This window comes from Ylistrum balloti, unplaced genomic scaffold (genome assembly GCF_031769215.1).
Source record: "Ylistrum balloti isolate Yb309-2 unplaced genomic scaffold, AGI_CSIRO_Ybal_v1 Utg369950, whole genome shotgun sequence".
Lineage (NCBI taxonomy): Eukaryota > Metazoa > Mollusca > Bivalvia > Pectinida > Pectinidae > Ylistrum > Ylistrum balloti.
In genome coordinates this window covers 21004-81951 of record NW_026782053.1, presented here as the reverse complement: position 1 = coordinate 81951, position 60948 = coordinate 21004, and the positions used below count along the sequence as shown (strand labels likewise).

The window sequence follows — 60948 nt, the reverse complement described above, 5'->3', positions numbered from 1 at the left end:
ATAAAACTAGGGCGAAATATAAGAAAAGAAAGATTTACAAGGAGACTCCCGAAAAGGTACAAGGAGAGAGAAAACAAGAGACAAACGAGCATCAAACACATCCAGCTTCATAACACAAAAAGAAATAGAACATTTCTCAATGACACCACTATGACGACCATATAAAAAGATACCCTTAATTCTCTCAACCTGCATCTTTTGAACCCTTGTGTGGTTTGTTTTTCAGTCAGTTGCAGGAAAATCGTGATAATTGGACCAAGCCCTTGAATATCGAATCAACTGTGACAAGTAAATACCATAGTTTGGAAATGAAGGAATACTGCGATCCATAAATGGAAAATTCACTTTAGAGAAATTGAAGTCATCATGTTTATCACACAGCTTGATGGAAAGCTGTCCATGTTGGCTTCATATTAGAAAAAGATCGATATACACGGCTGATTTAGAAGAATCAGCGTATCTTTGATTTCTAGCTCTGGTGGATATTTACGATGAATGTAGTTTCTTGTCAATTTAAAGTTAGTCACAGTGTGACACTTTCACTTCGAAAATGAGATCGTGACAACTTGAGGAACCTTCGGATGATTTTTTTGTTACTCAAATACATCTAATAAATGCTCCCACAAATGCCTTTGTATGCAATTCTTTTTTCTTCAAAATTCACATTGAGTCATAAACCAAAGAAGAATGCAAAGGAAGAGTGGTGCGGACAGTTTCTCTTGGGGCGGTCCTCCTTTACGGTAAGTATTTATCTATACATTTAAAGGAATTTCAATAAGGCATGTTTCTCCTGGTTCTATGCTAAATCTGCAAACACACACCACAGCCGTGTTTTATGATGAATCAATAGGAACTCAGTTGGTGCGAGATCCATTCATGAACAGAAACACTTGTATTGAGATGCGTGACATGTTCATGAAACATGATTCATTATCATTACTATTAACATGTAAATCTTGAAACACTGTATAACATAACATTTTCACCCCAGGATATGTTCGCCCTAGTTTCATTATACACGAATTCGCCTCATGTTCATTTCGCCCTCTGACGATTATATTAAACGGGCTATGTAACAGATTTCACCCACTCCCTATTTATGGACGAAAACGGCTATTATTAATCGAGGGCGAAAATTTCCCAGTATACAGTATATACAAAACCGGTTGATGTCAGAACGTATTTTATAGAGAAGTTCTAGATATTCGTGACACCATGTATGGCATATGTTCCAAAGCAAGCCTGCTGCACACTCGAGGAGAACTGTGTAGCTTCGGATGCCTTGCTTTTGAGGTAATCAATCATTGCTACATTCAACATTGAATATTACGTTGCCTTTGGTCACGTTGCCATGGGAATTTCGTGTTGATGGTGAAGAAGAGTGATGAAGAAAAACATGTACACATAGAAGAAGTAGGTATTTTTAATTTCTTTGCTACAACACAAGAAGTAACCAAATTAAAACACAGATCAAGTTTAAGGGAAAAAACACACATATATAAGACGTTTGTTACCGACAAGATCAAAGACAGCGTGAATTTCAAAAATGGTAATTAACTTACTCATATTAATCAACCTAATTGCCAATCCAAAACATCAAATGATCATGTTACCATTAAACAATAATGAGAATTATAAGTGAAAAAAGTGCAATTGAAAGGAATAGATCGGAAAAGAAAGATTTTATTACATTACAAATCTAAAGTATATGACCTTTAAAATAATGAAACAGCTGGACAGGAGAGAGGGAAATGATTGACATTGGTATTTCTGCGAAACGAAATTAACGTTTCAGAATGGAGTGACGTTGACCTGGCATGGAAAACGAAAACAATAATGAAAAAAACCCCCACAAAATAGAAAATTTGATTCACAAACAAAGAATACATTGAAATTTCATATATTTTATGACCTTGCGTAGTACTGTATAGACTGTAAAATACTGTAGAATTTTACGTTATAGAGCGAATTTATTTTCGATAATATCGCTGGTATTCGAGATCCACGAAAATAAATTTATCCTTAACATAATTCAGCAATAAAATTTGACAAATTTTCAGCATTTGTTAATTCTTTGATGCCATTTATAGTAAGAAATCAGTTAAAATTGTTGAAATATCAACTTTTAAGATGACTATATAATTTTTGTTTTGATTACGTAATAAACGTATTATCACTTTATGTCCGTTCTCTAAACAAACAAACAAACAAACTTTAAATGCGTGTTATCTCGGTTATCACATGACTATCTGTGAATACCACTACCTTGCCTACTATATAGATTTTTACAGCTAACAGTAAGAATTGACTGTAAACATGGAATTGTTTACATTGACATCAACTAGAACATCATCATACCTATTCAACTATCACAAGGTCATAGTCTACATACTCCACAGATTCTGTTAGTAGTCATTATACCTATTCAACTATTACAAGGTCATTGTCTACATACTCCACAGATTCAACGTATACAAATGTACTGTCGTAAGGCTTAAATTTAATATTTTTCGAAAATTAAATTGTTCCTGTGTTATTCGTTCTGTTGATAAACTGTCCGGAGGAAGGGAATCAATTTACATTTATATAATCATTGACTGTTTAATAATTCGAAAATAATTGAACATTTTGGTTAGGAATAATCCACGAAAATAATTAATCCCAATATCAACAACTTTACATTATTTGGTCAACATTCAAAGCGTACCATAACAATAAAGCATTTAGAGGAAACCATTCCGATTAAACAAAGACTTTCGATGACAAACATTCAAATACTGTTTTAAAAAACATTGTTACGATCATTAAACCATTTGGTTACTATGGCAGCATTCGTCTTCAACCAATTAATTTTCATCCGGATCCGATTCAGACTAGCTTTAACTTCTCCTCCGAGAGCGCTGGTATTACATGCTTTGAAGAACTCTTTCACCTGATTTAAAATGTCAATGAAATGAGACCTAGATTAATTATTATCATTTATGACTTGCGCAATTTTCACCACAGCCATAACAATAAGAAGTGTATTTTTTCAGTTCTATTGTGTATGATTACATTTTTGTGTATTTTTATTGAAACATGACGGAAAAATATTGAGACTATGGAGCTATTTTGCACAATCTGTTTCCACAGCTCCATACAATGCAACTGTGTATGTTATCGTTCAACATCATACAGTTTCAGGTACTTTATTTCCACTGAAGACTTTAGAAGATAGAATAATGCAAAAAATGTTCGATTCCATCTAGAGACACTGAAATACTGGGGGATTTCAGAAGACCAATTGAGCATCTGTTACGAAAAAGACTGTTGAGACAAAAGTATATACTAATCTGGATATAGGAGAAAGACTAATGAGAGATGCTACAACAAATTGGAATATTGTATATTGGTGTTGTGACTTAGAATACCGCATGACCGTTTATTTTCGCTTTTTCGCGGTACATTTATATGATTGCAAAAATATAGCTCGTGAAGTAATTAGACACGGGTGCATTGATGTCCTTTTACGTCAAGATCGCGAAATTTTCATTCGTTAACATATTTTTCAATCGTTTGAAAAGAAAATCGCGAAAACCTGACAGCTTTACGGTATAATATTTTGACAGTTAACAGTATGTTCAGAACTAAAAAAAAATTATGGTATACCTGTTTATATTGCTTCTCCGTAGAGAAAAATGACGTGACACTTTCCACGATACCAGGCATGGCAAACAGCGAACCAGAAAACCTAGACAAAAGAATGAAATCCAAAAATGTGATAACAGCTTAAAAGTCGACAATTATCAATATTAGAGATGTCGTAGATTAGAAAAAGGTGACAAGAATAAAATGAGCACTTTCCAAACCTACTTTCTTACCATTTGAGAATGCTGTTCCAGTTTCCTTTGACAAAGTCCCAGATCAACAGTTGTCCTGCGGGGTTTTTGGACATCTCCTCTGTCACTATAGGAAAATCTTGGTGACGGATGATATCTCCTTTCCCTACTGCCTGTAATAACCTGCCAAGATATACATAATCATCTTCAAATAGAAAAACAACTAAACGTAGAGCAATATACCAACAAACGTAATCTATGATACATAGACAAGATGGTGTGTGGTCAGACAAACTTCCGAATTGTTCTTAAACATCATTAGACAATATCGCATATTGTGGCGTTACCTCTGTAAAACTTCGGTTTGATTTGTATGGCACAATGCCACCAGCAGCTTCTCCTTCTCTGATGGAATCTGAGCTTTTTTGTACATTTTAAAAACATAATCTGCTTCAGTTTTACCCCCATATTGCGTTCCTGTCCGGTAAACTTCACCCTTTAAATTCACACCCAATCTGAAACAAATGTTTAAAAAGATATAGATCGCATAAGTTAAAGTTACTGGTCATCAGTCATATCGCAATCATACAAAATAATCAACTTGTCAACTGGAGGAATTAGCATTCTTCTTCACTATTTAAAGCGAAATCGTACTTCATATTATAAAATACAATCATGATATAAACACGAAACTGCATGAATTGGGAATGAACTCTAAAATGGTTGTTCCATGAATAAACGTTCCCGCCCTTTTAGGCATTAACAGTTGACTTCAGTTAATGTGTGAATGTTTTAGTACAGACATATTATCTTTTAGGTTTATATTCAGCAACTTATCATCAGGGAAGTTGTTTGGAGCCTGTATGTAGAAAATCTTTTCAGTAATTGACCCGAGTATGGGAACACAATGATATTTCTGCATGCAAAATAATTCAATTTGTAGCAGATGATTTCTGACAATCATAAGGAATCGGTACGGAATTAACTTACTTTTTCCCTTTATTCATCCAGTCTGCAAATTTCTTTTTTCCATTTGTAATAACGAGTGTGTGTCCAAATACTAATCCTTTTTTAAAAAGGAGGGTTCGTAGAACTCTGATAAGATAAAATAAACATGATATAGATAAAGGACTGGGCAAAGGGATGTGCACTGTGATGAAGGACGGGACAAAGAGATGTGTACTTTGATGAAGGACAGGGCAAAGAAATGTGTACTGTGATGAAGGACGGGACAAAGAGATGTGTACTGTGATGAAGGACGGGACAAAGAGATGTGTACTGTGATGAAGGACGGGACAAAGAGATGTGTACTGTGATGAAGGACGGGACAAAGAGATGTGTACTGTGATGAAGGACGGGACAAACAGATGTGTACTGTGATGAAGGACGGGACAAAGAGATGTGTACTGTGATGAAGGACGGGACAAAGAGATGTGTGTACTGTGATGAAGGACGGAGATGTGTACTGTGAAAGAGATGTTTACTGTAATGAAGGACGGGACAAAGAGATGTTTACTGTGATGAAGGACTGGATAAAGAGATGTGTAATGTGATGAAGGACGGGACAAAGAGATGTTTACTGTGATGAAGGACGGGACAAAGAGATGTGTACTGTGATGAAGGACGGGACAAAGAGATGTTTACTGTGATGAAGGACTGGACAAAGAGATGTTTACTGTGATGAAGGACTGGATAAAGAGATGTGTAATGTGATGAAGGACGGGACAAAGAGATGTGTAATGTGATGAAGGACGGGACAAAGAGATGTTTACTGTGATGAAGGACGGGACAAAGAGATGTGCATTGTACTACTTATCAATCATTTAGTCTTTTTGGCGGTTAATTTTAAATACATTGTTTTCCTTCAGAAAGATTTACACAATACAGACGAAACTTTGTTTCCAAAAGCATCTTATCTTTTTTAACTTTAAACATTTTTTCATATTTTTATGTGAAAAATTTTCATTTTCCATGATTTAAATCAACCTAATATTTAATGCTATGATAAAATTACTTGTCCATTTGTGGCCCAGTGTCCTCCAATCCCAGTTTAACTAGTAAAGGCTGCATCAAAGACTCCATGTATTTCTGTGAAGAAGATAAGGTTCAATATGAATACATGTACAACACCTAATACATACGAAAGAAGATATGGTTAGATTTTTGTCAGACCAGATTCATGACTGTTAAGTTCCTCTTCAATTAATAATCATGAACCAGTATTATCTATGACTGAGTGTATGTCAAATTGCTGGCCAAAACTCGTAGTTTTTTGTTTATCAGTCTGGCTTAGAAATCATACGTGTTAAAATTACATTAGAACCTCGTTATCTCGAACTCGGCGGGACCATGGCAAATTTTCGAGATATCCAATTATTCGATTGAAGTGAGTTCGAATGCTTTGTGTAAAGTAAGACAAGAACCGACATAATGCTACGAATTAAACGGAGTCTTCGAGTTATATATGTACGAGTTCGAGATAACGAAGTTCGACTATATTCTTTTGTTAAACATTTTTATTTCTGGCTTATTTAACAGTAGTCTTTCTCAGAAACAGACAAACCTGGAACTTGCTATAAACCGCTGTGTTTCTCAGTCGCTCCCCGATAAAGCTAAGGCAGTTAAGCGCTACACTCCAAGGGAGATACTCTTTTTCTTTGATCAGATACTCTGTCATGTCTAATGCGAGTGTTTGCGATACTTTATTTGCTCTAAAATTAAAAAAATCAAAACATGTTTAACATCAACATCAACAAGACTTGGTCTTCATAACTACAATTCATGAAAGTCCCATAAAATAAACATCGAAAGCACAATTTATGATAATAAGTATATTTACCTTGCCAGGTAACACATATCATCGAGAAGACCCGCTCGATCGACCGTAGAAAACACCTACAAGAAATAATACAACACGTTCTGATTTATTTAAAAAAAAAAAAAAAAAAAAAAAAAAAAAAAAACTATCATTCAATAGTTTTGTCTGCGATGACGTAAAGGAGATAAAAACTTACTCGGTTCCTAAATGAATAAAGTAAAATATAGCACAACTTTAATTCATTCATCGATATGTTTCTAAATCTCAAGGAATTTAAAAGTGTGGCATACTGTGTGGTTATCGGCGAGTTGTTTTACGAGAGCTCGCCAGTTTCTCTCCTCATAGTTGACACGATAGTATCCATACATCCCATAATTCCCCTTCAACCATTTCACTTGGTCCTTATCTACCTGGAATTTCACTGGAAATGAAATAATTTTCTGTAGTTAATGTTTGATAAGTAAGTTATTTAAGATATTAAACAATTACACATCTATATTTAGGTATGTGCAACAATTTATAATTTGAAATAATCTAAAATGTTTGCGGTATGAATAAAATATAATAGTATTATGTACAAGTTAGGTACAAATGTAACTTTTATTGAGCATAGTGATATGCTGTAAATTCATTTTCAGGGGGGATTTATATTCATTGATTTTGTGGGTAATTTTAATCCAAGAAAAAAACCACGAAAATTTCAACATGACAACTTAATCGTAATTCAAACTCAAATTCCATAAATTTAGGGCAAAATAAAAACAAAAGAAAGGTTTAAACGGAGACTCCTAAATAAGTATAAGGAGAATAAGATCATATGTTTCGGAAGAACAAGCGTCTTCAGCTTCATCGACGACATCCGCCATGTAAACCAATCCAAGTCAGTGGTTTTAATTCGCGAAATCGGATGTCCAAGATTTTGTTTTCTTCTAAAAAATGAAAATTGAGCCTCGTGAAAATGTATGAATTTACAGTAAACGTTGTATATTCTTTATTTTGCACAGTTACCTTACGTCATTGACCTTAAGGTAAATGTTACTATTTTTTATTGAGTTTTCGACCATGTGACATACAGTACATTTCACTGACCTTCAGCGTCCGGATTCAAGGTGATGATGTGGTTATCGATACCACTCGTATTTGCTACAGCATACCTGAATGGTATATACCATTTGTAACTGTTGATAAAAAAATGTTACATTCTCTGAATATCCGATACCATACAGGTTAAATCTAAAATGGCAAACACACGTTCACTACAAGCAAGTATAAATTATTTCCGCTCTTTTTTCATCCATTTTGATAAATTCAATGGATTCTTATGACTTATTTCTATTGATTTTTTGCTTTAAAATCTGTTGTCATAAAGGAAATGATAAATAAACACAATGATTAAAGTGTCGGAAGATGTAAGAAAGAGTGAAATTAAAAGCATATTTACTCGAATTTACTTGGCGGTCCTTTTTCGGGGCCAAGTAGGAACCTTTCTTGTGTAACTTGTACAAATTCTTCACTGCGGTTCATTGTCACGACTGGATAGCCCATCTGTTTGGTCCACGTGTCCATCATCGTAGTCACAGTCATCTGCCCCTGGCTGTAATTCTTAAGAACGATAACAGGCATTAAACAAACAAAGAATATCACAATATTATGATTCGAGTTGATTAAAACACATCTGTACTAGAAGCATACATTAATACATGAGCTCATCACACTGTAGACAGTCAGGGATAATTTTGAGGCGGGGTCTCAATGTAGTAGCTGGTGATTAAATTACTTAGCATAACATGTCTTCCATAGTATTTAGAGTAAAGTGTCTTCCCCAAAGACCACTTCAGAACAAACCAGTTCGTTTCTCAGCTTCCTGCGAAACACAACCGCATGGCCAGAGAGTTTCGAACCATGAACCTCGGATCTTCATCAGAGGTAACGCTATAATGGACTGAGCTATCACAGATCCTATTCTCAGACTGTAACAAGTCGTTACTAAGCGGGTAATTGTTAACTGTCACTCACCGAGAAGATATCCCATAAGTCCTCTGTTCTGGCGTTAGCATACTTGTATCTGTTGAGGTATTCCTTAATTTTATCCCAGAATTTTGTTCTACCCATTAGGTTACCCAACATACGTATCAATGAAGCTCCCTACATGGCGAAAAACAACAACACAAATATTTCAAAACATATCAATGTAACAAACACTGGTAATGTAAAATGTCTTTTTTTTACGAAATCCTTACAAAACACATACAAGTCTGGCTGGTCCATATTCACATGTCCTTGTAAAATTCGGACAATCGTTATTCGTCACTCGTGATTTCTCCTATAGTTTTGATATATGATGATACATACAATAAATAAACAGGGAATTTAGATTCATTTTTATATGAACCGGTAAAGTACGCTTATCACCATATTTTTATTTCTAAGACAAACATATGCAAGCATATGACATCGATTTTCTTTCAATGTTATAATCTTTCCCTGGTGAACTTCGACAGTGTATGTTAAATGGCACAAATGTTTTCATAGCAATGTTAAAGTTAGCAAACTTATTTGATTTTCGCCTTTGGCTTTAATTTTATCTTTTTTTTTTCTAGAATTACTATCCAATTTCTGCATAGCAATATTCCCATGCCCATTAATTGTTTTCATTTAACAATATAACATTAGTTGGATTGACCAAGATTTACATGGTCTATTTCTACATGTTCTTTTTAAGAGTTTCGGTGAATTTTTTTTCTTTATGCCAATTTTGCGTTTGTTGTATTGAATTTAAGTTTGGATTATAATTACTTGTTGGTTTTTCTTGCTGTTTCTATAGCAACCCCTTTTGATCGCGACCATGAAGAGCAATTAAGGTTGGAAAAAGCTGTCTTATAATTATTTCAAATACATAATTTTATTTTATAATGAAATAATTCCTTATTAGATATTTAAGCTCAAAGATCAAAATGTATGTAATAAGATTTGAAATCGTTGATTTTCCTAACGGAGGTCATTGATGATTCCCCATAATATTAAGCTTGGTTTTACAATATCATAACAAGCTGTGATATGTGCATGCCTTGAAAGTCGCAATGATACTGATTATGTAAGAAAATCTGCATCCATCTACCATGTTTAATTTAAAGAGAGTAATCCAATATATTAATCATGGTGATATCTCAATAGTTAAATATTTGGTTGTTGTGTGATGTCGAATTTTATCAATCTTTGTGTAAGCATTCATCTACTGCAACTTCCAGGTACTTACTTTGCTGTAAGAGATTGCATCAAACAAATTTTCAATTGCATTCGGGTTCGACACTTTCACTGAGATAGGGTGGGAGCTGCCCTCACAATCCATGCCCATCGCATACATCATTTCATTCTTAACGAACAGATCCATCTAAAAACATGTTGGAATTATGGATGAAACGATATGTTACGGCACAAGTATACAGATATAATAAAACTACAAAACAGGATTTGCAAATAGCCCTTAACATCACTAGCGTGTCCCAGAGTCACAAACTAGACGAATGACGCAGTTTACTCTGTTATTTAGGTCTGCATGATTATAAAATCGTATTGAAAGTTACTACTCCCTTTAATCTTTCGTACAAGTTTGTTAATTAGTTGTCCCTTTATAATTACCTTGTTGTTGGACTTATCGATTTCGTTCGCGCCAAGGTACTGCACCAAGGTCGCAAATCCTTCATTCAACCAGATGTCTTTCCACCACCTCATGGTTACTAGGTTACCAAACCACTGCAGATATAAAAAAGGGGAATAAACTGCCACCCATCATATATCTTTATGTAGTCAGATTCTGTGTCTTATATGGGATGCTATGTTGACCCAGGAAGTTACACTGCATGAACCTAACTGAGCCATTGCATGTACTATGACCAATTTACATCACTCACACTGCTCTAACATGACAAATGATCGCGACGTTCCCTATTAAATTCATATCAGCTTGAACTTTGTTCACTATGAAGACGCCTGCAAAGGCTCGTCGTTTTCGCTTCCCAGATAACCAGTAGATCAAAATTCAAAATGAAGCAAGAAATTATTAGAAGATAAGAATATGAGTCAGCAGAACTAGTCTTAAAATAATGTATCCCTCCTTTCATTCGAATGACAAAAATAATCTTCTGTGTTTCTATCTGTTCCTAAACCTGATTTTTTCTGCTGGCAAATGGTTTACATTTATCTTGTAAAATGATTAAAATGACAAATAATTATGTGACAAGGTAAATAATGTCAAACGTGTCATCCCAGCAAAAAATGTCAATGTGTACTGAATCTTGTAAGCAATAGATTGCACGTGTTTTGTGCCTGAATATCAACTCAATACCAAATAGACTATCAAGTTCATGTGTTCATTGCCTGGGGTGTACATGTTCAATATGCAGTGAGAATTTCTTTTCTTTAATTCATGATGAGTCAAGTATCTTATGAGCTATTGAATGTACGTATACAATATCATATTAGAATAAGATGCCATACTTTTTTTGAATATGGATAAATATTGAACTTCAGCTTCAACTTTCAAACTATTTTGTGTTTAAGTTCAATACCTGATGAGCTAGTTCATGAGCTATCACTGTAACAACAAGTTCGAGGTCGGCTGCCGACGACTCGTCCGGATCGTACAGAAGGGTGGTCAATCGGAATGTTATCAAACCCCAGTTCTCCATTGCACCGGCCACAAAATCAGGAATGGCGATAAGATCTGTCAAATATAATTTGATATTAAACCGTAGTTTACACGAAAGAAACATTCACAATGTTTAAAACGTAGAGTTTAAGGGGAAAATAGTATGCTTATTTTTTCCAAAACAGTTTAAAAATTCTTACCTTGCTTAGGTAACGGATATTCTGTGTCAATTATAATTTGATATCAAACCGTGGTGTGCACGACGAAAACATTCACAATGTTCAAAACATAGAGTTTAAGGGAAAATTATTATGCTTATTTTTTTGGAAACGGTTAAAAATTCTTACCTTGCTTAGGTAACGGATAATTGATACCAAACAGCTTGTTGTAGAAGTTGAGAACTTTGACAGCCGTGTCAAGAGCCAAGTGTGTCTGTTTTATCTGGTGGGATGGTGCATATACACTTACCTTTAAAGAAGATAAATGTAGTGTTACAATTTTATCATTTCTATTTAGAAACATAAATAATCTCAATACACATGGAAGACGTCTCAAATGCGTTTTCTTTAATTTGCCTGTTTTTGAAATATTGAACTCACATAAATACAATGTGTTTTGAACATTCTTTACACATTTTAAATTGCCTAACGTTTTAGGAAAATCATTGACATTAAGGGAAGACCAGAATGCAGATAGCAGAAGAAAATATTGTACCTCGGTGCCCTGTAAAGTGGTGCTGGTCACATGATCATAATCACCCACTACCATGGCCACTAAATATGTACTCATATTGACACTCTGCTGGAATGTGTCCACAATAAGCCCTTCACTGTACGGTTCCGAGGTAAGGAGAGGCATGTTGAATAATGAGATGTGGTTTTTAGAGCGAACGATGGACATAGCGAACTTAGCCTTCATGTCTGGTTCGTCGAAACAAGGAAATGCTTCTCTTGCGCCTGTCGGCTCGAACATTGTTGCAGCCAGATATCTAAGAAACCAGAATGAAGATCAATTTGCACCAAATATTAGGAACCAAAGTCAGAGATGGCTAGTAATTATATCAGGGATAGCTGAACCAGGTGTCATATGAATAAAAGGCCAACTGTGTACAGCAATGTTCTTTTTTGTATTATTCAATGACCTTTTGCTGTATTTCTCTATGGCTCATTTTTGCGTTATTATGAATAGTGTGAGGAATAAAAAATGTATCTTTGAAGCCATAGAATAAAGAAACTTAATTCTATATCAATTTTATTGTCTTTGTTTTCAATTTTATCCCATGTATTGTAAAGATCCCTTTGGAGATTCGAAACAAGCGAAAAAGACACCTTAAAAGTAAGGGCATTAGTTCCTGTATCGGGTGACGCTGTTTACAGAACTGTAAAATCATTAATTTTCGTGGAGCATCTCTTTTTGTTGAGTCCGCTTTCCTTTTTAACACGTATTAAATATCCACCTGTGGTTGAAGTTAGTACACACAGATTCATTTAACTGTATTAGGGACAGAATCAAGCGTCGACAAAAAAAACCCCATGGAAATGAAGCACCACAAAGATTTTGATTTTACAGTATATACAAAGTAAAATCAATAAGATATATCTTTCATTAAAGATGCAAATAAACTTACTTGATATGGCCTCCTGGTGTAGTGTAATTACTGAGATATAATCCATAAAGTTTTCTCTCTAATTTGCCCTCGAAAGACAAGAGTATACTGACATTCCTGCCTTCCAAAAGTATCTCGGCCATTTCGAAGCTATACATCTCGAGTTCCTTGCTCTCGTACCATCCATGCACATCACATTTAGTGGATGATTTGTCATTGTCACTTGCAATATATACCTTAATATCTATTATATTTAAATATTTTCCATGCAATGTTATAAAGCGAGTTTGCTTTTTGATAAGAGTTTCTATTTTAACGGTACCACTAAACATTTTCGTTTTGAAATTTGGGTAAATCATTATTTTATATTCCACAGGACGAATATCCCTAGGCAGTCTTAGGTTTTGCCAAGGAAATTTCCTTCCTTTTGTATCTAAGAAGTCGATGGGCTTTGAGGATCTTCGCAAATTCTGTGACTGAGAATGTTTTGCGTCATTTCTTTGAAACACAGCAATGGCTGTGACTATTAGGATGAAAAGAACGGCTGTCATGACAACAAGTCTGTAGGTGGGTGGATCAAATGCTTGTTTCTTGTTTCGAGTTTTACCTGTAATGAAGAAAAAAACAGATGCAAACAATGTATTTCTCATGTGCTTGACGTTCCTATTAGATTATCAGATTTCTGAAAATGAAGAAAATTATTGATTTGTGTGGCAAGGGCACCTCCCCAGCTAGAATTCGACTTTTCTTTCAATCAGTTTTTATTTCCTTAAATCGCCTCCTAGGCTTCAAATTGAAGGTTCTTAGCATCACTTACGAGTCGTTTGATGCAATTTAATTCGTTTTGTGATTTTTTTTTTTTTTTTTTTTTGCACTGATGTATCTGATTTTCAGTTTGTGTTAAAAGGTATTATTCACTTGTGTGTCTTTTATATAGACATGGAAAGAAAAGAAATTTCTATCTTTGTACTTTTTTCTCAATTTTTACTACATCATTCGAGCGTCCTCAGTTAAAATATCCTTGTGGGGTACATACATTTGTATAACCTAAAAAAGAGTTGTGAAATGAAAGGTAGAAGAAAGTAGTTAAAAATATTTTTATCAAATAAAAGAAAATAAAAAGAAAAATTATGCTCACTTTATTTATGTTTTTTCATTATGATTTTATTCTGGTTTAGTTTTTAGCTATGCTTTACAGTGTGTTTTCGTTTATGCCTTTGCTCCCAAAGCGGTGGTTTAATCATTTAGATATGTTAAATACAATTAGATATATACCACCAAAGGCAACTTATATACATGGCAAATATTCGATTACCTGAAAAGACACATGCTAGTTATATTACAATGATATTCAAAGTATTCATTGATTTTGCAGGCAGTTTAGTTACAGAGCAACGTCATCGACTTTCTATCGCTATACACTACTGTCTTTTCAAGGTTTATCTGATAGCATGCTTTCAAAATACTTCATTAATTCTTAAAATTGATTACATAAAGTCTCTTTACCCAGAGGCCTCAATAACTTCTGCCTCTGCTCGTCTTGATTAAGTCAGGTCGTATAATGAAATTCAAGTTATTATTTAATTTTGTGTTTGTTCATCCAACCATATTAAAATTTTAAATTGACAAATTTATTTTGCTTTTAATCTAATGAAAGAAATACATTTTGAATTAAGCCCTTAATCACTGACTCGACCTAGATTCCAGACTTATCTAACTACAAGGTAAAGTCTTAGATAACTATAAAATCATTCATTCAGTTTGTCAGAAATCGGGAAAAAAAACACAAGCATATATACATAGATATGTTTCTTCTTCTAAAAATCGAGAAGTGTAAAATCTTTATTGACATAGTACTTATAAAGAAAAATAACACGTTTCTCTTGGTTGTTATGTACTGCTAAATTCTCATTATCATCTGCTCCATTGAAGATTCATATTTACTTGTTATTGTAAAAACATCTGTGCAAGTAGATCCATGAGTCAGACTTTCAAATCTAGCGAAAATTGCACAAAAGACACGCAGGCCAAAGCACGTTTTCAATACAATTTTAAATATAGATACAGTAGAGCCAAATAATAAATTAAACTGCAACATACAAGGCACTAGGGGCCTAATTTTGAAACCCTGCAGGCGACTGATGGAAAAAAGAAACTGACCAAAAGAAGTATCAAAATCCAATTTAGGAGTATGAACACGATCCCTAAAATCTAATAATCTTAGTAATTTTCATATATAGTAAATCATAATTTCAGAAGGACGCCAAGTACTTAATTATATTCTGAACCATATCAGCTATTCGAATGAATTAAAACATGAGATGCAAGTTACAGCAAGTTAGACATACAAAATGAAGACACTAAGAATTTTTTTATTTGTTATGGTTAAGCATTGAAATTAGAACAAATTAAGCCCATGAAGTGTTCTTTTTAAGATTTTTGCATTTCTATATCGATTCCCTTGTTTGAAATAATATTAGAAATTTTACTGTGTGTCGATGCCCTACATTATAGTTGGTTGTCCAACGACATCGTACACTAAATTGGCTAACCTGGGACAAGTGAATCCTCCGAAGACATTCCTGGTGTTTTAGATGTAACTGCTGGTCAACCGTTCTCTATAAAACACTGCTGGTGTGTTTGCTGTTGGCGTAGATCTTGATTGTATGTGTAAGAACATCAAATAGCGTCATCGTCCTACTTAGTATACCTGAGATGGAATACCGATAATGCAAATATGTATATCTAGATCACATTTTAAACAAGATCGCATTTTTTCGCTAATTTAAAATTCATAATTTCTTCTGAATCAGTAACTTAATCAAATATGTCGATAAAACACATGTTAAGGAATAACAACACCAGGCTCTCTATTTCTCAAAACTATCTCCAGAAAGCACCCTACAAAAGTAATGAAAAGTGGCACAATATTATCTGAGTAAAAACATGGTAGTTTCATTTATAGCTTTCCTACATGTGACATCTGTCACATCAATAGGGTCTATCGGTACATGTTTTATATCTATATACAATCGATAATAGTTCGTTTTAGATAAAATATTGATGCCTGATGTTACCATGCATTAAACAACATACACGATGGATATACTTAGAATGTACATACATACATAAACATCCCACACACACACATCATTACTCGTTTACCTAGCAAAGAGAGTTATACTTTCTTGACTGATTCTTATATGTAATGAGAGGACTCCAAATTGGAGTAGGAAAAATGAAGGATAGTTTTGATTTTCACCCAGAAATCCAACTATAAGTATTTGTATCACCACAGATGACTCAGTATTTTCACTTTAACAATCAGACATTTACATGCATTGATATGTAGATTTACGTATCATTTAAAAATGACCTCGGTTTGTATGTTTATAACTGGTTGTTGTCAATGAACCGTTACTTCAACGGAAACAATTTGACACGTACATTTTTTCTTTTAAATTGTGGTATATTGACCAAGCTTAGAACTTCACATTATTGTAATAACAATGAACTCATCAATTACGATAACTTTCATTACTTTTATGTAACATCAGATTAACTATCAGACAAAGAATTAAAAGACATAAATATTCTAAAACATCAGTCAAACCGATAAGTTGCCTTGTTAGTATTCCATTCAATGCTGAAGCAGAAGAAAAACAGAGAAAAATGTATGCAATGTAGCTTACATGTACACATATATATACACATAATATACATCACTTTAAAATATGACAACACTGATGAAAGTGTCTAAAACTTCATCAACAAAGCGAGGTATATGAACAGTACCTCACTTCACCAACATTTTGTTTAAACACAGTGTGACAACACTGAACCAGCCAAGCGAGGTACATAAAAGTACCTCACTTCACCAACATTTTGTTTAAACACAGTGTACCAGCACTAACCAGCCAAGCGAGGTACATAAAAGTACATCACTTCACCAACATTTTGTTTAAACACAGTGTGACAACACTGAACCAGCCAAGCGTGGTACATGAAAGAAGTCATAGAAAGGCTTAGAAAGGATTTCACCCGCAAATTACAAAAGCAAGAAAGGACACAGTATGTTTCCAGTACAATTTTGGAAGGGATAGTAAACATAATTAGAAATATCAGCATGCAAGAAAACTACAGGAAAATACCAATATGTCAACATACTCATAATCCAAACTCCTGTGCATCGTTTGATCTACAGGCCTAGTTTATGGACTACTTCCTCCACTTATCTTCAATGCACTATAAACACTATGTGACAGGGAACTGTCGGTTTTTCTTGAAATATTGAACTGGAAGTTGTTGTGAATCCGCGAAATGATTTAAATAATACAAATAACTGGGCCAAACAGTAGGATATACATGTTGATCCTCCGAGAAGGAATCAGGTATTTTTTTCAAGAAAATCGTACTATTCTAACATATGACATGTATGCCATTATTAAATAATGTCTATTCTTAGGTAGAGGTAGCCAATGACTTTGACTGTATTTACACAAAATTTAAAAAAAGAAAAGGAAATAAACATTTTGCGATTTTTCAAAAGTAAGATTTCCCATACTTACTTCAAATAAATTAAGTATCGATAATTCTTGCCGAGTCCTAGAGCAACAATACAGCTATTAATTCAGTGTTATAAATACCTCTGTGTATACTGTATCTAATTCTAAATTCACATTGAATTTCTGTTCGCAGATTAGAACCTCTTGAACAGAATATCTTATGTGCCTCTCCGTCGCTGTGTAAGCTATATGGCAATATGGCAATATGGCAAGGATGTTGTTTTCTTTCTTCCTTTTTGAATTTTTTCAAGGACATTTTTTTTTCGATCGATACATTCTTATCTGCTCACAGAAGGTGACTCTCTCGTCGTCCGCCTACCTGTGGTAAACATCTCTCTCACCATTCACTCTAATCAACGGTACCTCCACGTGTCGTTTGTCAAGTATCTATCTATGTATACCACACAGACACTCACACTCTCATGCACACACACACACTCACGCACAAACACGCACACACAAACATATACTTATCTTATATATATTTCAGATTCAATATTATAAACATGTGTAAATCAGATATCTCCATTGTGCTTCGAGTTGTTCCCCTTGGCTCGCTGTATATTAACTAATAATACACAGCCAATATGCCAACGCTTATCACGAACAGCACAATTATATTTGTCACTTAATCGTTTCAAATAAACAATAGAATTTCGAGTTGTCTCCCTTTATCAAATAGATTAGTTATATAATATATATAATTAATCACTACCGGTCGACTTCTTTGTGACATGCAATTGTTTTCGTTTCAATCACATATACCACCAGTGTCTACAGTTACAGTTTTTATATTTTAATCATCATCTTCCTTTACAACAACTTTGGATTTTTTTTGTCCCCGTATAAAATGCCTTCGACGTCCATCGGCCGAAGGGATTATTGAGACACCAAAATTTACTTCCCCGGTCTCTATTTAATTTTACAACTTTGTCCTTTGATGTAATTTATGCCATATTTGTGTCTTGATAAATGGGCAGACTGTCTCGAAAATTTGACGATTCGCTTGTCCATACTGTCGTTATTACTTCATTGATAATATATCTATTCCAGTAAAACGCATCACAAGACATTTGTTTGTAAGGATCCAGTATCAATATTGGATCATACCATCGATATAACTTACTAGATTTTAATACATATCCCTTAATATCACTTCTTTATAGTACATACCGCAATCTTACCACATATATTTCAATGCAAATGGTAATTTCAAAATCACTGAGTATCCACGAGTTTCCTCATACGCAACAGATATTTGTATAAAGTTCACATTTGTACATTTTGACAGCATTATTATCTTAATTTATCGTGAATTTGGAAAGGTATTGTAAATTGCTATGTTTCTAGATACTTTGGTTCTCAAATAAATTGGAATATTACATTATGAGTTGGGGCATTTACATTTTTTGTGTGAGGATTTCTCTGCAATTTTTACTTTTTAAATTGTAGATTTTATGCTTTAAGTTGTTTGGTTGACTAGGTCTTTCTGTTGATATATTTATTACTCACGAGGAAATATTTCTCGTCCTTTCTAATACTATCTAAAGCATTACCTCTGTATAAATATTCCCGTGACTAAAATTTTGTCATTTTTTGAGAGATCGCTGTGTGTTTTTGTCCAATTCCCACCCCACCCCTTAATTCTTGTAATTACAATTGGCTGGAAGTCTGGCAGGAATTGATTTTTTTTGTTTTTTTTTTTTTTTTTTTTTGTTTTGTTTTGTTCAGAATTTCGGATAAAATAATAAGTTGATTGTACTAAACGTTATCTTTAATAAGTTAATAGTTGCAACTCAGAATTAATAAATTACTCCATTATAAAAATTAACATCATCTGTTGGTATTTTGGCGGAATTGATTCAGATATCCAATTCGTTTTTCTTGTCAACTGTCAGGAAATTGTTAACCTGCTTCCTTCCAAACGTTTGATATTGTAAATATTGTAAAATATAACCACGAATGTATGTATTTTGATGACTGTTTTCGAAGATAACCTTACATATATGTAGTAAGTAATTTTACAAAATTGTTTCTATCACAAATAAAAAGTAAGATAGTTTTGTACAAATTAGAAATGATCGTTTATATTCCCCTTGGTTTATTCCAGCTTCATTGTCATGAATATGTCGCTTTAATCAGTGTTTTGTGTTTACAGTGTATCTCTACGTCAAGGTAGATAAGTGATACCTATGAATGATTATTTATTTATCATTATACATTTACAATTGAAAGAAGTAAATGTTTTTAGCAATAAATTAATCCGGTAGTCCCATTATCTAAGCATCTAACGAGAAACAGGTTTTCAATTCTTTAACGAAATTGTAATGCTTGAGTTATAGTTTTCTAAGTTAGATAGATATATCCGAGTTCGATATGCACTAAAATGTTTTTTAACTTATCCAATCTGATTCCAAAGTTTTTATCTGGCAGAATATTTCAAGTGCATCATAACTTTACGATGTCCATGAACAGGAAATGTATGTACCAGCAGAAAGCGTTACACATTTAGGCTTAAAACATACAATATTGTAAAAACGTGACCCTCTTTAGAAGAGGTTCTCTGTACGTTGAGGACTTCCTCGCATGCAATAGGTCTTATCATATGAATGACTATGAAACAACTATGTTGGAATGTTCTTCAAATGAAGGCATCGGAAAACGACCTTAAGAATTCCTGATCTAAAACAAAGTACTTGCTTTTATGACCAACACATAACGATCCAAATTTATTTTCCCTCCTTGCTATACTAATTCTTGATTTAGAAGAAACTCAATTTCGGTGTGTTGGATTCGACAGAAAAAGCATCTTCTTTCCCTTATCTTAAATGCTTCAAGGCTAATATCTTGAAGCACGTTATAGTCTTGAAGTAGTTTATCACATTAATAGTTGTAGTAAAACTTTATAGAGTTCTAGTAAGATCAAAAATACACTACAGTTCCATTTTGTGGAACAATTGAATGTAGCCTTAAGAGTGTCATCTACCAAACGGTGCTTCAATATTCAATACTTCGCCATTTAAAATAAAAAAGCTAATACTGTACCGATAAAAAAATCAATTCTTTCTCTCTCTCTCTCTCAAACCTCTTAGCAATAGAGATATCGAAACTATTTTTCAATCGCAAAATAATGATTAATGTTAGTTATTTTAGTAGTATTTTGCTAGGATTCTAGATACACAGATGTGATAAAAGAATCGTTGCGGAATTTTTTTATTTTTTGTCGTTACCACTCGTCGATTTACAAGTTATCTGACCTATTGCAACGTTTGTGAAATCAGTTTCAATATCACAGTGGATTGGAGCGGGATGGATTGGAAGCAATACAGACATAAAACCGCGTTCGTTTAGACCGAGGACAACTGCAATTGTGAATGGCCTCCCTGCTTTATTAAGACAGGTTATAAGATACTTACCATGACTATGAATAGCTTTTGACATTTTTATATTTTTCGTTTGTTTTGTTCCGTTTCATTTTGCACCTCTTTGTCCACACTTTGTTGTCTGTGATTTCAATTTCTGTGTTAACTGGCCGTTAATGATATATAGATAATCTTTCATCCCCTTTCTATTTCATAGCAAAATTACAGAAATTTCTAGAAAAAAATGTTTCCCGTGAGTTTAAATAAAATTTCATATAACAAAGAACAAGTTTATGGTAAGAACGGGTTTTTCCAGGCGCCCACGTTCTATTAACGTAGCATATGTGGACGAACATTCGAGAACGTTCTTATTGTGCGTTTGTCATAATATAAAAAGTACTTTAAGTTTACATCTATACTAAAGAGCAAAGTATTTCAAGAAATTAAGTTAATTTCTATTATTGCGATATAAGTGGATCGTGTGCATCAGTTTCCTCCACTCAACAACGACCTTGCAGAGTCACGGAAAGGAAACGTGATATGTACTTAACAGAGATTACTTTATACAGTCGATTCATGGTTAAATTATGTACGAAAAGCATATCGTTATACAATTAGCTTTGTACGATTTGTTGTTTATACAGAATGTGATAGTAGCATTATGGTATTAATTAATATCATTGATCAACAAATAATGATTTCTTTATGGTTCTCTCTTATTACATGTATTTTTGTTATATATTGGTATATTTCTAACACTAATTTCATGACGTCATATTACAGAGAACTTCAAATATATTCAAAATATTCTCAGGCATAAAACCTCCTGAATTTTTTTAACCTTGCGACTTTTCAAGACCACAACAGAACAGCGCATGTTGCAGATTCACAGTTAACCTCTTTAATTTATAACACATAAGAAATTTATTTTGTCCAGTACGTTTTTGTGTTTGTCTGTAGTAACATTTGAATAAAACATAGCCTTATTGACGATGGTAAAGTGAATCAGAAATATTGTTTAAAGGAAAACTCAAAACTGTATGCTTATTAATAGCAGAAACCAAACACAATTCTTTGAAAATTGCACTTGGTGTCTTTCCATTTTATTTGTTAGATTTCACTTTGCATCATTCCGCGATAGCTTTAAGATCAAAGAACGAGGTGTTTTGTCCTGTAGACTTTCTAAGAGTAAATGAGTCATTCTAGAATGTAATTTATAAGGCATTTAGAAACAATATTTAGAGAGATGAATAGAATAACAGTGAATGGCATTAACTCTTTATTCAAAATAGGAAATGAAATATAGCATATGAATTACACACACTTTGTAAAATTAATATCATAAATCAATGCTAAAAATTATAAATTTTGACACATTGATCAAGATATTTTTCAAGTTTGGTCAACTGAAATGGTCCTTTTGTAAATATAGTCAATGTAGAAATAGACTACAATGTATATAGTAACTAAGAGCTTCATCATAATAAGGCTAAAGTCTTAAAACTGAATACTTACTTAACAGACATCCAAGTGATCGATTGTCAGTATGGCGTATTTTATCATTGTAAACTATTGCAATGTAAATTCAGAAAACTGATACACACCAGAACACACAAAACTACACTATCACTTTGTCATCATGTTTGAAAGAATTTTGAAAAAAGCAAAAACGCACACACAACAAGTATTTTTTATTTTACACATCACTCCCCCTCTCCTCCCTCCCCCTCTTTCCACTCGCCTGTGTTCTTTATGGACTCACTCACAAGATCCTATGTTTCAAATATACTATGCAGCTCGCCTTAAAAGGTCCCTCTCCAAAAAATGGGCTTATTACTTACTGACCACAGAAAGGCCCATATGGGTGCCCTCTCAGTTTTCATTCAGGTCAAACACGGCTATCGCCAAGGCGACCCCATTGCCCCGTATTTGTGCAGATAATACTTTCTTAGTATTAAAAGTTTGATCAGAATTTCCTCGAAGTGAATAGATTTAGGAACTCAATATATACAAACAGTTTTTTAAAAGGTTGAGAAAAAACTGAAATGATCAGAAGAGGGCAATTAGTAAACGTTTTTAGTAAGAAACTTGAAGTTTATCAATGAGGGACGGCTAGTAAAATCTTTCTTTCGGCAGAGTCAACAAAGAATGCAGATATATTTCGCTTATACCTGTAAATGTATTTCGTTTTCAGTGATTTAAAGACAAAAAATGCATATGATATCCTATCTGGAACTGATTTATTTTCCATGCTTTAATTAATTTAAATGGTTTAGTTTATGTAAAATATCATTCCCAACTTTATTTAAAGTCATACTATTACTTCCCTACTTCCGAATCTTCGAGATATTCCACAAATTCTCTCCAGCTGTTTTGTTCTTCATCATACTCATGCGTATCAGTTTTATTAAACTATTTCAGCACAAACGTCACTTTATTTCTGAATTTGTATATTTTCTAGTTACATTCGAAAATATTTCTTTTTTCATATTTTGACATTTAATTTGTTTTTAAGTAGAAATTTTAAAAACAAGAAATTGTTGTAAGGTTGTTTGTTTTTTCTCATATGCTGTCCCATCAGCATAACTCACGATATGTCCAGTGTATCTTATCTATTATAAATTGTTATATATATTTATATATATTGCGATATTGGAATGTTATTTTAAAATGATAAATGTGTGAAGTGCAAATATATAAAAAATCATATATGATGATAAATACGCCTCTCTCTCTCTCTCTCTCTCTCTCTCTCTCTCTCTCTCTCTCTCTCTCTCTCTCTCTCTCTCTCTCTCTCTCTCTCTCTCTCTCTCTCTCTCTCTCTCTCTCTCTCTCTCTCTCTCTCTCTCTCTCTCTCTCTCTCTCTCTCTCTCTCTCTCTCTCTCTCTCTCTCTCTCTCTCTCTCTCTCTCTCTCTCTCTCTCTCTCTCTCTCTCTCTCTCTCTCTCTCTCTCTCTCTATAGATGCATATATGGCATTTTGTTGCAGTGCAATACGTCTTTATAAACTTTAACGACGGAAATATAAATAAATGTTTGTCATTTTAACTCAGTAAAAATAACAACTTCGATATAGTTAATATGACAACTCTGATCAAGGTTACTTGTGTTGTATTCTTGGTGTTGGACCTACGTTATTAGGCAGATAGATTATAGTCAGGTACATTTTCATCTCTGTGACTCTTTCTAATGCCAGGTCTAGTCACATCGAAGACACATGTCACCCTTCTCGCGACATGAGGACGCGACCTGCACCCCCTTTTATGGAATGGGACGTGTATATAAAGTCTTGATATGCAATATTTTTAGAAGACGGTTCCTGGTATTATAGTATTGTCTTAACCTAAAGATTCGAACGAAAGGGTCTGAATAGGCTAGAGAAGGCAATATCAGTTTTGTATATCTGTCCCAAGGGATTTGACACGAATTCCCAACCCATGGTCCATATATGTATTATAGTGACAAAGGTTGCAACTCTCGAGAAGGGAATACTGAGCAATTAAAAAAAATACATGCTTGAAAATATTCAAGGTAGACCTTTCCAATGAGTGTTGGATGAACGATAATGGCTTAGTATTGAGTAGGTTATGACATGACAAAATCGGAAATATATGTAGAAAATGATGATGTAGACATCTCACCGTCTGGTTGAAAACCGATCTCGTCTCTAACGGATACCTCAATAACTGTGCAGAAATTGCAAAAAACTAAGCTTGTAGCGTTATACAGTACTCATGACCGTGTCTACACATAATCCCTTTGATATTGTTGTTTTTCGTACACTGTAGAAATAACATTTTCCCCAACCACCGCCTTTTTTACTTTTTTGATGCCGATCACTGGCGTACACCGTGCCCGGTCTCGGTCCTGGTCCCAAAACCCTGTCCAATATTACAATGTTGACAATTGATATCTGAAGAACGAAACGTCAAATTTTCAATTTTGTTTTCTAAAAAATCAATTTAAACGTCTTGGCAATGATAATAGTTTGGGAAGGCGTGGTTACGTTATGTTAGGTTAGTATGACTTTTGAGAGAAGCTATAGCAAGTGGTATGTTATACTTCAATTTAAAATATCGAGTATATATTCTGTGTTAGGTAGTCAGAATCAATAGGACATGTTATGGTGCGAGACTGTGAAGTTCATCTAGTTGGGATTAATGTATTTATGGATTAATATCTCTAGTAAGACCGGGTTACTTTAATATTGGTAATTTGCATTGGTACAATCCACGACTATCCTTAAGAATACGATATCTTCCTTCAGGTATGTATCGCTTTCTAGCTTTGTGTGAGATACGAAGCGTGGTACGCCGCACGCGACATTCATCTCTGTCGTTGGCTTATGGAAACTGTTACTGGTAGGGTTTGGCGTGAACGATTCACGCTCGTGTAGACCCGTACCATTTTGATCCAGAAGCATGAAGGTGACAGGTAACATGAATGGCCACGGTAGAAGGGCATCAAAATCCCCCTTCATAACTACTACGAAGAACGATAGATATGCACCTTTACCTGTTCCGTCGCCATTCAGGTACACCCGCCCGCAAAGTTTGTAACCATACTGACTGGTATAGAACGGTTGACTGTACAACGACAGTGTCCTACCATTCACTGCCTCCATTTTCCGACGTCTGTAGTCTCGGATCTTCCACATGAGGACACCATTGTAGTTTATGGTCTCAAAGAGCTGCAATCGTAAATCTATTTCGCAAACTCTTACGTCCATTAGTCGGACTTGCTTTTCAGCGCGCTCCACTGCGTTACCGTCTACAACGAAATGCAAAGCTAATCTTTGATATCAAGATTTCGTCTGATCGCAAAGTTAATGACTTAATCACAAAATAGGTGATGAGACGTATTATAAAAATATGTATTTCAAAGAATAAATCAAATACACATCGATATGATCCCTTATCACTGCATCGACAAATCGGTAAAATCAAAATTGTCGATGATTCTAACAAAAACTGTTCTGTCGAAGAAAAAAAAGGGAAAGAAAAGTAAACCTAAGTAATGTAAATTATCATTTTGGAAGTCAAAACTAACCAAAATCCTTATGTCATGCATTTACTGAAACAAAGCTTATATTTTTGTCACATTGCTTATTATTACTACTCCAATGATCTTGCAAGATAGTTCTCTCATAATCCAAAATGGTCTATTTTCAACCATTTAATAACGGTATCATTATTATCTTTACATGTCTGTCACAGTGGACCAAGTAAACCTGGTTTGTTTTTACTGGTTACGAAACATGTATTTTACTGCATTGTATGACGGTTTATATCAACGCATTTTGTAGTCCCGTAATGAATCAATCTGGAAAAACTTACCGGAAGGGGACACCAGAATTCCGGGTAATATCCACATAATCGGATAGATCCTATAACTTTCAAGTCCGATCGTAAAACCCGAACTAAAAAGGGCGAATTCATTAACTCGGCGCGCCATCCAACAAGCAGAATGATAGTTTAGATCTGAAATATAGCCTTAAAATCTCACCTCTGTTCTGGCCAACGGATCCTGTCGCTCTCTCCACGGTCTCTAGTCTCTGTTTAGTCCCATCTATCATATCTTTAACAGCTGAAAGTTCACTTTTGATCTTTTCTGCTCCATCTGTACTGGCCTTTTCCTGAAGATGCCTTTCGTTGACGATAACTTTTTCTCCTTGCGTCACCAGCACTTTCTGCATTGAACAATGTGCAGTGTTGCATCATGTCAAAAGGGTACATAATCGAAAAATGAAATGGTTTTCAATTAGAAGGAATTTAAAACAGAACTTTAGAACAATAATGAAAACATTTGAAAGCGAAATATTCAATTTTGAAATATATCCTTGTTCAAATTTTAATATTCATAGTTTCAATGTTGTAACTGATTTAGGTGGTCGGGTGACGTAGTGGTAATGCAATTGCTCTCACATAGTTTTCTGGGTTCGATTAAGGGGCGTGGAAAGCTAAGGGAGTCACTTGCCCGACCATGTGGCTTTTCCCGGCATTCAGTTTTTCCTACCCGCGCGCTTACATCTAGGTCCATAAGAGTAATAAGTATATGTTGAAACAATCTGTCTCGCCATTGATGTGAAAAAGATAAAGTATATTATTATTTGGATGAAGGACACGAGTTTTTACTACAACTATATATGTAGGATATATTTAACACAAATTATAGCGGTTATCTTGCTTTCATGGTACCATTTTTATGTGTTTCTCTTCAACCCAAAACGCCCGTCCCAAATATATCACCATGTGATAAGAAATGTATCAGTAATTGGAAGACAGGTAATACATTGAAAATGTTAGGATATTAACAAATAAACCTATATTGAAAAAAAACATCAATCTTTAACTGCAGGAAACCGATTAAATGTATAGATTTCTTTTCATCTACAGTATAAAAAGAAGGCTTGTTGCGACTCCAGAAAGTCATATTCCTAGCTTGACATCTTTGACACTCATTAACACAAATACACATGTACATATAGCAATATTTAACGAAATTGTAAAGAAATGAATAAACATTCATGATGCCATGGAAACGTTTTTGCAAACATTTATGATGTATATCAACTATATACATAGCCGAAATATCTCTTAAAACGACTGTTTTAAGATACAGATACGATCTTTGATACTTAAATTTTGTAAATGAGTTTTATGCAATATTACATATTCTGCATCAAGTTACATATTAATAAAGAAACAATATCAAGGCACTGTAAACAAGACAATAGCGTAGTACAGAAATGTAGCGCTGTAAATGTATATGGTATTTAGGGTGTGTTCTGCTCTCTTGTAGATCAAACATACCTTCAAGTCCTGTATTGATTTCCTGTTAATCTGGCAATCTTTCTTCAGTTTTTCATTTTCATCTTTTATCTTCTTCACCTCCTGCCCTTGTCTCAGTATTTGTTCAATCGTTAACTGTACGCATATATATAATCCGATGTTTTAGTCCGTTCCATCACATGTACAAATTATTACTTTACATAAATGTACTAGTATTGGGATCTGATTTGCATTTAGTGTTAATTAACAACAAGAACAGAATTTCATTGCAAAGCTGGTTTATTTGCCTACTAGCATTGCAATTCATAAAGGAGATATATATAGATGAGATTAAGTACAAATTATTTTTAATGAGTTCTTACCGTTTCTTCTCTAAACCTGGGAACTGGTAGACTGAATTTTACAAATTTTGGTCCTCAGGTATTCGTGATAGGTATTTATCTTTAGATCTTTTCGGCAGGTTTTGATTTCGAAAACTCAGTATGAAGTGTTACTCTTAGTATATGGAGGTTGACGGTATCATGTACCTTCATGTCATCAATGTGACTCCTCGTGACATTTTCGACTGCTTCTTCACGTAAGGCGATCAGTTCCAAATGATAGGGTACGGCGTCTTCCGAATGTTTGTGAATGTCATCGTTCAGACCCTGTAATGAATTATATATTTTAATACAAAGAAAAGGTTAATACAAAATCTTTACTCTCTTTCATTTTTATTTATTTATTTCTATTTATTTATCTTTTATATATATATATATATATATATATATTGTTTGTTTTTTTGTCTTAGTTTTTTGTTTTGTTTTTTTTTTTTTTTTTTTTTGTTTTTTTTTTTGTTATTGTTTTGTTTTGTTTTTTGGTATACTATTCTTGTTTATTTTTAACTGATTGAAATATATTTCAACATTGTTATCCACTATTTCTTGAATGGTTTAAAATCACCTTTGTATTTCAGGGCCTCAGATATCAACGACATATTCTTATATAACATATTAATTCAATAGTATTTCGTTAAATGTGTATCCGTATCGCATAAATATATCACTATAATCAAGTAATGCTTTGTAATCATGCTTATAATACCTCAAATGGGCATCCGACATCTTTGAATCGACATGCAACTCTTCTTAATGGGCATTCAGTGACATGATTTCTTAACTGCAAATAAATCAGTAAAGTTTTGGTCTTTTTCAATAACTCCAATATGAGTGTTATCTTGTATGTTGTATTCATTGCAAGTAACTAACTTACGAAAGTAATCACTCTCATTTTTGCTCATTGCTATGAACTCTCTTATGAAAGTAGCCTCTTTTCTTTTTTTAGTCAACATATTTCGATTGTCTCTATCGAAATGGACACGTATAGATACAAAGGTTAACAAACGCTGCTGGGAAATAAATAATGCTGTGTATGAATAGACATCATGTATAGTGCATACAGTCTGCCATAACAATCTGTCTCTAAAACGGAACAGGTATAATGAGGAAACAAATTGTGTTCAGGGTTTTAAAAATTTCAAACCTTATAAATGTTAAATGTTATTTTAGAAAAAAAGAAACGTTTTCGGAATCATCATTCAATATGATAGTCGATTAACTCCTGAATAGTATTTGAATAATGAAGCCAGATTTTCGAAAAAGAAAGTGTCTTCTTCATCGAAATAGAAAATGTAAATGAAATATGCCAATATTCTCTTTCCAGTAGAAATAAATCGGCTTAAACAAAAATTAATGTGAAAAGAGATGGTAAATGATTATATAACATTGCATAATTTTTTTTTCTAGTTTAAGATATTGAATTATGTTTGGAGCATAGATAATAACATCGTATTGTTTCAAGGGTTTTGAAAAAATTGCGAAATAAGAGGAATTCGTGACGGTCTCTTGATACAAATTTACATGGATGTAATGCGAGCGTGTTGTTCTGACAAAAGGTCTGACAAAAGGTCTGACAAAAGACATGCATTGTTGTATCGGGTTCTTTATCTTGATAAAAGGAATGTTTGTTGACGACCGTATTCACTGTTTGATTTAACAGCTCATTGTTATAATATAATCAAACACACGAGAAATACAGATCAAACCTGATGGAAACGTGAACTTTGACCTTCTGGTGGGCTATATAATCACGTCTGGTATAGTTTGACACTACTGGAATAATGACATATGTTTATTTAAAGCAAACAATGTTCAATGATAGTTAGCTTACTAAGTATTGTCGTATTTCACTTGTAATCTTTGATACCTTACATTGAAGAATTCTGACATTTCAAGATACTTTTGTAGTATGGATTTTCCGCAGAAATTAAGTAATGTGTCCTTTGCTCAAATGTATATTAAGGTCTATTAGTTGGTACGTTGCTATTAATCTCAACAGAACTTTATTTTACTTTTTCGTTTGCTCACCTGCTCTCGGGACGCTTGTGTCATTCCGCATTCGTTTGGACAGCTTAGAATGACATTTGGACATTCATCCGATAGGTGTTCCTTTGTCAAAAATGAAAATATAAGCTGTGTGTTAATAATTGATAGCTTAAAATAGATGGTTACTAACGCATTTGCATTACCTAATTGCAATTGACTTTGCTGAATGGAAATGAAAAGGCTGTTTAACGATATTATAATAAGGCAATAATGGTGATTGGCTTACTCAAATAATAGCCCTTTTCCTGCAACTGCGCTGCCATGGTTTGAATACACCTATCACATTTATTTGTTGCATTCGGTAGTGACGGGAAAAAGCTATATTAATTCTACAGAAGTACTTGCTGATTTACTTGGACAGTTCGTTTGAAAATATGATTAACTGTTTACATAAGGGATTTTCTTTGTTATAACAAACAAGTTTAATTGCCTTTTTCATCCATCGGAGTAATTGTGACGTGCGTCAAAAGGTACAATTCAGCATAAGTTCAACAGGTAAACAGACATTGAACAGACTTAACCAACTGCTGAAGTTTCGATTGTCTGAATTTTCAATTATTGTTACAGGATAAACAGAACACACGGTCAGTGTCTTAAATATAAACTATATACTCGGGGCAAAAAGACGAAAGTTGCTCTCCAAAGGCTCGCCACCTTTGTTTTTCTTCACCCACGCCAAAATATAGCTGATATTTTAAGACACTGACTATGCATTCTTTACCTTTTGTTTCCAGAGATCTGGAAAGTTTGTTTCGTCATCGTTTTCACCTCACCTGATAAACCGTATTGCTTGACAGAAAACAGGCTGAATAAATTTTGTCACAAAATATTTCTTTTATGGTAGAAATTGTATTGACAAAGTATATAGTACATTTGTTCTGATGAGTGTCGACCTACCGACATGTTGATGGCAGATGTGGAATATCCACATCCCTCTGGGCAGTGAAGAATCCTCTGAACACAATCTTCATCAAGGTGCTTTTCCATGTTATACATCTTGACCAATTCACAGCATTTATCACAAGTCACTTCTCTGTATTCGCATGACTCCATGTGTTTCTGTAACCAAGCAAATAATTTACCAGCTGAAAATATTAATCAACGGAAAGTGAAACAATAATTGGTTGTCATCACGGAAGTTTCATCATTGCCTTAGATATGATTACGACAAGAAAATTAATATATATATATTTTTATCCAAAATAAAAATGTTGATCTCAGCGTTAAAACGTTTTTTTCCAAACATTTATGATGTATATCAACTATACTTATCGGCCAAATATCACATCATGTGATTTAATGCACTTTTTGCGAAACAAACCTCAAGCTCTTTCCACTTTATTATTTTCTTGCAAGCCTGATATCCGCATCTCACTTCTAAACTTCCAATTTCTCTTCGTTTGCATGCATCTGCAAATATCTGTAATGTAGACGGACTATTTTAGAGGCAGGGCTGAACGTTTTAAAGCCTGAACATGTATGTTTTCAATTTAAGTAATTTATTTCTTCTTAACTTCATATTTCTGAATTTTACGTTTATCGTCGAGAAAACTTTTCTTTTCAAAATTATTTGATTTTGCTTTATGCATTTTAGTTCAAAAGCGGAGTACTAACCATCCTCTCTATCTCTCTGTCTGTCTGTCTGTCTGTCTGTCTGTCTGTCTGCCTGCCTGCCTGCCTGCCTGCCTGTCTGTCTGTCTGTCTGTCTGTCTGTCTGTCTGTCTGTCTGTCTGTCTCTCTCTCTCTCTCTCTCTCTCTCTCTCTCTCTCTCTCTCTCTCTCTCTCTCTCTCTCTCTCTCTCTCTCTCTCTCTCTCTCTCTCTCTCTCTCTCTCTCTCTCTCTCTCTCTCTCTCTCTCTCTCTCTCTCTCTCTCTCTCTCTCTCTCTCTCTCTCTCTCTGACATAACACCCCACCCTATGCACTTTCTTCCATTCTACCTGATTTGAACTACATGGAAGTTTGCAATCCATCACCAAGCAACGCCCTTCTTCAAGTACACGATCTAAGCCGACAGGACACACATGATGACCGCAGGGTAACTGAAAGGGGTCCCATAGTATTTTATGGCATGCCGTACATTTTTCAATGTCATCAGAACTCTTTACAAACTCAGGATTCGTCTCGTTTGGGTTCGGGTTGTTTACCATGGACGGATGGAAAGTATGAGGAATACTACAACTTGAATATGAATCTGCCATGTTCATATTTTACGAGGTAGAGATCACTTGATAGTACGGTGTCATTTAGTTTAATAAACCTGTTCACACGCCTGATCAAAGCAAAGGAAACCAAAAATCATACGAAGTCGTAGTAAATCAAACCAATGCTTTGCCGAGTTCTGTTCTTCCTTTATCTTTGAATTCACCCGTGATGGCAGGCGTGGTAGCATCGAACGGACAGGCTTAGTTAAAACAGCCGTCTTAAATTAGTGGTCTTTACTTTCTCTCTTGGCAATTAGGGAATGGTACTGAAATCAGAAGAACACCGTATGGCAAATAAACTTAAAACACATTAAGAACAGACCAACATGGCAACATAATTATAATTCATAAGTCATAACTAGGAAAATATGAATAAATAAACGGAGACTCCTGAAAAAGTACCAGGAGATTAACAATAGGTGTCCCGGAAGAGTAAGCGTATTCTGCTTTATCGAGGACATCCGCCATGTAACTTTGGTTACTCCAAGTAAGTAATATTACGTTCTCAAGTGAGAACAAGGTAAACAACAACGAAACCAACAAGAAAACCAACGCACATCAAATAGGTCCAGCTTAATGTCACACCAAGAAAAAGAATGAGATCACTATAGCGACCATAAAACTTCCCATAATTTTCATCAACCTTCATCTTTTGAACCCTTTTGTAACGAGTTTGTCAGTCAGTTGACGACTTTTCGCACGAAAATCGTTATAATGGGAACATCGAATCAACTGTGACATGCAAATGCCATAGGTTGGAGATGCAGGAATATTGCTATCCAGAAATGGAATATTCACAACAGGGAAACTGAAATAATAACGTTTATCATACAACTTGATGAAAAGCTGGTTGGTGTTGTAGGAAAAGCTCGAGATAAGCAGCTGATGCAGATGAGTCTGTCGTATCTTTGATTTCCAGTTCTGATGGATATATACGATAGACGTAGTCCATAAATTTCTTGTTATTTAAAGACAAGTCGTCATAAATATATAAGGTGAAATTAAATAATTTTTCAAGGTCTTTGTGGCCTGATAAGATTAAATAAGTTCAGCCTGGTATACAAACAAAAACATGATAGCCAACAGAGGTGTGCAGTTGGTTCCCATAGGTAAGCCAATAGTCTCTAATGGAAGATCTTACTACTCGACGAACATATTGTCAACCAAAAACTCGATCATTTTTATGATTTCGTCTTCCGTTCATCTTTTCTATGATTTGGACGTAAGTTTTACGAAATAAGATTCACAGCCATATATTTATATCACCATTCACCATTCTTTTAGAAGAAAGCTCGCATAACAAGAAGACGAAGAATGGGGTATGTTGGTGTACAGGGAGGGAAAATCAAATGTTCTTTTAGAGTAAGTGTTTTTTAGAAGAGGGTGTTGAACAAAGCTTATTGGAGTTCTTCAAAATCCAGATACTATTAATTCCATTTCTTGAGTAAACAGTATCACAGATTACCCAGATTAGATAAGTGGTTCGATAAAGGCTTGGTTGAACAAATAGACGAACCAGCTGTAAAAAGTTGCTTTTATGGTTTTTGTGAAGTTTACGGATCCAGTATAATCTGGGGAGGTCCGTACTCTTATCATAAATAAGCAATCTAAATGATTGTTATACCGAAGCATGATAGGCCGGTGTTTCGTCTTTTGAAAGATTGCATAATGTACTTTCGGGTTTCCCTACGTTATTAGGGAAGACCGGTTCTTTTTGTGTACAGGAAATATAATCATGTTTGCAGACAAGGGTCAAGTTATTGGACGCCTTATCTGCAAGCACAATAACATACCTGTCATTTAAATCTTGAAGTATGGATTTAACATCATCATTAGGAAAACTGATCTGTGTTTTGTTTTCATTTTCAATTTCAAGCTGTAAATTCTTTTACGAATGACGAACCGACTGTTCTTAACCAGCTCAGAAAGTGAATCCAACGCAGCATGGTCTCGTTTCACCCATTCACTGATATAATTTTCAACAGAATCCATAAGTATTTTGAAATACACATTGCAATGATCGAAAGGGGTTTAACAATATTTAGGACCTTTCAGGCAAAGCTCATGTAGCTTGACATTTTGTTCAATGCTTAAATCACCAGTTACTATGTGCCCAGTTGGACCATAATTATAAGTAGAGGCAGAAATTAAGAGCTGATGAAAACTGTGAAGTTCTTCATAACGAATTTTCTATTTCTTTTGCGATATGAAGTTTAATGTGTTTAATGCTAGTTAGTAGGTCTGATGGAACAGGATATTGCTTGCTACTTTGACTGATTGAGCTTTACAGCTTTTCATTTTGCTTGGTTATAATTTGACACACTAAGCTCTTCGCTCACAACAGTATCACAGACCAGGTCACGAATCGCTAGTCGAGATATCTTAGAATTCGTAACACGTAGTACAGGCTTTCGAGTCTTCGGGTTAGAGAAAGTGCCTCTTCCATAATACCTAAACATTGTACTCGGAGGAGTAGGCATTTCCGCCAAGTCATGTCTTTTGATGGAGTTTCCTAAAGAAAAACTTTTCAAACGACAGACAACTGAATAGCACATTCCAATACAAATTTAAGCGAGATTAGGTAGTGCAAAACAAAGGACTAAACAACATCATACAGCTGTTCCGTCCTTCTAGAACACGTCAGGAGGTGATTGATGAAATATTTATAAAGTTGGATATTTAATGACTGTGAAAAGACCGGGATGTTAACGTTTAACAAACCTTACATTTAATTTCCGTGGTCAAGCATAGTCATATGCAACGTGACACACAACGATTTCGTGTACACATATGCGTTGTGTAATCATTCAGGCATGACATCTGTCAGGATAGTGTACATTATTCGAAGAAGAGATATACTATTTTAGAACATCACGAGTGAAATAGACTATGTTATTTGGTAAATCCGTGCTTTTCGATTACCACAATCTTAATAATATATAAAGCATAGTATAATGTTGATCAGTGATCACTCATTGCTTGTTTAATTAAATTTAATTTACCAATGAAGATCTGTCGAATATGCAATATTGTGTAATTGAAACTTCCGTTGTAAGGTTTACTGTGTGTAAGTATAGAACTTTGTCCCACTAAAATGTGTTAATATCATGTTGTAAGTTAGCATTATCAAGAGGTTAGGTATCAAAGTTTCCCCAAAAAGTAATCTTAGTGTATGTAAGCAATGCCATAGTTTGGTATAATATTTAACTACCCTCTTGTTTGTTATAGCGTACTGTTTATTATCAAGCAAGCCCATTTAATTGTAATCATGTGGGTAAAGGAAGTAAAGATATGGAAAAAAACACGAACCATGCTTCCTTGTAGTCATAGGTATTTTTCCACCCTATTCTATACTGTCAATTATTTACCATATTTCCTACGGTATAAACAAAATGACATTTACTATTTCCTTTGTTTAGTTGATATTTTCATAATTATCATTGATGATTAGCTCAAAGTTAGATTGTATTTGTCGATTTTGTTAAATGGAAGATCGATCATTTACTAATTTAAGACAGACAAATACTATAGATATTCGTGTCTTCCTCCTTATTCTGAAACGTAACCAAAACTAGTGTTGTAGGTATACGAAATAACATACACTTCTGACTGATCACCCATTATACGCTTCAGGTAAGAACTATTTAATTTGAAAGAAGTTAAGCACTTGGGAAATCATGCTAAATATATGTATCAATTTTCAATTGATGCCCCGCCTCCATCCCCGCCCCATGTGATACTTGATGAAATAGCGCATGTCTGCATTCCATTTATAGCGCATGTCTGCATTCCATTTGCATTATTGTACACTTACTGGGCGTGTCGATATGAGTTTACAGAGATGTTATTCTCTAAGCCCTGCGGACGTATCGGTAAATAACCTCAAGAGTTTATAAATACTAACACACGTCATGATGTGTCTGTTGATTACGTGAAACTAAGTCTAGAAATTGAGATAAAATCTTCATTACGAATTTAATAGATATAAAAGTGTATTCAAAACAGTATTGTTATAGGAGTGTTTCAACGAAATATATTCTCTATACATTGTTAGTATTATTAAATGTGTCATAACAAATAATTACATATTTTAAAATATTGTTTTATTAATTTGATGTGGCTTATTTTACATGATTAATATATAAGAGAAAAAATAAAACATTGTGATGTACATTGCGTTATTTTACTATTGATTTTAATATGAAAAAAATTGTATTTTACTTTTTAGAGCATATGTTATGTTTTAAGTGAACAGTTATAATTTTAGTTTTCACAAAGTAGTATATTTATCGCATGAATTTGATGAAATGTTCAACAAAAGCAATCCGACATCGAGATACAGATAAAATGAGAACTGAAAGGTAATAAAGGTGTTAACATGATATTAAAATTATACTTACCCCCTCTGAGTGATTAAATAAATGAGTAATATGTTAGGTGTATGTATGCTGTATATACTACTTTGTTTGACATCAGGTTCTATTTATAGACACTTTGATTGCGTGTGTTTTAAATAAGTGTTGATAAAGTAGTTCCCATATTTTATCATATATCATCAAGACCTCGTTTACCGACATCATTTATTGATCATTTATAAATTACAAATGATATTGAACAGAGTTTACAGAGATAAGATAGATATTTTAAGATATTTTGACCTAATCTGTTCTCATAATTCATTCTATAAATAAAGCCACATCCGTGTTTATATCTATATTCAGCAGTGGTAGTTATAAAGGACATATAATATTAGCGACTTCATACATACAATTTTATTCAAGAAAGTATTGCAATTGGAGATGGTAAGATCTGTGTTTTTTTTCATTTTCTTCATATTTTACAAGTGTATACATTCTTATCAGCCAAATTATAAAGCTACGTGTGTCTGTACTGGAATAACAAGATTCTCGGTAGATTTAAGATGACCTGATCTATAACCATGTAAATATTTGACTGTACCAAGGATTAAAAGCGTACTGATAATATTTATAAATCAAAAATGACATTGTAGAGAGTTTACAGAGATAAGAGTTTAACCTACATGGTTTTCATAATCCACTCTATAAATAAGGCTACCTCATGTATATATCACCCGATACAGCTATATTTAGCAGTGGTAGTTCCATTGTAAATATGCTGTGTTGTTCTTGGTATGGTTAGAATATCTTACAAAAGGTTAAGTGACGATACAGCGTTCCATGCTATTTTCAACTAATGAAAACAGATAAGGATTTCTACCGAATAGGACAGAAATATCGACACTTCCGGTAATAGATATCTCTATCACACAAAACTGTGCTGAATGCGAAATTTGTAAGTTTGATATCATTGTTAGACATATGATATTTTTTTTATACTCAAATCAGTTTAAATACACTTCCGGTAATATATATTTCTATCACACAAAACATAAAAATGTGCTAAATGGGAAGTTTGTAACTTTAGACGTAAGAGACGTGACTGATTCATTGGCAGTTTAAGATAAGTTTGATATCATTGTAAGACAGCATATGAATAGACAGTCGTGAATCTCGTCTTATTAGTTTTAGTAAATATAAATTAACATATAATTAAATAGTTTATAATATTTCTTAATTAATTTGATTTTACTTATTCCAAATTATTACGAATATAACAGACAAAATTGAACCAATACATTGTGATGTACACTGCTTTATTTCATAATTGATTTTAATACGAGAAAATTGTATTTTACCCTTTTAAAGCATATGTCCAACCTACTCGGTTTTCATAATCCACTCTATAAATAAAGACCACCTCATGTATATATCACCCGATACAGCTATATTTAGCAGTGGTAGTTCCATTGGAAATCCCAAAATTAATCTATAAATAGATAGAATACATAGAAGGAGTTGGGATATATACAAGTGATTCATCTGTGTATTGTTCATTAATGTTTTGTATTTTTTGTATTTGAATAACAAGATTCTCGGTAGATTTAAGATGACCTGATCTATAACCATGTAAATATTTGACTGTACCAAGGATTAAAAGCGTACTGTACAATTAATGTTAAGAAATTCAGATTGATGTGCAGATGGATAAGTCTTTTCAAGGACTCACATATTTTCACATTTCATATAAACTTCCTAACTATTTCATCGCTTTAATAAATGTGCTGATTTGCCCTCGAATGAGCATTTTTGCATTTGTGTTCATCTTAGAATATGCTGTCTTGTTCTTGGTATGGTTAGAATATCTTACAAAAGGTTAAGTGACGATACAGCGTTCTATGCTATTTTCAACTAATGAAAACAGATAAGGATTTCTACCAAATAGGACAGAAATATCGACACTTCCGGTAATAGATATCTCTATCACACAAAACTGTGCTGAATGCGAAATTTGTAAGTTTGATATCATTGTTAGACATATGATATTTTTTTTATACTCAAATCAGTTTAAATACATTATGGCAATGATTTATCATTACGATTGTACAATGTATAATGTAGATTACAAGTCGGTTAAAACAAAACCGGAAGTCGTTACTTGCTTATTTTTGTTTCCGTTTATGGCAGCATATATTTGTCTCGTTATTATATTTCTGGTACGTTGGAGATAAGGGTAGAGAAAGAATCGTTTCCAAATTTGGGGGTAGGACAGATAAAATATCTTTCCTCGAAGGAGATTCGCGGCAGTCTAACCATTAGAATAGACAGTCGTGAATCTCGTCTTATTAGTTTTAGTAAATATAAATTAACATATAATTAAAAAGTTTATAATATTTCTTAATTAATTTGATTTTATTTATTCTAAATTATTACGAATATAACAGACAAAATTGAACCAATACATTGTGATGTATACTGCTTTATTTCATTATTGATTTTAATACGAAAAATTGTATTTTACCCTTTTAGAGCATATGTCCAATTTTAAGACATTAATACTGATTTTAGGTTTTCATATATTCGTATGTTTTTTCGGATAAACTTGATAAACATTTCTATCGGAACTAGTAAGCATTCTGATATCAAGATACGGATAAACATGACATCTGATCGTAATAAAGTTATCATACGGATATGTTTCCAGCTATCTGAAGGTCATATCGAAGAGTCACCCATTTCAGTGTACTTGATCTGTTTATAGACTATTTACAATATTATAGATTAGTCATCTGTGATCAGGACATCCTGTACTGATAATATTTATAAATAAAAAATGACATTGTAGAGAGTTTACAGAGATAAGAGTTTAACCTACATGGTTTTCATAATCCACTCTATAAATAAGGCTACCTCATGTATATATCACCAGATACAGCTATATTTAGCAGTGGTAGTTCCATTGGAAATCCCAAAATTAATCTATAAATAAATAGAATACATAGAAAGGAGTTGGGATATATACAAGTGATTCATCTGTGTATTGTTCATTAATGTTTTGTACTTTGTACTCCTCTCGAGAGCAACAAATGCAGGTAATTTTTATAGATTGATATAGATTTGATTAATCATAATCGAAATTTCAGATAAAATAGAAAAGATTGTCGGATACGCTATCAGCATATAGACTGTGTAACGAACTACTTAGCGTAGCGTAGCCATTTATGATAGTTATTGTTATATACAGGTAAGCAACAGCTAGAAGTGCCTTGTCATACACAGACTTTTGTTCAAGGAGTGAGCAGTGAGCATAAGCCAACGGTAAGTCATTGTTTTGGCATTTAACATGTATTTAAGTTCCCACCGACAATTATATAAAACTACGTGTAACTGTTATCGTTATAGATTAGATAAAAAGCCTCGGATTAGACATGATATGCAAAAATATGAAAATCAATGTTTTGAGCAGAATCCTATCTATGGACTGAATTTAATCATTATTACTGTCAGTAAGTAAATTTCAATACCATTATTTTGATGTTATACAACAGGGCAAAATACTGTACCATCAAACATGTCTGACGCAAGAAAAGTGAAATACCTGGATCCACCTACTTGGAGCATGTGTTGTCAGTGCAATTATGTATTGACAAAACCTTTGCAGCTGCCATGTGGTCATCTAGTCTGTGAGGAATGTGTTGATGGTCTATTTGGAAATGAGACAATGATTTCATGTCATGTCGATAAATGTGGAGATCAAATTTTCAAAAATAAGGTATGACAATTTTTATTTCATTTTTCCTAATAATTACATATTGACATCAATTTAAATCGATATTTCAATGAAATGTTTTCAATATCCCATATCTTTTTTTGGTTGCTGAAGGCAAAGCATTTCTACATTTATAAGCTATGTTTCTTTGTAAGGTGTTTCCTGACAAACACATCGAACGAAAACTTCAGAACCTCGATGTGTACTGCACTAAAAGGGAAAATGGCTGTATGGAGGTAATGGCTCTAAAGGATCTTCAGGTATTATGAATATTCCGATGATGATTCTGATTTTAAAAGTAATCTGGTGGCCATTTTATTTGCTACATATTTTAAAAAAATTACATGTAAATAACAAAGTATATTATGATGAAATAGAAACTGAGGAAAGCAGTGTCTGGTCTACAGTATACTGTATACTGTAATTGTGAGTTTACATAATGCTCTCGAACCCCCTACCCCCATCCCCACCCCAGATAATGCATTATTAAAGCACACATATATACAATTTGAAGCCAAATCACCCCAATCTAAGCTTATGTTACTGTTTTATAAGAATTATTTCCCTATTCTAAATGTGTCTGCCTTCCAGAATCATTTATTAGCTGACTGCGGGTATATCGGAGATGAATGTCAATGTGGAAAAGCAAACATCAAGGTAACCTCTGTTGACCTCCGTTGTTCGATTATTATGATATATTATCAGTCTAAATTTATGTTGAAATAATGAAGATAGTATATTATTAAGTAATTTTATCCATGTATGTTGAGATATGTACTTTTAAGACAAAAAACACTATATCAATTATAGAAATGCCTCTTTGAACATTCTGCGATCCTTGACAGAATTACATTATTACAACTGCATTTCTAATAATTAGTGCAAATACACTCTCTACACCGTCTACCATTTTGATTTTTTTTATATAAATAAAGTCATTATATCTGCAGAACTTACATTGATTTCAAGACATGTGTATGGTCTTATATGATAATAAATGCAATCAGTAGAAGTAAGCTGTAATTGGACTACAATTTATTGTTTAATATTGATGTTTGTAAGCATCAGATAATAATTTTAAGACACTAATGAAAGACTATAATTCTGCAGGTAAAGATTTTTTTTTAATTATATTATCTGATGGAATTACATTCAGTTTAAAAAGTCAGCCACGCTGTTATCGAAATTTAAAATTAAGTGCTGAAAAGAAATATCGTCGTATGTTCGGTTGTATATATGTAAATAGTAGTTGTCCGGAGCATGATTCACCAAAGCTTGTGCTTTTGTGACTGCAGAAAGATGACTTAAGAGAGAGGAACAATCACCATATATAACAACCACAAGTTTGTTAGAGCGTAAATTTAGATATTATGCTTCATCATAGATTATCAATAATTTTGTGTAAATGTTTTTTATATACATACATATCTAAGACAATGATTAACAGATATCAAATAACACCCACCTATTGTGAAAGAAAAATTTGATATGATATTTCTTTAAGATACACTTACATGTATTATGAGGAAATTATATATAATGCCACCAATTGATGCTGCTTTCGTAATCTATTTATAGATATCGAATATATCATTTATCATTTTTATATAAGTTATAATTGAAGTAAGATCTCACCTTCGTAACTCTAAATCATATGTTACATCATTATTGCAAACGAAGTAATACTTAATTTAAAACAAAACTTGCATGATTTATATTTTTCCTTGTTAACAATAGAATTTGCTGAATTTGACAGAACAGTTAAATGAATAGTCTAACTAGTTGTTGTAAAGGTGTTCTGCGGTGCAATCCAGTTCCACAGCTGTCTGCGCTATTTCTAATAGCCTTTCGCAGAGACGTGAGCGTTGTCAAACCATATGTAACATGGTATGGTCATGTGGGCTTTGTAAGTAAAACACCTAAATAAAAGGACAGCGTTTAATAAGGCAGATTTCAAATCTTGCAAAAGGAAGATTTTCTTCTGAAATTATTTATTTTCTTTGAATTGAAATGGTTACTTCTGATATCAATCAAGTATGAGCAGTTCTGAATTAAAAATGCATGTTTATACCCTTAGGTAATCCCGTTAGGTTAGAATGTTAGGAAACATGTGTTTGTAATAGGAACCGCTTATACTATGAATGTGTCTTGTTGAAATGAAAGATTTTTCTGAAAATTGTTTATCTTACCCGATGTTTTTTTCTGAAAGAATAACCTAAATCCTTATTAAACGGTTTTCTTTTCACGCCAAATGTACCGGCTTTTCAAAACCTTCTAAATGTTTTCCAGTGAAAGATTTTATTTTGGGTAGATGTTACTTGTATAATTCATTTACACAGGCGGAATCACGAGACGCTTCCATTGGAGCCTCCATTCTAGAAGAACACAAGGTATGTTGTTTTTTCTCGATATGGTTACGGATAAATGTCGTATGCGGAAAGCCGGAAAATCTATTCTAGTTTTAGTAAAGAAAACTTTTCGCAAACCTTGCTCTGACCAAATCATAATTTGTATTGAAACGCGCTATTCTTTTATATATCATTCACACAATGATTTGATATTGCAGGTGATAAACTCTTTAGTCCTAGATGTTTACTGTAACGTAGATTCCACAGTTCAATTCCTTGAAGTAATGACGATGTTCAGTAAAGACACATATACCTTGAAATTTTGAAAAGAAAATTAAAATGAAATGTTGAATAAGTGGGCTAACACACGTCCTCATCTATATTTTGACATAACTAACGATAAATTTCAATTTGCCATAATACCTCTCCTATAGTTGGGTTTTTGCATTACTGCTGTATCCAAAAGAGGACGAAATACCTGTATAATGGAGTTTAAACAATTTTGTTCTATTTTACTATATCTAATTATTAATTTGAAATATAAGGTGCTGTTCTCCAGTCTATCTGTTGTACAATCTCACTATATACATGTATTCATATACATGTTTGTTACGTATGCTAGTGAAGAGCATTACCGTGAAATGACACATTTAACTTCTATGACTTTAGAGAATGAAGGAAACCAAAAAGGAGACATTTGAGCAAGTTCCAGATTTAAAAAATCAAAACGAAGAAATAGAGAAGGAAATCCAGGAAGGTATGTAAAACGTATATCTATTATTCTTTTTATCTCGAGGTCAGTAGTAAATACATTTTTTGTTCACATTGTTATCGTTTCTAGTTTAAATAAATATTCAGGTAATTTGTTGATTATATTTGTTGTTTCAAATAAGCTAAATGTATCAGCTGTCAATTTCAGATAGCGTATAAATTAATCATGCTCATAAAGAACAAATACACAATGTACCCTTTCAACCAACATTGTCCCTGTCGTTTAGCCTCATTAGAGTCGTTTCCTTTTCATCGTGTATTTTGATTGCCAGAATCTAAATATCAATTTAGCAAATTACTTGTTTTGCTTTAGATGACAAACTATAGTCTCAACTTTGTTGGTTTGAATGCCATGCTTAATAATCTATATTGATCCTCATTTTCAATGTCGGAGATCAAACTCGAACAATAAGATTCACAGGATAAATAATTTCACGCTCCTTGGCTCATTTTTGCCAAATAAATCTGACTCTTGAAATCATCTTCGTTTTATGCTCTTCAAAAAACTTTCTTTGGAACATAAAGTTGCCATTTCGTCCGTTCGTCCGAGTTTGCCCAAAGTTAGGCAATGAATCATGAATGGACCATGAACTAAGTCAGGGCCTGGAATCCCTTGATTACAGATTTATTGCCCTTTGTCAAAATTTCATATCCGAGGCATACGTATGCTAGCATTTAAAATAGGATAACGAAACTTAGTGTAAACATTGGCCATAATAAGATGATGTGTAATGTACCAAGTTCAGGGCCCGAAACCTTTTGATCAAATAATCATTGCACTTTGTTACAATTTTGTATCCAATAAAGTTGTTTCGAGGAGTATTAGTCGGTTTCACTTATAGTATTGTTTGATAAACACTCTGCGTTATATAACCACTTAATGGATATCACAACGTTTGACAAAACTGAACAGGACCGTTTCCTCCTAATTTATTTTTTCTAATTCCTGATTATCTGAAAACTAACCTTTAATTTGGTATATTTTCCATAGTTCATCGTTTCAAACGAAAAATCCTACTTTTTTTCATTAATAACAGCACAAGAAAAACTTCGTCAGTTTAATTGTTTGCAAAAGAAGATGACCTCAGTTAATGACCGTTTGAACCAGATCAGTCGACGACTTTATCATCAAGAACGTGCAAGTTACAACGGAGTGTTCCTGTGGGAAATCAAGGAATACAGGCAAAGACGTCTGGAAGCAAATGAAGGTGAAAATAGTTCCCCATTCTACTCAAGTTCTTTTGGATACAAGATGTGTGGACGAGTCTACCTCAACGGAGACGGCGAGGGCCGTGGAACACACTTGTCGTTCTTTTTTGTCATTATGAAGGGCGACCTCGATGCCCTTTTACCGTGGCCATTTCAGCGGCGCGTAACTCTGACACTGATGGATCAAGACACTGGGACACGGAACTTGTCTGAAACTTTCAATCCTGACACTATAAGCAACAACTTCAGAAGACCAGAATCGGAAATGAATGTTGCTTCAGGAATTCCAAGATTTGTAAAACATGGTATTTTGGAAACACCTACATACCTTCAGAACGACACAATCTTCCTGAAGATAGAGGTTGATGCGGGCAGCATCAATGAAGGCGATGCTTCTTCATTCCACGGTGATGAACACAATGTAGAATGCACAGAGGAAGAAGGTCAACAATCTAGGTAAACAAGGTACCTTGGAGCGAACATTGATTATTGGTTGAAGTTTGATATCCAACCAAAGACTCTTTTTTACTATTATAGGGCTAATTATACACTTGGCGACATTGAACAATTTCATGAAAAAAAACTCTGAATGAAAATTTTTCCTGTTCAAGGATTTTGTAATTATTTATTCGGACTGTTTAAGATTTTTATTGTAAGTGTCGTCAAAACATGTAACAGTTAGATTTGCACTAGATCTACAAAGATAAGAAATGTGTTATATGTCAAATGTACTCTATTTTAAGCAAATATAAACGGTTATCAAACTGTTTGTTATGTGTTGTAATGTTCATGTCGATAACGAGGACTTTGTGACATACAGGTTTGTTCCAATTCGAGGATAGTTTAAGAATCCGTGACAAAGTAATATGGTAAAGCTGTTTACAGGTTTAGTTTAGAACCCAGGTCTGTTCCCAGACTGTCGTCAACTTCGACCTTGACATCCACATCTGTTGGATCACTGAACATGGCGGATTCCTGCTACACATAAAAAAACAAAATAGACATACGCGCTGACATTTCAAAGTAAGCAAAAAAATTATTACAAGCTTCATGTGTCTATTTCAATATACTATATATTATTCATATTTTGCTTTTGATTTTCAAATCTTTCATTCGTTTAGTCTCGAGACATAGTCACTTTTCTACATTGTCTATTATGTCAAATACATAGACGTTTACAGATATTGCACCAAGAGCACGTGTTCTAGACTAGCTGATACGTACTGTATAGCAAAGGACACGAAATATACTATTAGATTTCTTACCACATTCTCATATAACGGATTATCAAACCCCAATCCGTTGTCATAGGATGGCTGTTCCTCAACTTCCGGAAGTTGGAGCGATGTTGGCATCATTTCGAGATCTAAAGGTTTCTCATTCTGCGAAAAAAGTTACAATTATATATATAAAAAAAATATATCAAACTATTAAATATCAACATACAAATTTTAGGTGAAACAAAAATCATCTGAACACTATAAGTCTATGTTAAATTAAGATATTTCAATTATCTCCAAATTTCGAACAGAAATATTTATCTGAGTAAACCTGAAAAGAAATATTCGGAAATAACTTATCCTAAAAACCGTTTATGATAATAGGTTGTTGTCACAGTAGCTATTACTTCGAAGATATTTTGTAGGTAGCAATAGAATGCTGAATATTTTTACAAGGTGGGTGCTAGTTTTATTTTCGATATTAGTAAGAAGAGAACATAAGTAAGCTATGCCTGAGCAATAACTCGAGCACTTGTTTCGAGAATGACCAAGTCAATATTGAAAATTAAGACACTTCTATCAACAGAGATTATCCCATGAAGATTAAAACGAAATACGACTAGTGAGTATAGTTTACTATATAGTAGAAATATACCGTTTTATACTCTCGTGATATTTTCCAACACAAGTTTGCTTTCATCGACAAACAAACAGGGATACGCTACTCTATTTTTTTCTATCGATGAAAAATACCATTTTGAGATTCGCACATTGTATCATCAGTGGTGTAACAATAATGAATGCATGTATGTTTTAGCATACACTCGAATTCCATTGAGATATTCTTCTTACTTCACCCCCAGACCCCCACTTCACCCCCAGAACCCCACTTCACCCCCAGACCCCCACTTCACCCCCAGACCCCCTCAGGGGCTTCGCCAATGGACCCTCTATTGAAAGCATACACTTCTAAAACCAATTGCTAAGCCACTGATTATAAACAAATACACATATTATTTACCACCATTTATACATCTAGTATTTGTTTTGTAAGCCTCTAATGTTCTCGAAACAACCAGGGCTGTACGAGAACAGGCGTCGTAGGGCACGGCTACCGGGAAAACTCGAAATCGGAAATGTGGAGAGCAGCAATATATTTCAGTTTCTTGAATGAAGCCTTATCCTTCAAATGAATGAAGTCTCCTTTTTTCTGTAGAGGATGTCGCCTTCTACGATAGCATGCGGTTGACAGAAGGCAGCTATTTTTGTCAGTTAAGGTACATGCCGTATTTGTTTGGATAAATAGCTATGACAATATGTTGTGACTTACTTTCAATTACATGCAGATGCCACTTACCGAGAGTGGATTATTGCCATACATGGGATTATCGAAACCTTGTGACTGCGCACCCACTGTTTCCGGTGTAACGGAAGACCCGCCGAACCGGTAAGAAAAAGATGGGGGCACTTCCAAACGCGGTTTATGGAATGATGGTTTAAAGGAAATTCTGTCAAACATCTTAAAAGCGATATCATCAGGTCCCCTAAAAGAAACCAAAACAAAACGTCAGACATATAATTGTTACGACTTTGATAAGACTGATAGGTTTGAAGGTGAGTAAGCCATCTTCATATTTAGCAAACCCATTCTTGCATCATATCCGCTATATAATTCATATATGATAATAAAGCATAAGAAGTGATTTATAAACTCACCAAGAAAATACAAGCATGTCAACATAACAATGATCCATACTCAAATTCAATATAATTAGAGCAAAATATAAACAAAAATATTTGAAAATAAGACCAGGTGTTCCGGAAGAGTGAATCATAGTTCTATGCTCTAAACCAAAGTGTCTCTACGTTATTACTTTGCAGCGTCTAGACATTAAAGGCTTTAATGTATACCTTTTAAACGCTTGACAATAGAAATCTATTTTTAACATTATGACAAAAATTTATATAATGCCTACCTGGTTTTACGGCGGTAGAATAATGTTCCCAGAAATATACTAATTAGGAGAACTATTAGCAGGCCAACAACGATCCCAGCAATCTCACCGCCGGACATCGCCAACCTAGCTGTAACGCAGAAATATACTCATTAGGAGAACTATAAGTAGGCCAACACCGGACATCGCCAACCTAGCTGTAAAGGGGAACATGGTACTATAGATGTTTATTATGACTAAAATGTGCTGCAACATGGATTACTTATGTTGGATGGATTACTTTATACTGCTTCCTAAATCAGGGAACGTATCATGTTGCTAATGTATATGCATCAACTTGATCTATTTCACAATAATTGCGAAACAAGTATTAAGCTTATATCAATCACTCTTTTTAGCACGGATGGAAGGGGAGGAAACCGGAGTATGCGAGGACAATCCACGAGGTCGGGCAGGTGACTCCATGCCTTTTTTAGGTCCGTTCCAGGAATCGAACCCCGGACGTCTAGGTGAAAGGCAAGTGCATTACCACTGCGCCAAGAGACCGCCCGGTGAAGTTATACGTGTATAGGGATGCACGGTCCAATTAATTAAATGCATTTACGTAGGACGAAAACAAGGGTTGAGCAATCTGCTTGAAAGATGGCTTGTTAACAGAGAAAATGTGTTAGCGCTAGTTATCATTGGTCTCGGTAGTAGGTTGTGATTTCGAATCTGGATGAAACTGATGGTGGATATCCAGAAATATTTCATAAAATTCATCGCCGTATTATTTTCTAGCTACAATGTAACAAAGGTCGTGTAATTCTGCGTTCGAAGAGAGGTGTCATCGTTACGCATAGCGCATGGCGCGAACACAGAATGTATTTGGGACATGACAACCATTGCAGAGTAAAGCAGTGTCATCATAGCCTTTAAAGGGATATTCCAACGAAGCTGCTAAATGAAAAATTTGGATAGCATCAAAACATCTCTTTTTTGGTCAATTTGGACAAGCGAAATTGGGTAATCCGGAACTGTAAGATCATAGATTTTATCGGAGTATTTGGTAAATACACAAGTGTGTATGCTGTTCACTATAATTTCTACTTGGGTTACAATTCTGCTACTTCACAATGCTTATTTTCTGTGGGTTTTATGATTTACACAAATATTTCATTCTGTTAAACTTATAACAACACAAACCTGTTGTGACGTAATCAGGGCCGCATGAACGTTTGCAAACCGATCAAGCTAGATCTATTAAGAATTTCCACAAATTAAATATCATATGTTAGTTTGAATGGTAAATTAAGGTGTTCGATATTCATAAGAACATTAGCAAATGGTTTTGTACAGTTTTGTTCAAAAGCATCTCACGGATGAAGGTAATTTTCATCATTTGCACAATGATTGTAATGACTTTTTCAATGTCACACAAAGTGCAGTGTAGTCTTCGTTTAGTGTGATTAGAATGATACAAAATATATAGCTCACGTGTGTAAGTGTACATAACCTGTAATATATTCAGCTGTAAACTGTTACCAGATGGTAGTTTACAGTCGATATGAATGCAACTTGCAGTTGATATATAATCATGTCGTTCTAACATTCTATTTATATGTCATCCGAGTTGTATTCATATTGTCTCTATACTACCACCTGGTTACATTTAAGTACTTGATATATTGACTGCCACGTGTAGGTTTTGAATCTGAAACCAAAACAATGCGTTTAAATTTCAGCAAAATAGTGACGTCAGCAAAATTCAAAACTGAAAACAGCCGAAATTTTACCGGATCATAAATTTAACTACTAAAAATTCCAAACGCACAGTACTCTACTTCTTTTTTTTTCTTTGTTTGGAATATAAGCCGTTTATTGGGATTTGATATTTAGTAATTAAGAAATGTTGCGGCTCTCTATCCGATTGCACAGAGGGATTTTTTTTTTCAGTGTTTCTGTGATTTTCAAAACAGAATAACCGTGGAATTTCTAAATGGAAGTATTTCCTGTCAAACAATGATAACAAGAAGTGACAAGATCACAGGGACATTTTGCTTGTAACGGATTCAATGTGTGGCCTGTCCGATTAACGTCTTGCAAACAGTGTGTTAATGTGCTAATAAGAATGACATTAAGGCTAATTCATATATTTGGCATTAAATGGGTTCTGACAGGAATTTATAGTTCTGTAAAGTCACATTTAAAGCCTTACAATGTCGGATGGGTCAGTATTCCGACACCAAAAATGACTGGCGGCCATTTCTGTTTGCCAGGAGACATCTTGGAGTATTCCTACACAACCGTATCACCATTAGTTATAGTATACAGTCTCGTATACTACTAAACTCTAGTTTACTTATGACATATAAGCAACTGCAACACAGTATATAGATATTCACACATACATATACATTCTCACATACATGAAATCTACACCTAGATTTGGTTATGAAACATAACACTTCCTTTCCTTTTCAAATAGCGGGCGTGTGCAATATCAATTTCAACACGATTTGTTAAAAGTTGAAATGAAAATATCAAGAAGTTACATTCTCAGATAGCAAGCTCTTCTTTCCTGGAAACTAATGGTGATTTTAAATATGAACGAACATTCTAATACATATATATATATAGTATGCAGTCTCGTCTACTTAACTATATTATGTCAGTGAGCTTATTTTCATATATATATATATGAAAATTAGCTCACTGAAACGTTAATTATGAAAATAGAAACAAAGTACTGGTAACTTACAAGTTTGTGCTCCATGCGTCGGGTTTAATCCAGATGATGTTTCCATAGAAACACTGCGGATAGCATATATAAATCTCCCACTGTTATCTAAATACAAAAAAGAATATATATTTTAAGATCGAATACAAAGGCAGTATTAATAGATCGGTAAAGCTACGTAACTAAAACCGGTTTGATTATTTCATTCAAATGATATTTTTGATAATATTATTTTCTTAGAGGTATATTATGTGATAAATATTTACCGTTGTCTAAATCAGATTTCATCTGCTTGCCAGCCTTTATACTCAAGTCACCAGACACATCCGACAACACTATCTGTACATGCCCGTCCGACATCTTGGATACGATGTACTGGACATCTTTATATTTATCGTTGTCGTCAAGGAAACGACGCTGTAAGCCATCGCGTAAATCAGCAAAGTTGAACCCAGTTCCGTACTGAATAGATAATATGGCACCTGTGTAGAATTATAATTATGTAGCGTACATTTGTGGAAAAAGTAAACAAAAAACAAAACAAACAAACAAACAAAAAATAAATAAACCCAGGATTTTTCTTTGAAACGAAAAATTAATTATACAACGCAATTGGCAGAATAAAGTTATTTTTCTAAGTAAAAATCTCCCCGCGTCTCAACTCCGTTAAATCAACCATTTTAATGGTACAGCGAAGAAAGCAAAGTGCAATCTTTTCATGAAATCGATTTTTTTTCAAATAATTTCTGATTGATTGGTTTTAAAAACTCATGTTTAAATAGTTCTCCTACTGAAAATCACCGAAACCTACCACATATCTCGCAACATGATCCAGATGGACGTATGGGTTGTTTACAACGGATCCGTGAACAAAATGGGTTTTTGTATCTACACACACTTTTTAAAATCTGAAACAAAGTGGGTTTTTTTTGTTTAATTATTGCCTGCAAATAAAAAATGGCTTAACAATAAGAAACGAACCAATTTAAAGTATAATCAATACATACGTGTATATATACACACAGACAAGCAAAACGGCAATTTGTTAAGGCAATATGGCCCTTTATCAAAACGAAAAAATATTGCATCACATACATGTATAGAACATAAAACAAAGTTATAAACTATGATATAAAACGCTTAGTGAAAATCTTAGTGTCTCGATGATCTTTTTGGCCGATAGACCCCGAAGGCCCTTTAAAAGGGCCAAAAAACACCTGAAGCTTTGTGTCAAAAAGATAATTGTATGAAATCCAGGTGTTTTTGTTCCATAGCCTATGAACGTATATGTCTTATCGCAAAGAAAATAATTGGAGTGTCACTCCGAAGAAAGGAGTTTACTGGTACATCTCACTCCGTCTCTATAATAAGGACTTGTTAATTAAAAATAAGGAATTTTACCTTAAAAAATTTAATTGATGTATGTATAGGTAGAATAAAAATGTATTTATAAACATTTCCGCACACAAGCCATGAATTGCATATTAAACTGATATGTTACTACTGATATTTTACTTGTTGTCCATCGTTTCCGCATGCGCAGCCAGTTGGATCCGTACATTTCTGTCTTGCAATTAGTACAGAAGACCTACTTCCGGTGCTCGGTGGGATTGGGAACATCATTTTCCCGTCACTGGTGTTCAGGAACTCGGAGAATCCTGTCGTAGTGTATGCCTAAGAACACATAAGTGATATCATACCGAGGTTATACAAGTAATGATCATCTGTATTTAAAAAGCGATGGGGAATGTAATGACAAGTCAGCGCTGTCCCAGTATGTCTGTAGCAGAGCATTACAGATTACAGGAACACAGCATTAAAATACTTGTTCTCACTGGTGTAATTAAGGAAACGTGTTGACAGTAAATTGAGGTTGACGACAAAATAGAAATGTCATTGAGGATAATGATTTTGTATCTGAAGTCTTTTTTTCAGTGTATCTTATATACTTATCATATTATTCAGTTTTAAGTTTTGCTCTATAAGGCTCTGAAACACGAATCTTCTAAAACTCATTTCTTAAAACTTTATATGAAACGAAATTTCTCAAGACCACATATGCTTATGTAATGTCAGATATCCGAGAAATTATCTGCAGATACAGAAGGCATCATATATCTACATATTATGTTGTCTGTAACTATTAATGGGCCACTTACAACGTAAGCGTTGCCGAATTGACTACAGCACTTTGTACCATTTTTTGGGGTGGGGTCTATAATTTCTTCACCATCTCGTCACACTATTTTCGACCTTAGTGTACATATAATTACAGCCGAAAACAGTTGTGTTAAAAGAAATCCTATTCTATTGACATTACCAACTTGCAGAAAATGTTCCGAATAGCTACTTACAGTGCCTGTAATCTTCAGAGTATTTATCGACAGTGTCAATCCTGATTCCACATTTACGTAATAGGAATTATATTTAGGGAATACCACATCATCGGTCTGACACGGGATCTTCTCGGAATCGAGAAGAGCTGCAGAATTACAACTTCCCGTCTCTGTATCGGACGCACACCAGTTGGAATAGTCCAGCCAACCGTAGGGGTATGACAGGTTGAATGTAATCTCTGAAGTCGGATTGATAATACGTACATATATAGATACATGTTTGCAATTGCGACTGTTTCTTAATCGGTAACCTCAGTTTCGCACTGTATTTCTCAATCACTAGAGAGCAGAATGTGAACGATGTCCTCGATACTCCAAGAATTACCGCCATGTTCGCTCACTCACCTCTGGATCCATCATGTCATGGCAACATTGAAGGTTCCATGCGTGACACCTTATGGACAAGACGAAAAGACTAGTTTGATCCTTTGATGTACATCAAACGAATCTCGAGGTCGCATACCGGTGTTTCGTTATGGCTTTAGAGTTTACAGTGTGATACTCCATTGTAATCTTCAAAAGGGGCGTATCAGCCAATGATTAGTTCGTTTTTTTCTCCTGGAAGCAATCAAATTATGTACTTCGCTATGCCTGCAATTTCCCAATGACAAGTTCCAGGGGTGTAGAGAACGAAAGTGGTCGTAGCCCCTGGAGTATCGCGGATGACCCAGTTCCTTAGCTTTCTATTGTTTTCCCTTGGAAGGGGTCTCAAGTTGGTTCCCTGTTTCCGTTTTCGTTTAAGAAAAACGGAACTGGAAACCGGACCCCAGTTCCGTTTTAAAACTGAAATACTACCAACAATGGAACTTGAATCATAACACTAAATCTGTTTAACATGAATTTATGTTTTCTGAAAATGGCACGACCAACGGGCATGAATCTGATATAGGAAAGGGCCCTTCAATGTTTGGGCCCATCATATTTTAATATCCGTGATCATTGACATTGTCAACTGGAGTATCTAAGTATTTCCCTATATTTCATATATATATATATATTGATTCTATTACCTAGTAATACAATTATGAAAAATTGTTGTAAGTAAAATATGAATGTTTTAGGTGAATAAAGTAATGAAAGTGCAAGAACTTTTTTTTTTCTTTTTACTCAGGAAAAAAGGACGGGCTTTCAGTGCAATTTGTAAATGGCTGTTTTCTATAGATAAACATGACAACATGTTCTTCAAAGAAAAAAAATGATTTCATTAACTTAAATGTGTTTCGTAAAGAATACTCACCTTTTGCATGATGAATAACATACATTGAAACTTTTTTTTTTTTTTTAAATTCGTAAAAATCAGAAACTCTTTGATCACTAACCGGATCCAGAACTAAGACACTCCGCGCTGTGATCTGGCTCGTTAGTGAAAGCAATCGCACTTCCGGGGCCAAATATCATCTCTCCATTTTTAGGTAATACCTAAGAGAGAAAAACAGTTTTCAAGAAAACGATGTATAAGACACGTATACAAGTCCACAAAAACATATCATTGCGATTGGATACTTATATATTTCAGCTCTGACAATGTCGATATTCAATGTGTGCTCGATGCTGAAATGTATAAATATACGTACAATCTGTTGTAGAGTGGTGTTGATTTGAATGTATATGGATGGACTCTCCTCTGGAATAACGACAATATCATCACCACACGGTGGTCGGTTCTTGTCCCAATTAATTGGGTTGCCGAAGTTTGCATTTGGTAGCCATATCTTGTATATGCATTGTACCGATGGAGCTCCTGAATAAAGAAAATGAGAGAAATTATGGCATGAAATACACAGAGGTAGAATCTATAAAATTCTGTGCTACACGAAACGACACACTTTAACAACCTTCTTCAAGTTTGTGTAAAATTTAAATGAAGTATTTTTTCGGTCGAATATGTGGATACTGTACAATATCATATTACACAAGTTTAAGAATATTAGTTTTAGCAGAATTTTCTTTTATAAATCACCATTTAAGACAAAAGAGTTTACCCTATGAAAACTTTCTCAAATCCATATTATTTAATATATGTATGAGTGTTCACAATTTCTATTCTGAAGCTGTTTGTCCATATCTATCATTGTACTGTTTTATTTCAGTCTCTGCTTTCTAGAGACGTAGTTTTTAATAGAAAACTGTTTGCTTTGTTTCAGAGTGAATGTAACAAGTCTTAATTTGGTGTTGTGTACCTGTATAATTTGGATTCTGTTTAAGATTATGAAATATTAAAGAACATCCTTATAAAGCTGTTTGACGAGTGTTATCTAAAAGACAGGAATAATTTAATTTTGCATGGAATCATCATGGTTTAGTGAGCATTTCAAATATCACTGGCAAACAGCTTATAACCCAACTTTTGAATAAATACGAATTTCAATTTTTTTTAGATAATTGGAAATTGAGTTTTTTCTTTTATTTATTGGTAACACTGTAATACTAAATATCAAATAGAATTAAATATCCACATCATCAAATACGATCTGAAAACTACAAGGCATAGATAAAATGCTATGTACGGATAAAGAACATTTATGTTATCAAAGTGACTTTCTTAATTATGGTACGACAAAAATCAGATAAAAAAATCTTACCTATAAATATCAGAAACAGAATGCTGCTCACTTTAAGACGGTTCATATTGTCACTGTTGCAGTAGGTTCGTTGTGTATTTTATGCTAGGGGGCGTACTCCCTGGTTGAAATGCTAAATTACCACAGAGTGTATCAGTACCTCGCAGTATCATGATCCGCAATTACAGCTGTAAATCAGGCGAAGTTTCTTCAGCGATAAGTCACGTTGCGGTGCGTTAATTATGTTGACGTGCTGATAACGGGTAACACACACGGACCTGATAAATATGCTAAATATCTTGTTGAATTTGAATCCGTCTTGGTCAATATGGAATATGTATCATTCTTAAACGTTTTTGGAGAATTATACTAACATTTAGTAAGAATTATGCCGCTCTTCGATGTGTTATTTATATCGAATTTTAAAGAACGTTAAACATTAAAGAGTCACCTACACTGTAGCTAATCCTTAATCCCTGTGATAAATCTACATAAGTATGTGTATCTACCTTATCACTATTTACTATTTCACTATAACATCCTGGTACCGGTACCATACTGTAAACGTCTACAACAAGACCGTTATATAACGCACGTGTGTGTTCAAACTTAATTTTCTGAACTGCACATCTACACCCACCATTGTAACCAGGCCCCACTTGTATAAAACATCTCAACTTGAGATTTCCTCAAGTCGAGATTTTCCTCAGCTAATATCTCCATGAAAATATCTTGTATGAAAATTCCTCAAGGAATTTCAGGACATCGTAGCCGATGACTTCCTCCTGTTCCTTGAGAAAAATTTATACAAGCCGTTTTTTAAGAGATATTAGCTGAGGAAAATCTCGACTTGAGGAAATCTCAAGTTGAGATGTTTTATACAAGTGGGGCCAGGTTACACTAGCTTGTACAATGTACATATACATCCACCATAATAAGTATGTTACACTAACCGGTACACTATACATCCACCATAATAAGTATGTAACACTAACCGGTACACTGTACATCTACATCCACCATAATTAGTATGTTACACTAACCGGTACACTGTACATCCATCATAATAAGTATGTTACACTAACCGGTACACTGTACATCTACATCCACCATAATTAGTATGCTACACTAACCGGTACACTGTACATCCACCATAATAAGTATGTTATACTAACCGGTACACTGTACACTGTACATCCATCATAATGAGTATGTTACATTAACCGGTACACAGCACACTGTACATCTATCATAATGAGTATGTTACACTAACCGGTACACTGTACATCCATCATAATAAGTATGTTATACTAACCGGTACACTATACATCCACCATAGTAAGTATGTTACACTATCCGGTACAATGTACATCTACATCTACCATAATAAGTATGTTACACGAACCGGTACACTGTACATCCACCATCATAAGTATGTTACACTAACCGGTACACTATACATCCACCATAATAAGTATGTTATACTAACCGGTACACTGTACATCCATCATAATAAGTATGTTACACTAACCGGTACACTGTACATCCACCATAATAAGTATGTTACACTAACCGGTACACTATACATCCACCATAATAAGTATGTTATACTAACCGGTACACTGTACATCCATCATAATAAGTATGTTACACTAACCGGTACACTGTACATCCACCATAATAAGTATGTTACACCGGTAACCGTATGTTACACTAACCGGTACACTGTACATCCACCATAATAAGTATGTTATACTAACCGGTACACTATACATCCACCATAATAAGTATGTTATACTAACCGGTACACTGTACATCCACCATAATAAGTATGTTACATTAACCGGTACACTATACATCCACCATAATAAGTATGTTATACTAACCGGTACACTATACATCCACCATAGTAAGTATGTTACACTATCCGGTACACTGTACATCTACATCTACCATAATAAGTATGTTACACTAACGGGTACACTGTACATCCACCATAATAAGTATGTTACACTAACCGGTACACTGTACATCTACATCCATCATAATAAGTATGTTACACTAACCGGTACACTGTACATCCACCATAATAAGTATGTTACACTATCCGGTACACTGTACATCTACATCTACCATAATAAGTATGTTATACTAACCGGTACACTATACATCCACCATAGTAAGTATGTTACACTATCCGGTACACTGTACATCTACATCTACCATAATAAGTATGTTACACTAACCGGTACACTGTACATCCACCATAATAAGTATGTTACACTAACCGGTACACTGTACATCTACATCCACCTTAGCGGGACACTGTACATCATACCAAGTATTGTAACCAGCTTACACTAACCTCTACACTGCATAGCTACACCCACCTTTGTAAATAGGATTCAGTGTAAATCTACGAACACCTTATTCTTTCTGGCTATTATTACTTGATGCGGAGGTAAGACAGTGTATTACAAGCACGTATACTTCATTTCAATGGGATACTTTTTGTTCTTTTTATCTGTATAGTTCAGAATATATAACGGAATATGTACCACGTTTAGTTGAAAAATGATACAATTATTAGAAGACTTACGTGTGACGTTTCGACTGCACTGTCACCTCCATTAGACAGTGTGACACCTGCCAGAAAACATTGTAACAGACATGTGAACCGTTACAACACTCTCCGATATCACTTAACATCTTCTACTGGTTGTGTTATAAAAACTTCTTCTGTTTCAATTTATTTTGATATGTTCCGAAATTTCGTGTTCGTCTACCTGTGGAATAAGTTCTCTGGTTACATGAACTCAACATTATCGTGTTGTATTTAAACGTTTAATACTATAGTTTCTTTTTTTTCCCCGAAGTATGTGCTTGAAATCATGGTTGTCTCCCTTTAAAGGTGATAAGCACTGAGACAGTGGTTTGGTGCATGTAAGGTTTAAGTACTCGATAAGGTCGCCATATACTTCTACCATTGGTGTTGCTGATCAACCTAGTTACATTCACTATTAATTTTCTTTTTTGTACGCAGTTAAACTTTCACATTATTACATATTTTTGGTGCTATTTATTTATGTAAATATATTTGTCTCTCCGTTCTCTCCTTATGATGTTTGGCTGCATTACTCACATTTCTTTTGTTTAAATATGAATACTATCAATGATTTCTGTACCTATATTAGACCGTGTTCCGATTATCGGATTGCAGGATTTTCGACGATGAACGATTGAAGTGTCAACCGTTTTAAGTTGATTGATGACAACTTTTAAATGCCTGACATTTTTTCTTTTTCTTTTCCTAAGAATATTTTTTCGATCGTTTGTTTAATGATATAATATTGTAATTTCACGAAGAAAAAAAATTAAACAAAACTATGAAGTATATCATTTTAACAAGAGAAATGATATGACCTACAAAAACATTGACACACGAATCTTTTCTGATATCATAACTGTCACATCTGTATCGTGTACCACTTGTGCCATATTTACTCCGTCAGCTAAGTAAGCCTTAACACCCGACTTGCTTCTGAAACGTATTCTTTTGAAATATGGTAGCATAATTGCGAAGTTTTGGTTACAAAAATAAATAAATAAATAAATAAATAAATAAATAAAAACCACACTAGAATACTTTATTCCGTGTGTATTTGTCTTTTCACCCGAGATCAAGAGAATTAGCTCATAACCGTTTTTATTAGATAATAAAATCTAACTGCATTTGCCTTTCAGAATTGGCAAGGCAAGAGGATGTCAAAGCTATTGATATAGACCTTAGTGTGTCCTAATTGAAACGATGTCATTATCATTACCTGACAATAATTTCTATTTAAGGAGCAAGGGACATTGTTGTACTATCAACACATTATCATTACAGACCACGAAAGATGAATAAGTGTCGGTCGTATGTTTTCCCTAAACTTTTCTCGTGAACAATTGTTCCTATCACCTGGTAAATATTCAAAGTTTAATGTATATGTACCAGTACTAGACAGCGTACACAGGGGATGACGTCATGTGTCTGTAACAACAACGGTATAAGATTTTTTTTTACCAAAGCATGTTCCCGAGGACAAGACAAGAAGTTTTTATTATCACTGAAAAAAATGAACAAAAGAGAAAACTATTTTTCATGTATAACGGTATAATATCTTTCGTGATAATTTGATGTAGACGATGTGGCATTTTTATCTGTTGTTTTAATTTTTACCTGCCGTTCTTAATCAGCTTCGTCACGTACCGGGCACCAAAGTATGGCTCTAACGAATACCCGGAGTATACTCGCGTCATCGGTTGGTTGATTCCATGTTCCATCGCCATTCCAATACCTCTATGTACCGTCTGTCAGTTGGTCAAATCGAAGGGATAATCAAAAAAGGTAATGCTGCTGTACCAGGTATTGATGTAGTTTCAGTGTTCGTCCTGTGGTTGGAAGATCAGGCATAAAGATCCTATAGTGTCTCTAATTTTCATATTTGTGGACCCTCTTCTATACCTCTCCAGCACCCATGTTTGCATGTATGTATTTTTACATTTTTTTTGTAATTACAATCCATGCCTGTTGATTGATTATTTATAACAGACGGAATAATATCACAGTATAAATTTTAAACTATTATCATCTGAAACGATATTGCATTGTTTTGTGATTTGGTTTCTAGAACTACTTTTCCGTTTTCTTTACGTACTAGAAAGACGAATCGAGACACTGATTAATGATACCTTTTAATAAATATTAGGCATACATCTCTTTTTGATATTCATATCTCATAGTAAACGGGAAAATATACGTCTTTAGTGTCTTTTCTGTAATCCCTCGACTTGGTGAGAGATTAGCTCTCCTATTGATCGTATTACATATTATAATCAGGGCTTCAACTTTACCCTGCATGCCAGTCAACCAATGTATTATTATCAACAGTTGCAATGACTCAAAACGCATAATAAACCTGACGTTATACATGTATAACTCGTACAGTATCTAAACCTGACCATGATGATTTTGAAAAAGAGGGTTGTACTTTTCCTTCTCTGTCTATGTATCAGATTACGCCGATTTCGATTTTCTTCATTTCGTTACCGGATGTTCGATTTTGTGAAATCTCATTGATGTGAAATCTCATTGAAGGCGCCAGTTGATAACATGGATTTATTTATAATCACACAGATACACTGGCATAACTTTTATGTTAGTTTTTATTTAATGGTGTGTTAATACATATAGCAAAAGTTTTTATCGTGTAAATATATCAATTTACAAAATTATATCAAATATAGATTCATGTGTATTTTTTTGTTTTTTTTTTTTTTTTTTTTTTTTGTTTTTTTTTTTTTTTTTTTTTTTTTTTTTTTTTTTTTTTTTTTTTTTTTTTTTTTTTGTTTTTTTTTTTTTTTGTTTTT

The 60948-nt window shown here is 34.0% G+C and overlaps 4 protein-coding genes across 4 annotated transcripts; 1 reads left to right on the top strand and 3 right to left on the bottom strand.

Annotated features, from left to right (window-relative positions):
- Positions 1-2782: 2782 nt before the first annotated feature.
- On the bottom strand, positions 2783-20896 carry LOC132547364 (endoplasmic reticulum aminopeptidase 1-like). The gene is made up of 19 exons (XM_060211125.1): positions 20872-20896; positions 12912-13497; positions 11999-12272; positions 11632-11752; positions 11205-11359; positions 10276-10389; positions 9893-10027; positions 8653-8781; positions 8078-8226; positions 7726-7814; positions 6927-7057; positions 6658-6713; positions 6382-6529; positions 5833-5906; positions 4809-4913; positions 4166-4333; positions 3861-4001; positions 3649-3730; positions 2783-2932 (listed from the first exon to the last, which is right to left on the bottom strand). The coding sequence occupies exons 1-19, from the start codon at positions 20894-20896 to the stop codon at positions 2783-2785; spliced, it is 2832 nt and encodes a 943-aa protein (XP_060067108.1).
- Positions 20897-25016: 4120 nt separating this feature from the next.
- LOC132547363 (TNF receptor-associated factor 3-like) lies at positions 25017-32227 on the bottom strand. The gene is made up of 9 exons (XM_060211124.1): positions 31967-32227; positions 31351-31449; positions 30927-31088; positions 30012-30092; positions 28690-28764; positions 28134-28253; positions 27628-27741; positions 26316-26504; positions 25017-25583 (listed from the first exon to the last, which is right to left on the bottom strand). The coding sequence occupies exons 1-9, from the start codon at positions 32225-32227 to the stop codon at positions 25017-25019; spliced, it is 1668 nt and encodes a 555-aa protein (XP_060067107.1).
- A 7606-nt stretch (positions 32228-39833) lies between these two features.
- Positions 39834-45311, top strand: LOC132547362 (TNF receptor-associated factor 3-like). The gene is made up of 7 exons (XM_060211123.1): positions 39834-39906; positions 40137-40360; positions 40513-40617; positions 40949-41036; positions 42599-42747; positions 43375-43462; positions 44514-45311. The coding sequence occupies exons 2-7, from the start codon at positions 40160-40162 to the stop codon at positions 45143-45145; spliced, it is 1263 nt and encodes a 420-aa protein (XP_060067106.1). The 5' UTR covers positions 39834-39906; positions 40137-40159; the 3' UTR covers positions 45146-45311.
- Positions 45312-45322: 11 nt separating this feature from the next.
- On the bottom strand, positions 45323-55603 carry LOC132547361 (protein amnionless-like). The gene is made up of 12 exons (XM_060211122.1): positions 55558-55603; positions 54550-54716; positions 54295-54394; positions 52934-53154; positions 52095-52253; positions 51391-51487; positions 50846-51061; positions 50601-50687; positions 47882-47990; positions 47263-47449; positions 45951-46067; positions 45323-45663 (listed from the first exon to the last, which is right to left on the bottom strand). Exons 1-12 carry the CDS (start codon positions 55601-55603, stop codon positions 45565-45567), a joined length of 1605 nt encoding a protein of 534 aa, XP_060067105.1. The 3' UTR covers positions 45323-45564.
- Positions 55604-60948: the final 5345 nt, after the last annotated feature.

What these genes read in the sequence shown, in the direction of transcription:
- LOC132547361 (XM_060211122.1), bottom strand. Translation starts at nt 55,603, where the DNA reads ATGAACCGTCTTAAAGTGAGCAGCATTCTGTTTCTGATATTTATAG. An exon ending in ACACCACTCTACAACAGATT is followed by an intron (nt 54,395 to 54,549) that starts GTACGTATATTT and finishes TTTCTCTCTTAG; the next exon opens with GTATTACCTAAAAATGGAGA. An exon ending in CTCTGAAGATTACAGGCACT is followed by an intron (nt 52,254 to 52,933) that starts GTAAGTAGCTAT and finishes ATGTGTTCTTAG; the next exon opens with GCATACACTACGACAGGATT.
- LOC132547362 (XM_060211123.1), top strand. Translation starts at nt 40,160, where the DNA reads ATGTCTGACGCAAGAAAAGTGAAATACCTGGATCCACCTACTTGGAGC. An exon ending in ATCAAATTTTCAAAAATAAG is followed by an intron (nt 40,361 to 40,512) that starts GTATGACAATTT and finishes TTTCTTTGTAAG; the next exon opens with GTGTTTCCTGACAAACACAT. An exon ending in AGAGAAGGAAATCCAGGAAG is followed by an intron (nt 43,463 to 44,513) that starts GTATGTAAAACG and finishes CATTAATAACAG; the next exon opens with CACAAGAAAAACTTCGTCAG.
- LOC132547363 (XM_060211124.1), bottom strand. Translation starts at nt 32,227, where the DNA reads ATGGCAGATTCATATTCAAGTTGTAGTATTCCTCATACTTTCCATCCG. An exon ending in TTCCATGTAGTTCAAATCAG is followed by an intron (nt 31,450 to 31,966) that starts GTAGAATGGAAG and finishes TCTACATTACAG; the next exon opens with ATATTTGCAGATGCATGCAA. An exon ending in CATCTGCCATCAACATGTCG is followed by an intron (nt 30,093 to 30,926) that starts GTAGGTCGACAC and finishes TTTTTGACAAAG; the next exon opens with GAACACCTATCGGATGAATG.
- LOC132547364 (XM_060211125.1), bottom strand. Translation starts at nt 20,896, where the DNA reads ATGTCAAAAGCTATTCATAGTCATG. An exon ending in GATATGTGTTACCTGGCAAG is followed by an intron (nt 6,530 to 6,657) that starts GTAAATATACTT and finishes TTTTAATTTTAG; the next exon opens with AGCAAATAAAGTATCGCAAA. An exon ending in TGGAACAGCATTCTCAAATG is followed by an intron (nt 3,731 to 3,860) that starts GTAAGAAAGTAG and finishes TCTTTTGTCTAG; the next exon opens with GTTTTCTGGTTCGCTGTTTG.